Source organism: Amaranthus tricolor, chromosome 13, assembly GCF_026212465.1.
Source record: "Amaranthus tricolor cultivar Red isolate AtriRed21 chromosome 13, ASM2621246v1, whole genome shotgun sequence".
Lineage (NCBI taxonomy): Eukaryota > Viridiplantae > Streptophyta > Magnoliopsida > Caryophyllales > Amaranthaceae > Amaranthus > Amaranthus tricolor.
This window is the reverse complement of record NC_080059.1, coordinates 11,592,175-11,643,450: the sequence shown is the minus strand read 5'-3', so window position 1 is coordinate 11,643,450 and position 51,276 is coordinate 11,592,175. Positions and strand designations below refer to the sequence as shown.

Genomic DNA, 51,276 nt, shown 5'->3' with positions numbered 1-51,276 from the left:
ATGAGGAGAACATGTGTTGCATCCACACTTCTAGCCAAAAGAGCTCTCGTGTGATGGGGTGTGTTAGAGTATATAACATATCTTAGGGCCTCAACCATTAGCTTAAGCTTTTGGTTGAGTTGGCTCCTTGACATGGTATCAGAGCCGATGGTTCGATCAAAAATTATACAATGGTAGGTCCGAAAAGAATGACATTCCTATCCTAATTGACGGTGTTTCCCATGGGGGTGTTGGGATTATTTATCCCACATCGACAAATTAAAAGATGGTGTGTACACTTTATAAGCTATTGGAGACTTTATTCCCATTGCCATATGGTTTTGGGATGGTATGTACTCCTTGGCTTGTAAAGTGTGTGCACCTTATGTTTTTCCCGATAATTGCTGGCATTCACAATAAGTCCAGCCTAATTTACCATGGTATCAGAAGTCAACGTGACAAGTGGTCAAGGGTTCAAATCTCAACCACCCCTCCTTTAAAGTGGAATATTTAGCCTCGAGTATGAGAAGGGTATGTGCTGAATCCACAATTCTAGCCCTATGAGCTCTCGTGTGAGGAGGCGTGTTAAAGTATATAAGATATCCTGGGGCCTCAACCATCAGTTTAAACTTTTGATTGAGTTGGTTTCTTGACACAACTATACGAAAATGCACAATAATCCCCATCTTAAGAATATTCAATTGATATGAAGATTTTAATAGTCAATCAAATCCAACATCCATTTCCAAGTCAAAGCACATCAACTGAATAAACATTATAACAAAAATTTCTCTCTACCAACTTAGTCTGAGTTTTAGTAGCTCCTTACTTAGAAACTTTTCCCAAAATAATGCTAACCATAAAATTATTTTCCATTGTGCATCAAAGGGAAAAATATTTCCCTGAATAATGTCCACTTAGAACACGTGGGAATTTTTTTTTTTCCTTTTTTTTATTTTATAAAACTGCTTCCTCAAACAACGGTTTACTTAGGAATTCAAACAAAACAGTTAGATGAAATAGAGTTTTTCAATACATGGTAAAAAAAATTAGGATAAACCGCCACTTGAGATGGCGGTTTTGTTCGTGTACAAAACTGCTGCTTCTGCTGCTTTCTTATTTTACTTCCTCCCTCATTCGACTGTTTTTTTTTTTAAAAAAAAAACCTTTTCTACGCTCCTCAATTACTTCATATTCACAATTCCCCTCACTCAACTAAATCAATCAACTACATTGCCATCTTCTCTTTCATTACTTGTTCATTATCATCCTCATTTAAGGTATGAATATAACCCTAAATTTTTTCAATTTGCAAATTGATTGTTTTGTTCATAATTGTAGTCATTTGAACTTATAATAGATTGATTGTTTGTAACATTGTGTTGATTTCATGATTTAAGCTTACATTTTACACATTTGTTGTTGAATTTTATGATTTCTTTTGTAAGCATATAAAGTGTTCGATGAAATGCTACAATGAAAGTTTACTACTTTGTAGGGTTAGTTTAATGGATTTAGTATATATACATGGTGTTGTTAGTTTTATATTTGAATTGACCCTTCTAATAAGTGTTGTAATACTTTAATATTACACATTCTTGTATACACATTTATACTTCCCTTACTCACAATCAACAATAAAGTTTATGTGATATCACATGAAAAACATGCTTGTGTGTGCAGAATATGGATCATTATCCCGTTATAGTGTATTGGAGTGGGGAAGTAAGTTATATGGGATCCGTTGTTGTGTATAATGGAGGATTGAATGCAGTGATATTTATCCATCGTCAAAATACTTCTTTTGAGGTGTTTCATAGCAAAGTCTATGATGTAATTGGTTGTGATCGTAATTTATGTCGAGCATCACGTAAGGGTGCCAAGGACATTGGAGGCTGCTTGTTGTTGTTACAGATATGGTCATGGGAGCATATTCATATAGGGAGGCCTATCATTCGGATGATTCGACCCCCTGGGCAACATGCTCAAGACGATGACGTAGAGATTTTGAACTAGTCTTAGGTTTACAGCATCGACGTGGGAGGGATCCTTTAGCAGTGAGGTAGCAATAATCAATTCCCTATTCAAATTCAAATTTCACTATTTTATGATACATGGAAATATAACACAATGTTCATTTGTACGCAGCTGGCTTCACATATATCATTTGAGGTCCCACTCCCCACATACTTTAGTCTACTACCGAGACGCACTTGATCGACAAAGGGACGACCAGGTTATTAAGATTTATTATTTGTATTAGTTGTGAATAAATTTTTCATATTACTGAGTATATTGATTTCTATTGCAGATGACATGGCAGTCTTACACAACGACTTGCCAGACATATGTAGATCGGGCCATGGGATTTGGAGATCGCATTGTCCACTAATTTGTTCTGACATCGTCGAATTACATCTCTTGGATCGTGTAATGCGTCAATTCGGTTTGGAGCAGGTTATTTCGGATGTCTGTGACACCCAACCTGCACTACATGAGATTGATAAGAGGACTGGGGACAAGAACTACATCATACGACAAGATCGCAAGTAGATGCGTAGAATGACCGAGCATCTCGATTGGTTCAGGGAGAGAACTACACCAGTTAGAGCTCTGGTGCGTACATGTATTGGTATATGCCTATCTCCATACTACGCCTCACGAACACCACATTTGCACAGCCAGGATCACATTACCATCCTACATCTACGTTAGTGGTACGTCTTCTTTTAACAATCACAATATATAGTAATACTTTTATGTGATTCTTTTAACATTTTAATGTTTACATATAGGCTGAGCGCATCAGATCGGTCCTTATACAATACAATGACACGATGCACGGGGCCGCTACATTGCCCGCTGATGTGGGGTATCGGCTATGTTCTCAGACCCGGCTCCATTAACACGTCATTGACCAATGTTTGAGTCAAGCGGGGTATGATTACCTCATTTCGACTCCACCCATCATTGATGAGGTTGATCAAACGTTTCACACACTCCTTCTCCTTGGGGTTCGGGCCACTGAAGTAGCTCTTCTGGAGGATCAAGTAGTCGGTCCACAAGAGGTCTTGAGCGTTCATCTGCTCGAGGTCGGTCATCCAGATCTCCATCAACATCCGGTGCTATGTCGCCATTTGTTCCTCCAGCTTCCATGACCACTCCTCCACACCCATCGCCTCCGCATACGATCATTACATATCAGCGTGCTAGTTAAAGACGAGCTCCTACTCTTAATGTCATTGCAAAGGCTAACGAGTCTACACCATTCTCATCCACCGGTGCGCACAACAAAAGGGGGCGGGGATTGTAGTTTGATACACTTTGTATCACTTTATATGGCTTGAACTTCTTGTATCAATTTCGATGATTGTAATATATGTACGCATTATTTTCATAATTAATGTTTACAAATCAAGCTGGTTCATAGTTGATTATCATGGAATAGATGGTATTGAACTAGTTTAATGCAGGTTGTGCTAACTATTTATGGGAATTAGAAGAACAAAATAAGACGTTGCAAGGGCACATAGCAAACCACCACATCAGATGGCGGTTTACCCAGACAAAACCGCTACTTCATGTGGCTGTTTGTCTTTGATAAAATGCTAAATGAAATGGCGTTTTTCCCTGTAATGTAAACCGCCACCTCATGTGGCGGTTGGTTTTGCAGATTTAAAAAAAAAAGGCATGCCAGGTGGACGGTAGATTGGAAAATAATTTTCCCTTTCATGCAAACTGGAAAATACTTTTATAATTAACAATATTTAAGGAAAAGGCTCCCTTACTTAAGGGAATGTAACAAGGAAAAATGACGAGTACTCAACATTTATTCAGGTAAAAATAATAAGCTCTTAACATATTCTCAACTTTATATGGTGTTTATCGTAGGCATTGTAAAGCAATTCTCTCCACTTACATTCAGTCAAGAGCAACATTAACCCTAATGTCCTTAATTATATGGTAAGCTTGGTTAAATTTTGGTGGGGTCATGAAATATTGGAAATATCTTGGCCTTAGTTTTTACTGAGCGGTAGGGTGATAATGATGAAATATCCTTTGAATACAAAAAAGAATTTGAATGGCTTTTCTTTTTCTTTCCTTCTCAAAAACTTGACTTTCATTTTTCTTTTGTTTTTTTTTCCTATTTTTTTTTTTGTTTTTTAAATATTTCATTTTTCATTTCTTTTTTTTTTCTTTTTTCTTTTTCTCAAACATATGATACAATGATGATAACATAAGATCGAAGGGAAAGAAAAATGATAGTGTAGAGCTTTAAATCTTAGTTATTGCATGAGATACCCAATCGAGTATTGGCTATGTCAAAATTTTCAATTTGCCTTGAACTTGTAGAAGTCAGGAGAAGATGCCTAACCAGATATTGAGCATACCCGATCAGATATCTTGCTCGTTTTCTTTATGACTTTGTCTCTTATTTAACCTTCACTTGACAATCTTCTAAGCTTTTCCATTGATGATTCCCAATAAACTTAGTTTACTATCTTCACTGCAACAAATTTAACTTTTTACAATATGAAATTTAGTGGCATTAAAAAAATACAACTGATTCAAATTTTTAGTGTAATAGTTATTGGTTTTATTTTAAGTTTCACTATAAAGTAATTTAGCGACACTTTATTTGGTCTTTAGTGGCATATGTAATTCTCAATATAGTCTATAGTGTCATTTGTGAGAAATTTCACTATATCCTATATCTCAAAAAGCTTTAGTGTGACTTTTTATTATGCTGCTAAAGCGTCTAATAAATGTCACTAAATTCTTTATATATACTATAAGAAATATAAATAGCGACATTTAAATTAAATATCGCTAAATATATCCCACTAAAAGCAAATTATGTTGTAGTGCGTTTACATTACATTTACATGCAAAATACTTTGTGAAGACTAAACTTTTAAAAAGTGCCTAAAATCCAATGAAAATCGAATATATTGACTATAAAAAAAAGGCTTAAATCACAAATTAAATATGAGGAGATATTTGTAAAATATGAATGTATTAGCATGTTGCCGAAGAGATTTGTCAATGACTCTGATTTTACTAAGTGAATAATCTTTTACAAGGATGTTTAAATGCTATAAAGAGAATAAAGATGTCTCGGCCATTTTTGTCCTTCCTCTTGTGCGTAGTGCGGGCCTTCTTTCATCTTTACAGCATTGTCAGAACCGTATTTCCAAGTGATTTAAGGTTGACTATATAAATTAATATATCAGTTTTAATAATTATTTATATGAATTCTTCTTTTCTGTTTATTTTGATTATCTATGATCTCTATGTTTATGCTTGATGTAAATATTTTTAATAAATTGGTTATAAATTCATTCATTGATAAAAAATATTACAATTTGTCAGTTCAGCTGAAAATGATTAAGGGACAAAGTGGAGCCAAGCTACAATAATTTTTCATAAAGTTTATTTAACCTTATAAAATCATAAAATACAACAATATTTATCATAATTAAAACAAACAAATAATTTATGACAACTAATACAATGTAAAGTTTAAATTTAACCATTTTTTTAGTTATGAAATTAAAACTCATCACAGGTAATATCAGGTATATGATATTTAATAATTTAAATATCATATTTGGATGAGCACGTTTCCATATCAAGAACTTTGGATATGATATCAAAAGATTAGGAAGACAGAGTGGATGTTGTGTTAGTTCATAGTCCATCCTCCCCTCTCAATTTCATACATTTTCTTTTTATGTTCCTACAACTAATTTTAATCACAAATTTTCGATTTCAATGTGCAACTATTTTTATTGGGCTGACCCAATATATACTTACTATTTTAAAGTGATCATTTATAATTTTAAAGTGATTATTGATCACTTATATTCTTAAAGTGATTACTTTTCACTTATAACCTTAAGTGATTACGTTTTATAGTACAATTACTTATAATTTTCAAATAATTAATTAAAAAATAAAGTAAATAAGTAATTATATGGGTTGATCTCATGGTGACATGAAACATTCATTCACATCTGTTCATTTAAACTCTTCGATACATTGAGTCTCAATCTTCATCCCATCAAATATCGCCTAGTAAATTTTATGGTTTTGTGTCAATTTCATATCTCTTAAAATTTAATAAAAGTACATCTTTTGTTTTTATTTACTTGTAAAATAGAAAAGTGTTACAAGTAATTTGGAATGGAGAAAGTAATATTTACTTTATTTTATTTACTCTTAATATTAGTTTTAATATTTGTCAATATTTTAATATGTCAATGTTACGTCATAAACTAGTAATTGTAAAATTAATTTTCATATAATGTGTGGTTGAAACAATTAAAATGTTTTTTTTATGTGGATTTTTATTTCTTGGTGATTTTTTTTATAAACTATTCTTGATATAGAAAAACTTGCATAATAACATCCCTCAATTAATTAAACTGATCTCACTTCTAGCTAGCCAATATTATATTTACGTAATAAGAGCGAGCTCATTCAAAAGTGGAAGTCATTGATAGGGATCATAAGTTAGATGGATACGACTCTATTTCGATTTGATCAGGTAAAATAATTCAAATTGAATTTACAAAAAAGAAGTCTGATTCTGAATCTAATTATAGACTCCTACTCGAAGTCAGATATTAAAAAGACTCGATAATCCAACTCGACTCTGATTACAATTCGATTACAATTCAACATCAAACTCCTACTAATTTAGATATTTACCTTTCTAGTTTATTCAGACAAATTTATATTTTTAGGATTGATATAAATTTATTCAGAGTAAAATTAGAGTATGCATAATATAATCCGAGTTTGAACCATTATTCTCCCTAGTCATTAACTCCTTAGGCCTTTAATATTACTTCACATAATTTCAAAAAAATGATAATACTCGTCTTTTAAGTTCTAGGCTACTAGTAAACCCGCATTCGCACAACTTTAAACAAGAAAATCACAGCTGTTCTTATAGATGTCATCTCTCAATAAGACGAATTCAATATAAACTCATACTTGATATTAGTTATGTTATTTAACTGAGATATGTCTCATAAAGAAACCATCTTATACAACATTCCTTGAGAAAAATAAATCAGTATTCAGTACACAATACATGTTTGGGCCCTTTGAAAATCAGAGCCCTCATATATGTTGAAAACCGAAACCATACATCTTCTATAGATATATTCTTTTATCTACTTGTTATTTATCTCGTTCAATACTAATTGCATACACAAATTAAAAACTACTACTTTAACAATGTAACAAACATAAATACTCATAGCTAGTGATATTTATTCAAGCTATCGAATTCGGATCGGTTTCAAGTCGGGTAGAATCCGGTATTGAATCCACATTGCTATTTACATCATTGTAGATCTATTTTAAAGTCAAAGTAAAATCAAATTCACTTCTATAAAATAGGTAAATATTTATTCAGATCTATTTTGAGTAAATTTACGGTAGAAAATAAAAAAAGTGCAGGACCACCCCAAAGAAAATGCAGTTGGCACTTGGGCCTGTATTGTATTAACTGGTTACTGGTGAATGCTTCAATGCGTTTGTTAATTTTGGAAGGATAAGATGTCCCCCATTTTCAGTTTCTACAATTTATGAATTACGGCTGGAACTGTTCAAATTTCATCCCACCTTAACTCGATAAGTACAATTACAAATTAATGGGTTATAATTCGGAATATTTTGACATATAATTTAAAAATGACCTAGTTTAAAAGTACTATTAGAAAAAACCACGTCAAATTTTTCATAATCTAAATTCGATCTTTTTAATTCATTATAAGTTTCACGTCATTATATTCAATTTCACGTCATATTTTTGGTCGAGCCCACTATATTTCCAATCAATTTTTTATTTTAAGTTAATATTTCTTTATCATACCCTTAAAATAGGTAAGAAAAATTATTTTTAATAATCCCACTTGTTGCTCATCTGCTGCGAGTAATTAAATAATGCAACCTTTATATACTTTTTGCTGACCACACCCGTTGTCATATTTTAACCGGATACTGTAAAGATTATTAACAACAGATAGACAATAGGACTCAGATTATTCATTTCAGGATAATTTTCCAAATAGGTATTGGTCATTTTGTAAGAATATATATATATATATATATATATATATATATATATATATATATATATATATATATATATATATATATATATATTTATATATATATATATATATTAAACATAGATATTTTTGTATATATATCTTTGACTCGTTGAGTCGATCCAAACATGACTCAAACTCAGCATGATCCGACCTAGAAATGACCCGACCCAAAATCAATATGTTGGGTCTAAATTAAGAGGTGTTCATCCGGTCATTGGGTTGATTTTGGGTCAGATGTTTCAGGTCGGTTCAAAATTAGGTTTTGTGACCACATTGATTTTTACATAATTGCAAATTTATTTTTAAATTGAATCAAATCAGGTTCTATTATGAGGTCAGATGAATATCGGATCATTGATTCAATTCTAAACAACTTTAGGTCTAATCACGGTTAGGCTTCTTCCGAAAAAAAGTACAATCAGATTTTATCTCTATAACTCTATACTATTTACTATTATTGTCCTATTTGGTTTTAAGATAGTCATCGATCAATCTTAATTTGTGTTTTATTCTTTATCTATAAGTTATAACATAGTCAAGTTATTTGATTCATTTTGATGTAAACTTTATTAAAATTCATATTTTATAATTTTTAATTAAATACAATTTAAGTTATTTACGATTGAATATGTGCATTGATAAACGATATAAAATTAATAATAGTGAATAGAAGAGAGTATAAAATAACTTTTTTTTCAATTTTGAGTTTAATACTCGCTGCTTAATCAGAGTCCCTTAATCCTCGCCTCCTATCCGCCTCTACTCAAAAATTATAACTAAAAAAACAACCTCAAAATATCATTAAAAAAATATAGATAGTGATTATGAAATAAAATATTGGATCACCGTCACCATAATTTGACAAAAATCAACCACTCCATGTGCATACTCTAAATGTTCAGTCAAATACCCAAAAACTAGCAGCAGCTAAGAAACTTGCATTATTGACCCATCATATATTATTATTATTATTATTATTATTATTATAAAAAATTTATAAATAATCACCGTGATTTATAATATATCACAAAAAAGATAAAACAAAAACTTATAAAATAAACCAAAAAAAAGATAAATTAATATCCTAAAAGTTCCACCTATGAAATTCTTCTATTTGTCAATATTATAAATTATCGTTGTTTACTTAAACTACCTTTATTTTTACTATCATTATCATTATTATTATTATTATTATTATTATTATTATTATTAAAACTGTAATTCTATCCCACTAGTTTTACATTACTTTAAATTGGAATGAAAAATTAAACAGCACAAATGACTATAATATCAATATGGCTGTATATTTATAGATTTTACACCAATTACAACTCATCATATCAATCATGTGAAGTTTAGACTTAAATGCATTAAAAGTACATTTACATTAAAAACCAAGTAGTATATTTATTCGTGTTATGGGGTTGATCTTAGGCTAAATGCTTCGAGTCGATTAAAAATTAATTTTGCGTCCACATTAATTTTTTATATTTTTTTAATTACATTTTGAAGTCAAATAAAATTTAAATTTGATTACAAAGTCGAATTAATATCGAGCCATCAAATCTATTTTTAGCACATAGACTAACTATTAGTAACCACTTTGTCTGTCTCTTTCTGTTTGTGTCTCCTTATATTGAGAGCTTATTCTTATGTCACAATCTTTTTATTAGTACATAGCCTTTAGGAGTTGAGTAATCAATCAATTGCAAAATTTCTCAAATCAAAATTATTTTTTTGGGATTTACTGCTACTTGATAGATATTTTTTTCTGATTGGTTGGTTGCTGGGGAAGGATTTATTTCACATTTTCTCTCTCCATGTCCCAACCTCAACTTTCACATCCATAGTTGACAAAATTCATTGAAATTCCCTTAAAATACTTGTATACTTTTGTTCTTTCCCAACACTAGATTGGTTACAGTTACTACTCTACTTTTGTATACTATGAACAAATCTCTACATTTATAGCACTAAACTCAATAATTTTTGGAGCGCAGAAATTGTTTTTCTAACTAGATTTCTGGGTCTTAAACATTTTATTGAGATTTAATCATAATAATGGGAAAAAGTATGATTTTTAGGTGTTTGTTTTTATGGGTTTTGGGTTGTTTTTGTGGTGCATTTGCTAATCAAGAGAAAGATAGGATAAAATGGTTGCCAGGACAACCACAAAATGTGAATTTTGCACAATATTCTGGGTATATTACAGTTGATAAACAAGCTGGGAAAGCATTGTTTTACTGGTTGACTGAGTCACCTTCTGATCCTGAGTCAAAACCATTGTTATTATGGCTTAATGGAGGTCCTGGTTGTTCTTCTATTGCTTATGGTGCTGCTGAGGAAATTGGTCCTTTCCATATTCAGAATGATGGCTCCACTCTTTATATGAATCCTTATTCTTGGAATAAAGGTATTAATTCTTTTACTTTAGTTTTCATTGACTAGATTAATATTGAGATTAGCGGCCGTGTAAAGATTATATGGCGGGTGAGGTGTTCATTCAGGTTATCGGGTCAAGTGTTTCGGTTCAGTTTAAAATCAGGTTTTATGTCCATATTGATTTTTACATAATTATAAATCATTTTTAAGTCGGGTCAAATCGGGTTCGGTTATAAGGTTGGGTGAATATCGAATCATCCGGTTTGTTTTGAACACCTGTAGACCCTATGCTTGACTAATGAAATATGAGGAGTTCATTAATGTATTTTAAAGTGGAATATTCAGCATCAGCATGTGGATGGTCTGTGTTGCATTCATACTTTTAACCACAGGGTTTCTGCGTGAGGGGTGTGTTAGAGTATATAAGATATTCTCTGACCTCAACTATCAGCTTAAGTTTTTAGTTGAGTTGGTTCCTTTAACACATGTATTCCGGAGGCCCAAACGGTCGAACACGTTGAATAGGCCTAAAACTGCCTCTAAGTGAGATTATTGTTTTTTATAAGGGTATAGTGACTGATATGATTTGGTACTGTCATATGCAATGTTATGTAGTGGCAAATCTGCTTTTTCTTGAATCACCAGCTGGTGTTGGATTCTCATACTCAAACAGAACATCTGACTTGTATACTTTTGGTGACAGTAGAACTGGTAATTCTTAGTTCTTTCACTTTAGTGTTATATTTATCTTTTTTTGAATTTGCTAATATTGGGATCATGAACATCTGGTGTAGGAGATTTAAAAAGACCCTCTACTAATTTTATATCTCAGGATTGCAATGCTAATGAATAATGATCCTTGTTTCTTTTTTCTGATGACCATTTGCAGCTAAAGATGCCTATAAATTTCTTGTTAGATGGTTCAATAGGTTCCCTCAGTACAAGAACAGAGAGTTCTACATTGCTGGGGAAAGTTATGCAGGTACTCAGCTTAATTCTGATCCATCATTATTACTCCCTTCTATGCGGCTTAACTGTATTATTTATCGGTATACATGTCAATGTAATAATAAAATATTAATTTAAAATTTTACATCAAGCTGAATCATTTTGACTATTTTTAACTTATTAGCAATAAATACAAATTAAAACTAATCGATTAATATTGCCAAAAAGAACAAATGTGACACCTAGGCCTAAAAAAGGGAGTACAACACTCCGTTACACCAAAGTCTTAGGTGGCTTTCACTTATAGAATATAACATATCTTAGGGTGTCAATCATTAGCTTAACTTTTACTTAAGTTGATTCCTTGAATTGGTATCAAAGCCAGCGTGACAAGAGGTGGCGGGTTCAAATCTTAACCGACCCCATTTAAAATAGAATATTCAACGTCATGTATGAGGAGAAGCTGTGTTGATCTACACTTCTAGCCCAATGAAATCTCGTGTGAGAGGACATATTAGAATGTATAACATGTCTTGGGTCTCAACCATCAGTTTAAACTTTTGTTATGTTGGTTTCTTGACACCACCAAGGCGGGATTTAGAAGTCAATTATACGTAATCTTATACTTATTAGTGATCAATCTGATTTAAACTCGTGCTCAATAATGATTTTGTTTTAGGCCATTATGTTCCACAATTGTCTCAAATCATATACAGAAGAAACAAGGGAATTGAGCAACCCTTAATGAACTTCAAGGGCTTTATGGTAGGTACACATTTATTTTACGTTTATATAGCTTCTTATCTTGTTCATAATAACTAAAAATAATTAATTAAGTGTCATTAATTATAAATCTCAGGTGGGAAATGCAGTTACAGATGATTATTATGATTACATTGGTACATTTGAGTATTGGTGGACCCATGGTTTGATTTCAGACACAACCTATAAAAGCCTTAAACATGCTTGTTTAAGTGGATCAGCAACTCATCCTTCAATTGTATGTGCAAAAGCCTTAGATGCTGCTGATTTAGAGTTCGGAAACATAGATCCTTACAGTATTTATACTCGTACTTGCAACACTACTTCTTCTTCGAAACGCATTCTAATGGGTCATTATGTAAGTCACAAATATCCGATCAATCATCGAATTTCAATTTTTTTTCGTATTTTTAATATATCCGCTGATGTTGCCAGTAATGCTTTCGCATTGTTGTTGTATTTTCGATTGTTGTCGTAACCGTGAAATTTTGCTACTTGCTTGTAGAGTTTTGCCTAATTCTTAAATTGGTCATTTTGTTTTTCTTCTTTATGTTTCATCGCCTTTTGTGATCAGTTCTCGACTTCTCGTACAAACCTTACTGATTTTGTTCCTGCTCGAGAGGAGTCGAGTTTTCCTTGGTACGCGTTTTAGTCAAACAAGAAAGAACAAAAATGAAAAAGAAAGTACACAAAGATAAATTTGGGCTTGTACATAAAACCCACACAAGAAGAGATTTCATCCTAAAACCAATTGGTAATAAAAGGAAATAGAAATAGCCCATATATCAAACTTATATATTAGTCAAACTCTCTGTAATTTTTCAATGTAGGATTACATGTGCCTTATTTTCCCAACACACAACTAGAGCAAACTATCATAGGCAATGTTACCTAATTTTTAGACTACAAAGTTGATCAAGTCACTGAAATAAAATTGTAAATTGCTGCACTTTCTACCTAACAATAAAAATACAGGGTTATTGTTTAATGTTTATACTTATTAATAATAATAATAATAATAATAATAATAATAATAATATAATAATAATGTTAGTTTGTTGGGACAGCCTTGGATGAGGAGAGCATATGATCCATGCACAGAGAGCTACTCAAAAGAGTACTTCAATCGTCCTGATGTTCAACTTGCTATGCATGCTAATACAACCAAAATCCCCTATCCATGGGATACTTGCAGGTAAGATATTAAAAAAAATTATCACAAATAATCTAACATTTCACTTATTCGCTATAAATAATTTCCCATATTAATTACTTTTTAATAATCTCATCTTAAATATGTATTCAGTCTCAGTATACTTGGTTTGGGAGGAAAGGGGCGGCGCTGTGGCTATTCAGCGACGGGGTTGTAGTCGTCCATATCACTAAGTATATTGGCAGTTTAGATAATAATTTAAATGTGAGATTATTCGCAACGGATTAGTAAAAGATTGGATTATTTTCGATAATATTTTTTTTTGTTTTGTTTTTGTTTTTGCTTTTATACATAATTAATGATCAAATTTCATATGCTTTTAGCGACATTGTTGGAAATTACTGGTCAGATTCGCCACGTTCAATGCTTCCAATTTATAAAGAACTCATAGCTGCTGGCTTGAAGATATGGGTATTCAGGTACTCTCTTCTTATGTATCTCAGTTTATTTCTTGATTTATCAGTCAATAAATGAATGAAATTTATGAACTCTATTTCCTCTTTTAGTTTCACAAGTATATAACATGTTTTTCCCTTAATTATCAAATTTTTTCGGTTGAGTTGATTTTTTAATTTAGCGTAATTAGAGATCACGGGTTCAAATATATACCATCCCTCATTTAAAATGAGATTTTCAGCGTAGGTATGAGGGGACCTATGTTGCATTTACACTACTACCCCAATCTCTCATTTAAATATCAAGTTATTTATAATATAAAAACTAGTTAAACTATGAAAATTTTAAAATTTATTAGTCTACTAAAAAATAGTAGTTCAAATTTAGCTTTGATCCATTACCTTAGATTACAAATATGTTATCCCAACCATTGATCTATAATAAGTTTTGTTACAATTATGCACTCTTTAAATTATATAGTATATAATATAATAGTGAGGGGGGCCAAAGCCAAAATTACAAAGGATCATATTTTTCGCAATTGGGGGCCGGGTCTCTGCCAGCCCCCAGCGTGGCTTCGTCTATGGCATTTACACTTCTACTCTAAAAGGCTCTTATATGAAAGGGCGTGTTAGAGTATACAATACTTTATATTCTGGAGTCTCAAGACTCTCAAGTCTCAATCATCAGCTTAAATTTTTGATAAAGTTATTTTTTGACATCACTAATGAGGGAGGTTTGTGTATGTGCAGTGGAGACACCGATGCTGTAGTGCCTATAAGTGCTACACGGTATTCTATTGATGCGCTCAAACTTCCTACACGAACCAATTGGTACCCTTGGTATGACAACGGAAGGGTGAGTCTCAATATCAATGCACTATTCTTATGTTTTCTCCATTGTTATTTAATGTGCAAGTTAGAGTCGTTCTAAACATGTGTAGGGTGTTAAATTATATAAAGTGCATTAAATCAAAAAGTCATAAATACTTGTTTATATTAATTTATTTTACTTAAATTACTTGCTTATAGGTCCTATACATTTTTAAAAGTTTAAATTAATTACTAAGGCTTTATAATTATTGCATATTTTTTTGCTCCGCCCTTGTGCTACTAATTTCACATGTAACTTGTGATCTATTTAATTGGTCGAAATATAACCCAGATTGATGTGTTCAATACAGACTCGATAATTCTACATTTAACCGACCGTAAATGAACTCGATTTGACCTAATTTCTAATATTGATTAACAAATCGGTAAATGAAAATATTAACATTTTGTTGATAAAACTTGATAAAAGTATGTTTTGAATTGATAGGTTGGTGGATGGAGCCAAGTATACGAGGGCTTAACATTGGTGACGGTAACAGGAGCCGGACATGAAGTACCTCTTCATCGCCCACGACAAGCATTCATACTATTTAACCATTTCTTGAACAACAAGTCAATGCCTTCCCAAACTTCAAGTTGATCATTCTCATTATCATTTATTATTCATAAATCACACTTACACTTCATTTTTACTATTCCTCATTTGTTGGAGCACAAAACGAGACTAGACTGAGGAAAAGAAAGGACTGGAATCTTGTCTGAAACAGAGATATTTATTTCAACCAAAGCAAGATTTGATTTTCTGCCAAGTATAGAAATTATCAATAGGGAGCAAATTCATCCCTCCCTCTCATTCTTAGATTACAATTAATTTCACCATGAATTCTTATTTTTTCTTTAAAGTAAATGTACATTTATTTTTTCTTGTATGACTTAATTTGGATATGAAAATCTCATTCATATAAAAATTTTATTTGTCCTTGTCGACTTTTTCACATTTTTCTTCTATGGAAAATTTCATATAGTAGCATTGAACTTTCATGAAACGCAAGTGGTAGTACTTTTAAAAGATTTTTCTACATAGTAGCATCCTGTTTATGCCTTATCTAACTGCCATAGTATTTTCCGTTAAATTCTTGTCAGTTTCCATTTAATTCACCATTTTGACGTTTTTACCCTTATTAAGTGTTAGTTGTTGAATTTATAATTTTCCCTAAACCATTTTTATGCTTTCAAATGTTTATTTATCGTTTCATTCATCAAAGCTCTCAAATGTTGTAACAATTTTGTTTTCATTCAAATTATTGTGTTTATAATTTACCAAAGTCAAGTACATATGTATTAGTGCTTAAAATGCACTTTTTGAACTTTATAATCCTAGGTAAGTACATTAAGTGAACATTATGACTTATGTAATAGTGCTTAAGGCACCTTTTGTCAAAAATGCTAACAATTTGAATGAAAAAAAACTATTGAAAGCGTTGATGTAACGGTGAATTAAACGTCAAAATGGCGAATTAAACATTTGAGAGCATCAAAATGGTTTAAGGCAAATTATAAAAATAACAACCAACACTTCATAAGGATAGAAACGTCAAAATGGTGAATTAAACAACAATTGACAAGAATCTAACGAAAAATGTTACGCTAGTTAGATATCCTATAAACTGGATGCTACCATGTGGAAAAATCTTACAAAAGTGCTATCACTAGCGTTTTATAAAAGTTCGATGCTACCTTGTGGAATTTCTCATCTTTTATAATGGAATTTAATCTATATTGTTTATAAGTAGAAATCAATTTCATTAGTTTTTATATGTCACTTCTTATTATAGAAGCATGTCAATTATTATGCAATAAACTTGAAGTGAAAATGATTTTTCTAAAACCAATAAATAATACTATTAATTCATAAAAGGAATGTTTTATATTAATTTGATTTTATCCTGCTTGTACGAATTTGGGAAAATAAGTAAAAAATTTTCTTTTTATTCTTACGTCAGAGGTTCAATTCTCTATATCTGAAAGTAGAAAATGTTAAATTAATAAAGACAAAGGGAGTACTTGCCAAGATCTCCTCAGCGTCGTAATCCTTCTTCTAGGTTTTTTTCCGATTATTCTAGACTAAATTGAAAAATGTTTGCAAGTATGTCAAACCGTCAAGTTATACATTTATGGAATTTGACACCTTAAATCGACTGAAAATAGTCTATCTAGTATTGATTAAATTTATAACTAAAACAAATACTTCATTAATATAATTTTTAAGTTGCTTATTCAGTTTTGACACTCAAAAAGTATCCTAACAAGTAACAAGGGAACAACCATGAAATTTAAAACCATTATCGTCTAATAATTGATTTATGGTCCCAGAGTAGCAGTTAGAGCTCTTTGTTGCCATCCATATTTCATCAATCATTACTCATAATAACTATTCAAGCCCTTCGTACCACTTAATTCGATACGATCAACTATCAAGCTCTACAACTACAACACTTGAAAATGAAAAAAAAATAATTAAGCAAGAAATAATAATACATTGCTCCGTCTAACAACCCGTTAATATTACTCGTATTAGTAAAATGTAGAATCTTTTCCCATATTATGGCTAAAAAAAAAATAATTTCCACTTTGCATTATGTGGGAAAGTATTTCCCACAATACCGTCCACGTGGAAATTTGTTTTTTTTTTTTCAGACAAAACCGCCACTTGAGATCGCGGTTTGCCTTTAGCAGCAAACCGCCATCTCAAGTGGCGGTTTGGTCCCTGGTAAACCGCCACTTCCTTGTGGCCTGAATTTTTTTTTTCTTTCATTTTAAAATAGTGAATACAACATGCATTAAACTAGTTCAATACCATCTATTCCATATTTCCAATTACTCATATTTCCTTATCACATTTCATGGAATCATAGAGGGCAAAGCAAAATAATTTTTTAGAGAAAGCACCTTGTTTGTCGATCATTATCCGTGGTATCTGCTCCTCTCTCACTCCCTGCTAAATCAATGAATGAAATCTTCCCAACGACCTTTCCATTCTTAGCTTCGTTGACATCATTATTTCGCCGTGTATCCTTTACTTCAATGTGCTTCTTCACAACAAGCTGAAGGATAGCATGTGACCTAGAAGATTCCTCAAGTGGAACCAGTACTTCTAGCAGCATTACCTCTCTCAATATATTCTTTAACAATTTGCACATCACAAACTTCAAATTCCTGCAGTCCAACAATGCAAACTTGCTGTACAAACTTCCTGCAGTCCAACAGTGGAAGTGTGGAACCAGTTCGAAGTTGCTGTTTTGTACTGGTACCAAACCGCCACTTCAAGTGGCGGTTTACTATTTTTTTTTTTAAAAAAAAAATTAAAATCCACAAAACGCCATTTCAAGTAGCGGTTTAGTTCAGATCTCTTAACAAAACCGCCATTTAAGATAACGGTTTTATTTAAAAAAAAATTAATAATAAATTTCTGACGTGGACGGTAATGTGGGAAATAGTTTCCCACATAATGCAAAGTGGGAATTATTTTTTTTTAGCCATAACATGGGAATAGGCTTTAAAATATAAGTAATATTAGCATAATACCACAATCCCTAATAGTAATATTAGTCGTATCACAATTGTATTAGTCGTATTACTTTAGTATTAGTTGTATTATAGGCTATAATATTAGTGGTATTAGTGTAGTATGAGTCGTATTATTATTATAGTAATTGTATTAATATATTATTAGTTGTTTTACAATAATATTACTTGTATTAATCGTCTAATATAGTCGTATTAGTGTATTATTTGTCATAGAGTATTCATTAGTCGTATTAGTTTAGTATGTCATAATGATATAATAAAAATTTTGGTCATATTAGCATAATGTATATTAGTCATGTTAGCATAATATTAGTCGCATTAGTGTATTATTAATCTTATTTGCATAATTGCATAATATTAGTCATATTAGTTTAGCATGAGTTCTATTATTAGTGGGCAGTTTACCAATATGTCAACTAAGTTTTTTTTTTTTTTTTTCAAAATAACAATGTTATACCATACTGCCGTTTGACAATAAAATAATATTCCTCTATTTCATTAGTTTAGTTATATTTTCTGTTTACACAATAACAGTTGGGATTTTGTGACTCGAATCGAGTTTAAGATCGGGTTGAAGATTATGAAACAAAGTTTGGATCAAAAAGCGTTACAAGTTTTTAGGCGGATACTTTATTTGTCTATGTTGGTTTGAGGTGTTACTCTATGTTCCCATGATGTTGTGGTGGTTACTTCATGTTCCCATGGTGTTGTGCTGGTTACTCCATGTTCCCATGATTTAATTATGGGTGGTTATTTTATAGCATTAAACCTAATTTCTTTTTACTTAGTGATGTAATATATAAAGGTTAGAGAGCCTTCGTTGTGGCTTTTCATGTTAGTCTTGTAATCTCCCAGTTTATAGTGAAAGTTTATTATCGGTGCCAGTGGATGTAGCTATCACGTTGATAGTGTACTACGTTAATTTCTTGGTGTGATTTCTTTATTGTTTGTTTGAATCTTTATTGCTTTCGTTATTGTTTTTCAATCTTTGCTTCTACTGTCGCACAACAATAACATAGTGTAATTCAAATTTCAATATCAATAAAAACATTTAAGTTGAAATTATAAAAAAATATATGGATACTAAAATTCTTTACTCTGAGATGATGCTAACAAATTTCCGAGCATGGCCGTCAATTAGCAAGGGTAAAGTCGACTACCAACAAGGGTTTCATATTTTTTAGGGCCCAAAAAACTTATTTTTATGTATATAAGTGATATTAATTTTAATTAAATTTAGATATGACATACATTTTTTGCTAAGTAATATGAGTTCTTAGTGATTTTTTATAAAGTAGTTTATATCAACAATAAAAAACAAAAAATGTATTATATTATTCGTTACGCCTTAAGTTTTTATTAGCCTTTTTATCTTTTGCTTTGGGGCCTAAAAATACGAACTTATTCCCTGAGTAAATATATATTAACTAATGTATAAATTCCTAAAAAACCATGTTTAAAATATTCTCGGCTTAAATGAAATACTTTAAACATGCCCAACTTAACGAAACTAAAGGAACTAAGAACTGGTGCTGAAATAATGGTAGTAAGTGGTGAGTGGTGAGTCTTAACAAAAACAATTAATATGATCTCTTAACATTTACAAAATCTCAAATGAGACGATCTCATGGTGAAACATCTCTATTAAACTCGTTTAATGAATATTTTATAGTTTTAAAATACTTATTTATAATTTTAAAGTTATCGATTATTAAATATGCTGATTATATAAATTTGTCTCATAGTGAGACGGTATCATACAAGACAAGCTGCTCAACATTTGCTTGCTTACATTAAAGTCTTAGTTAGAGTATTTCCTCCGTTTTACTATACTTGCTACATTTGACTTTTTACGCTATTCAATGTATTATTTTGAACATTTATATATTGAACTATATAAATATAAAGGACCTGTACTATGTAAAGTTCTTATTAGTGATCTAAATTTTCATAGAATCAAATTATCTTTAACCTATTATATTGGTCACTCTATATTCTTTATCCTTATAAAAAGCTAAAACAAATTTAAGAAGTCTAATTTATTACATTTGCTATAGAAAATAACTCAATGATAGAATTTTTCAAAATGGTCTACCCAAAGATGGAATTTAATTTACTAATAAGAATGACGTTTTTTATGCTACCAATGAAAAAATACAAAAGTACAAGACTTACCAAATGAGGACTTTCTCTAAACAAAAAATGACAAGAATTTAAACTCACGCACAAAATGTATTTTTATGCGTAAACTGTAAAGTAAAAAAAAGATGATATGTTATCTAACTCTAGAAAAATAATGTATTGTTATTTAAGTAATCTATAGGTCCTTAACAATAACTTATGAAAAGTTGATAACTATAACAATAACTTTAGGGAAACTCTACATGGTAAGCACCAACTATATGGAAAGACGAGTGGTAGCAATTCTTAAATTTTTTTCCACAAAATAGCACTCAACTCTTTAAAAAGTCATTACAGTAACATTATAATGCAAAAAATGTTATGTAGCCGTTAAATGGTGAAATGACACAAATACCCATATTAAATCACAACTTCCCTCCTCTTTCTTCCGGTATTTAATGAAGATCATCTTCTTCATTTTGAATTTCATCAACATCCTGTCACTTTCATCACAACTTCCATCCTCTTTGAATTGTTCGTCAACTGTAATTATAGCCATTCTCAGGTATGTTTTCTTGCCTCTGTTTCGCTTGATCATTTGTTTTTTTTTTTTTTTTTTTTTTTTTTTTTTTTTTTGCATAATTGGGGTTTGCATATACATAGTAGAATGTATTCATACTTTGTCTGCATTTTTAGGTTTCGATCATTTCTATTTGATTTTTAGTTAGGGTATTGGTAGCGTCAGTAACTCTTTGTTTTTTGTTATAGAATGGAGAACGAGTGGTGCTTAGGTTTAAATGGAAGAATATTGAACAAGATTTAACTGTTTATGATAAAGATATAGAGACCCTATTAGACTTGATTTTGGATTGGGAGGCTGATTGTATTAAAGCAGGAAAGGAAATGCCTTTACAACCCAAGTTTTATTACATGCATAACAATGAGATTCAATGGCTTGATTGGGATGATGACTTGTTTAAGATGTTTGCAAAATACCCTACCGAGGAAATGATAGTTGTTTTTGTTGTGGAGGTTGAAGAGGAAACAAAATTGATGAACTCTGTTAGGAGTCTCAAGAAATTGCAGGAGTCAAATAATCTATAGCCTGTGAATGATAAACCCACTGACCAACAACCAATTGAACTGTCTATAACTGACCCCACACTTGTTCAGCAAGAGATTAAGCATGATAACTGCCAAAAATAGCCCTTTGCCCTTGATAACCCCTCACACTCCCAACAGTCTCAAAACTATCCTGAGATACAACAAACCAAATCCATCTCATTTCATAGCAAGTTACCCATTAGGAAGAGTCCTAGGTTTGATGTTCCAACAACCAAGGAACCTGCTTTACCAGAATCTAATGAGGAACAACATGATGTTGGAGTTATGAATGCAACATAGTACAAGTGGAATGATATGGAATGTGTGTCTTCACCTGTGAAGTCACCTAAAGGTAAAAAGGGTAAGCATAAACAGTCACCCTTGAAGGTTAAGCCTTTGATGATAAAAGTACCCACTAAAAAATTACCATGCACTACAGCTAAAAGAAAGGGTGTCTGTGTTAAGGTAACATAAGAGTCGGTGAAACATGCACCAAGAGAGCTAGAGTTAGTCAACAATGTATGGAGGATGTACCTAATGATTCTACTGATGATGATTCTGCTGATGATGATTCTTCATCTTCTTCTTCTGATGATGGGTGTATTGATGATGATCTATTTGTTGTTGATAGTGATGATATAGGGTATGTGAATGATGATTATCAGCCTTATGAGGATCCAATATGTGCTAACCCTTTGGGTGAAGATGCAGATGATATAAATTACATACAGAGAGTTTTCACAAATGGTCAAATGTATGTTGATTAGGGATGGGGCAACATTAAGTTAGCTCCTTGGCAGATTTTTATTGACAAAAAGCACTTGAGGGGTGTTGCGAGAGAATATGCTATTCAGTCAGGGTTTGAATATGTAGTTGATAGGGAAAACAATAGAATGTATACTGTCAAGTGTATGGACATTAATTGCAATTGGAGACTTCATGCTAGTAGACTTCCAGATGGCATAACATGGGCAATCGAAAAAAATTGACAACCCTGAACACACTTGCACAGGAATTGATGCTCATAACAGTTTGGTGATGGTGAAATGGGCTGCCAATAAATTGATGGAGGACATTAGGGCAAACAATGACATATCTGGAAAGACATTAAATGAGCTTATGGAAGCAAGATATGGGGTTACTTTGAAGACAATTACTATTTTCAAGATGAGAACAATGACATTGAATGAAATAAATGGAGGCCATGATGAAAGTTACTTCTTTTTTCCTGGGTATGTTGATATGATCAAGGAAACAAATCCAGGCTCCTCTGCTATTTGTGCATGGCATAAGAAAGAGTCAATTGAGAGGCCTTTGACTTTTAGAAGTATTTTCATTTCATTTAGTGCATGTGTTAGTGGTTTGATTGGAGGATGTAGAAGCTTCATAGATGTCGATGGTGCACACCTTAAAGGCCAATATGGAGGCACTTTATTGTCAGCAATTGCATTGGATGGGAATAATCAGCATTTCCCAGTTGCATGGGCCATAGTATCAGGTGAAGATCAAGAGACTTAGAAGTTTTTTGTATGGAATTTGAAGAACCTGTTGAAAGACAGTGGAAGAGGTGATAAGTGGACCATTATTTCTGATAGACAAAAGGTATTTCTGCACACTTGAACATATTCCTTTACTTGTTTGTTATGACTTAAGATTCCTAACTAATTGTTGTCTTAAAATGTGCTAGGGAATTGAAATAGTTTTGAATGAGTTATGGCCAACTGTAGGAAGAAGATATTATTGTAAGCATCTGTCAAGCAATTGGAAGAAAAAATTTTCTAGGCCATTACTTTATGCAATGTTTTGGAGGGCTGCTAATGCATCATCAAAGTTCATGTTCAAAAAGGCAATGGAAGTCATTGATAAAGTTGATCCAAAGGCTAGAGCTTGGTTTGCTGACATTGGAGAACAATCAAGGTGGAGCAAACATGCATCTGATCCACTTGTTTGCTGTGATGAAAACAAAACTAATTTCGTAGAGAGTTTCAACGCCACACTTGGGGTGAAAAGGTGTAAACTTGTTTTAACATTGCTGGAAGGTGAGAAACTAACCCTAACTACCTCAGTTACAATAACTTTATGAAACATATTTAACGTTGGATTTTATAATGTTTAATATTTTTAGGTATTAGAAGAGTTACAATGGTACGCATGGCTACCAGAAAAAAGAAAAATGAGCACTAGAATGATGATGATGTATGTCCAAACATATGTACAAGAGTTCAAACACTCATTTCTGATTCTAGGACATGTAAGACATATAAATCTGGAGATGGTGTTTATGAAGTGAGGAATGGTAAGTCTATCTTACTAGTGAGTTTGGTTGATAGGACATGTCTTTCCAATGCTTGGCAAATCACAGGCAATCCTTGTAAACATGCTGTGAGGGCCGAACTTCATTCAAGTCAAGATCAACTCAAGTTTTATAGTGAGTGGTACAGTTGTAAGAGGTATAAAGAGGCTTACTCATACATCATTAGGACCATATCAAACACAGAACACTGGCCAGAAATGCAAGGTCGTGATCAAGCCTCCTCCATTGAAGAGATCTATTGGAAGACTTGCTAGGAATACGAAAAGGGCAGCTGATGAGGAAAGAAAGGGAAATGGGTCATCAACTTTCAAATGCAGTAGGTACAAGGAGTATGGGCATAATGTGAAAACATGTAAGGGAGGCTTAACAGCTAAGGAAAAGAAAAAGAAGAAGAAGAAGAAATCAACTGCCACTACCTCTTCACAACCAACTAAACCTAAAGGAAGGAGTAGATCAATAACAAGGGCATACTCTTCACAACCAATTATAAGGGCATAAACATGTTAATGTTGCCATCCTTTTTTTTAGCATGAAGTAGTAGTTTGTTTTTGGATAATCATGGGTTGTATGATATAGGATAGCATGATTATCATATTTTGGATGTTGTAGTCAGTAGGCTTTGGAAAACAGTATGTTAACTTCTATTTTGGATGTAATTCTTATGAACTACTATGTTGTAATCAGTAAACTATGATCTTATGCTTTTGGATGTAATCATTAATCTATGAAATCAGTACTCAGTATCTTATGCTTTGGAAAACAGTATCTTATGAACTACTATCTTTTGCTTTGGAAAATAGTGATCAGTAAGCTATGAAATGTAGATGAAGAATTTCTAGAAAATGATTTCATAATAGTGTTTCCATTTCAACAAAGTACATTACAATAGGAAGTTACTTCCATTTCAGCAAATAATACACATTCATTAATCAACTAAACAGCAAAAAATACCCAATAAACCCTAAATTCAATGGCTTCCATTCATAACTTAATTCTTAATGACAATGACAAGAATTAAAAGACCAATAATAATCATAATCTTCATCATCTTTTGTAATTGTCTAATTTGCTTCCTTTGGACCATCAACTCTGTTTCGATTTGGGTAGAGATTTCTCCTCCATATGCTTCACACATCAACCTTTGTCTTCCATATCTGGTCAAATCTTCTTCTTTCACCCAACTAAAAAAGTAATAGGCTTTACATTTGTAATACAACCTCAATGGGTTAGCACTCGAATCCGAAACTCTAACTTTCAAAATCCATCCTTGTTGGCCATTGCTACACCTGCATCTAATAGCATTAATGTCTTTGATGTCCATGCCTATCGCCATTATTGGAGGTCTTGAAGAAATTCTTGAGTGTATGGAAGTTGAGGACATGGTTTATGGTAGAGGTGATCATGGGCGGCCCGGTCCAACCCGGCCCAAAAAAGTGAGGGTTTGGGTGTCAAAATATGGCCCGATGGGCGGGTTTGGGTAGAAAATAAGTGGCCCGATTTTTTTTGGGACGGGTTTGGGATTTGGTGTTTGGCCCGCGGGACGGCCCGGCCCGGTCCGAAATAGTGTGTGTTCATGATTTGCATTTTAAATTTGTTTTATATTATGTATAATATGTAACAATTGTATTTGATTATTTCCATTATTTTTAATTTGTGTTTTAAATTATGTATAATATGCAACAATTGTATTTGTAGTTTTGTGAATTTCTTTGTCTTTTTTGGTTTTATTTATTTTAGTTTTATATTTTTATTTTTTTGGTTATTTACAAATCACGGTGATTGATTAGAAATTATTAAATAAAAAAATGAGAGTTTTTAATTTAAAGCATTATTGATGAGTGCTTTAAATGGTGAAATAATCATGGTTATCTTAAAATTAATTTAAAATAAAAAAATAGAAGAAATTGTTTGGTACAACACTGCAAGCAGCAGGAGGGAGGCAGGGACCATGAGTTTGTCATTTATATTGGCTGCTTCAATCTCTTTAGATTTTCAATACTTCATAATAGTACCTTTTAGATTGGATAAATAAATTTTACATAAAAATTTTAAAATTATAAAGTTATTTAAATTTTACATAATATATATAAATAATATATAACATAGGCCTGCAAAAGCCCGCAAAGTGCGGGTTTGGGCAAGAACTTTTTGGCCCGCACTTTGGCCCGGCCCGGCCCGCATAAATGGACAGATTTTTGCCTCTGGACCCGGCCCGGTGTTTGATCACCTCTAGTTTATGGTTATGTTAGAAGAAGAAGATTAATGGCAGAGTAAGAAGACATTGAAAGGAAGAAGAAGGAGATGCTTCCTTTTATTGAAATTAAACAAGGGTATTTGTGTCATTTCACCATTTAACAGCTACATAACGTCTTTTGCATTATAATGTTACTGTAATGATTTTTCAAAGAGTTAAGTGCTATTTTGTGAAAAAAAATTTAAAAATTGCTACCACTTACCTTTTCCTATAATTGATGATTATCATGTAGAATTTCCTGTAATTTTACTAAATATAGGTCCCTTACTTTTAACATTTTGAAATATAGGTCCTGAAGTATAACTTGCATCAAAGTTTTAAGTCCTTCTAGTATGCTTTTCTCCGTTAACTAATACTCCTATTCCATTCTTCAATACAATTATACAACCTTGCTCTTAGAAATTCAACCTCTTTTCTTATTGAATTTCTCGAGTATGTTTCTAGTAATGCATTTAATCACGAGAAAAACTCCCCTTTTTGGTTGCTTTTTATTTCTTCTTTTGAGCTTTTTTTCTTCTGCACATAAGAGTACAAATCAAGAGAGAGATAAAATTGCACGGTTACCAGGACAACCAGAAAATCTGAATTTTACACAATATTCTGGGTATGTTACCGTGGATAATCTTGCAGGGAGAGCATTGTTCTACTGGTTGACTGAGTCACCTTCAAATCCTGACTCAAAACCATTGTTATTATGGCTCAATGGAGGTCCTGGTTGTTCGTCTATTGCTTATGGTGCTGCCGAGGAAATTGGTCCTCTTCATATAGCGAATGATGCCAAAACTCTTTACATTAATCCATATTCTTGGAACAATTGTAAGTTTTTTGTTTTATAATTATAATTATAATTACAATTTCAAGGTTGATTTTGTCGTTATTTAGTGACTGATAGTGATATTATTTGGTATTGTCGAATGTTGAAAGTGGCAAATTTGCTTTTCCTGGAATCTCCTGCTGGTGTTGGATTCTCATACTCAAATACAACATCTGATTTGTATAATTGTAGTGATAGTAGAACAGGTAACGTTTAGCTCCTTAATTTCTGAATTCTGTTTTGAATTAGGGTTTGTTTTGATTGAGGAAATTGAGGGTTTTGGTCATCGGTTTTAATTTGTTTGGATTCTAGTTTTGAATTAGGTTCTTTTTTATTTATTTTATTTTTTTTTTTTATTTTTTTTTTTTTGTGAAATTGGGGAGGATTAATGAGAGACAACGAGAATCCAACCTAAATTTCTGCTAGGAAGCAAGGTTTGAGCGATGGAATGTGACGGATAATTCATACCCGTACTCCTTTCACAGGGAAGACTAGAGAAATACGATCGATTTTACCCCAAATATGTAAGAGCCATGCATAAGATATGAGTGACAGCGTTGTCAAAGGAGAACTAAGTACATGCAAAAAAACAAAATAAACAACACAAGCAATACCCGTACTCCTTTCACAGGGAAGACTAGAGAAATGCGGTCGATTTTACCCCATGCATGTAAGAGCCCTACATAAGATATGAGTGACAAAGTTGTCAAAAGAGAACAACTATTTGCAGAAAAAAAAAAACACAAGCAATAACAAGGCTTAAAAAAAAGTTTGGCGCAATCCAAACAAGGAGGAGAAGAGGTAATCCACATATAAATCGAAAGAAGGTTCACTACTAAAACAAATCGACAGTAGTAGGATTTAGTCCTGTAGTTTTTATAAAGTAATGTATATTGTTCTCTTCCTCCGATGTGAGACAATTCACACGTGGGTAACAAATGGACACTTTTAATACAACATTAAGGTGAACAATATTGACACAACTTTTGGTTGGAACAAAACATACTTTTGCAAATTGCACTATATAACATAATTCCCGATCTCACAACTACTTTGCTTTTTGAATTCGCTTGAGATGACCAAAAATGATAGTTTCGTGACTTTTGTCTTTTTAAATTGGCGATTCGCAAGGAGTTTGTTGAATCATAAGACATTGTTTTTGCATCTTTATACAAGAATAGCCTTTATGACTTGCATAACAGATGAAATTCTACAATTAATGTGCAGCTAAAGATTCCTACAAATTTCTAGTTAGATGGCTCAATAGGTTTCCTCAGTACATGCACAGAGAGTTTTACATTGCTGGAGAAAGTTATGCAGGTTCTCAGCTTCATTCATTGATTGTCTTCCCTTGTTACTCCTAATTTATTCATACTCCTATGGCATAACTAGTGTTCATTGTAGTCATTTTCTTTGTTTAAGGCCATTACGTTCCCCAGTTGTCTCAGCTTATATACCGAAGAAACAAAGGAATCAAGGAACCAACTATTAACTTCAAGGGTTTTTTGGTATAAACTTGTTTCTGTTTGATTTCCTTTGTGGCATGTTTGGCAACTTGAAATTCATTTTCAAATGTAGAACGGCCCAAATACTATGTTCGGAAAATCTTAAATTTGGAAATGTAAAATTGGACGACATCTATATGATTTCAATAACAATTTTAAAATGGGCTAAATATTAAAATTCGAAGATTTTAAGTAATTAGGTGTCATTTACAACTCGTGAATTTATATACCAAAATTGAATGCCATATTTTCAAATGAATTTCATGTTGCCAAGCACTACTTAATGTATTTGTTGTTCAAAGTAATTTATTCCCCTAAAAACTTGTCTATCAAATCTCAGGTGGGTAATCCAGTTATAGATGATCAACATGATTCTTTCGGTGCAGTTGAGTACTGGTATGGCCATGGCTTGATTTCAGAATCCACATACAACAAACTTATAGATACTTGTTTTGATGCACTTGATAATAGTCCTTCAATAACGTGCATCAAAGCTCAAGAAGAAGCAGTTGCTGAATTTGGTAACATTGATCCTTACAGCATTTATACTCCTCCATGCAACTCTACTACATCGCTCAAGCGCGAGCTAAGGGCTCATTATGTAAGTTAGAAATGTGCATTTTTCGTATTTGAATGTTAATGACCTGTATCGTTTTACTTTGTAGTATATCATAGTTCGTAAACACGGATAATCTCTTTGTTATCAAGGGTATTGCAATTAGGGAAGTATTTAGGCTTGGGTTCGGATCCTTTGATAAAAACACTATGAATTGTGTAACATATAAAAAAAAAAAATAATTGCACAGTTCGTTCAGTTTAACTTTAAATGCAAAGATGACTAATCGACATAGCCTTTGGCCTATAGTAGTATTCTGCATTTGCCCTTAAATGGAATATTGCTGTTGTTGTAATGACGAACAACCAAGCAGGACATCATTGAAGTTAAATATCTTTGGACGAACATGTTTTCGAAAGCTGATTGAGTAGAGGCAGTAGCTATAACTAATACATATTTTTAGATCAAAAACCTTTTAATATGATGTTCGGCATAATCTTAGGATCTCTAGTGTATGATAACACCTATTTAGCACTATATCTCTTTTTTGGTATCATTTTAGTTCAAAGCAGTTGGAACATTTGAACTGAATGGCATCTTTAGTTTATAAGTTTCTATAACAGAGTATTTTCAAGTAGAGATGGCAATGGATCCTGAATCCGGCCCAAATTCGTGGATCCGGATTTGTTTCTTAGGATGTAACTCCGTATCCTAAAATTTTAGACCTGTCGGATCTAGATTGGGTCTGGATCCATTTATAATTGACGTGATCCGGGTTTTAAAATTTTCAAGATATTCTTTACTTTCATTAAACAGCCATGGATGACTAGATCATATGATCCATGCACCGAAAGATACTCAACTGAATACTTCAATCATCCTGATGTTCAATTGGCTATGCATGCTAATTCTACCAAAATCTCATATCCATGGGGTACTTGCAAGTAAGTGAAACCTCCTCCATTAATTTTTTTTCTATTTTCTTGGATGTTTATATTTTATTCAGCATTTATGACAAAGCTTCTTTTAAAGTGAGGTAATTGGTACACACTGGTCCAACCGACCCCCTTCAATGCTTTCAGTTTATCAAGAACTTATAGCTGCTGGATTCAGGATATGGGTATTTAGGTATTCCCTTCTGTAATTCTGTTGTTCCTTTGAATTAAAGTACCGAACACAAAACATAATTTATATGACATCAAAGAAAAATTAGTAGTTCATTTAAGAGAGCACTGATATTGGGAGATTAAGACCCTATATAGTTCACCTAAAAAAAAAATAGTATCAAGTAATAAGTAAAAATCAGCTTTAATAAGTAAAAATGAGTTTCAATGAGCAAAAATAAGTTATAATCAGTTAAAATCAATTACAATTAGTAAAAGTAGTTTTTGTCAGTGCAAGGCAGTTATAATTTATAATTAACTAGTTACATACTGTAAAAATTAGTTTTAACTAGTAAAAATCAGTTACTATCAGTAAAAATTAGTCACAATCAGTTTGATCAGTAAAAATATCCAAATAAGACCTAACATGTAATTCTTAACGAGTTGCTTTGATGATCGTGCTAAAGTATATTTTGGATAGAGCTGCAAGATATGTTATATAATTTACCATATGCTAAGGTGCACTCACAAGTCCGTCTTGAATATTTGTAGGGCCTATGCGTGGTCGTGAACACAAACCTTATAGAAATAATAAACAAAAATTCACAATCTTATAGAAATAATAAAAATCTTATATATGTAATTAAGGCCCCGTAAATTTGGAAATCATGTCGACTGCTCAGAGTGTACGTGCCTCTTAGACCCCTTTGTGGTGCAGCCTTCCAATCTCAGCCACTTCTCATTTTATATTTACGTAAGGTATAAGAAGACCCTGTATTGCATCCAGACGACTCTAATAAAATATGTAATATATCATGTGTTTCAACTATCAAACTTTTGTTTGAATTGATTCCTCGATAAATTAATCTCGAACTCTTGTATTTGTAGCGGAGATGCAGATGCAGTAGTGCCAGTAACTGCAACTCGATACTCCATTGAAGCACTGAAACTCCCAACGGTGATCAATTGGTATCCATGGTATCACAATGGAAGGGTAAGTAGTAAGTACACATAAACATGGAGAAGTAACATCTCATTTTCTAGATTGTAAAGTTCTAAAATGCAATATTTGGACAATGTCTTACAAACAAGTTTGGTGTTATTGTTTTGTGTGGTAAAAGATTGGAGGTTGGAGCAAAGTGTACAAGGGTTTGACATTAGTGACAATAGCAGGAGCAGGACATGAAGTACCACTTCTTCACCCTCAAGAAGCTTTGCTTGTTTTTGACCAATTCTTGAAGAACCAATATATGCCAACCAAAAGCTTTTAGTTCATCGTAATTCAAATTTTTCATAGTTTGAAAACAAAACATGTTGTAAATTGTAGAATTGTTCATTTCTTGTTGATTATTGATAAAAAAAATTGAATAATCTAAGTAGAAAATTAGCAAAGGAGAAATAATCTCTTGATCAAGGGCGGAATTATGATTTAAAAATGTCGCAATATCAAAATATATGTTACAATTCAAAAATGTTGATCTCGATCAATATTTTTGACTCAACAATCAAATTTTAATCCGATTCAAAATTAACTTGGAATTCGATTGAAAATTATTGGATTATAACAAGGAAATTTTGACCTGCGATTGAAAATGATTGGATTTAATATACCAGAAAAAAAAACTAGGTCAAATCCAATCAGATTTTGACCTGTTTTTAATTTTACATGAACATTTTAAATTTGATGTCATCATTTTTAGATGAGATCTTATATAAAGTAAACTTATTATATATATTTTTTGAAAAAAAATCCTATGATAAGGAAAAAAAATTATAAGTTGATGACCCATTTAGTTAACCTGAATACAACATGACTCCATCCAAAACTAATTCGACTTGAAATTAATACGACTAAAAAATGATCCAACTTGAAGCTCGTCAGGCCAACCGGTTTTGAAAGTTCTTAATTCAATCCATGACTAGAATTATTCATAATATGAGTAATGATATATTTTTATCATTTCCTTTTACACCCATGTACTCACACTTGTAAGATGAAGATGTAGTTGAATGAAATGAAGTATATAATTGAGATTTTTCTTGTTCATTTTTTTTTTAATTTTTTTTTGTAGCACTTGGATTAGTATTGCATCAAGGAATTAGTTTTTTGTACATTTGTATGTGTTCTTAAGACTTTTTACTCTCTACTTGTGTACATCTAGTGATTATATATAAAGTTATCTTCATTTTCATTCACAAACATTCATGCATTTTTCTTCCCTTCAACCTCTTCAAATGTATCTCAATATCATAACCTCTTCTTCTAATTCCTCCCAAATCACCCACCCTTATATTGTCTTTGTATATTTTAATTTGCAACATCCAGAGTATATGACATTTGGTATCAAAACCACGTTATTCTTTATTTTTTGGACTAACTTCAATTGAGGGATTTAAAAGGTTAAAAAAAGTCAAATTAATGGAACAAAGATAATTAAGAATGCAAATAAACTAATTAAAATAATTGTAAAAGAGGTAAAATGAGAGTAAACTACAAAGATAAATAAAAAGAAGGATGATCTCCCTCATTTGGAGAAAAAGATTTCCCCCACCCTCCCCTAGCATAAATTTATGAGCTAGTCTCTTGAGAGACCGTCTCTTTGAGAGATGTATCTTAAGTCTAGTCCATTTAAGATTAAAATCTACTTATCGTATTCTTAATACCTACTTACATTATCCTTAATGCTTACTTACCGTATCCTTAATGCCTAGTTTCAATATCTTAAATGTCTACTTACATCATTCTTAATGCCTACTTACAATATTTTTAAAAATATATAATGAGCCGGCGCAATTAGAGATGGTATTTCAAAGAGACCATCTCTCACAAGAATTTGTGTAAACTTATACCCCAAAATAAGAGAAATAATTGTTATTCGATCTATTTTTTATTACTTTCTAACCAATTCCTTCACTTCACTAACTATCAAATTGCTTTAATCATATATCTAAAAACTCTGTTTTCCTACTTTGACTTTTATTTATCACCTTAAATATTTACAATCAATTCCAGCAGACCCTTGAAGTGATCTTAGTCATAAAACAAACGTAAACACAATTATAATTGTTGGAGAGTAAAAATATCCTTTAATTATATAATTACGAATCTATTTGTGGTCAAAGGTCAAGGTAAACATCAATCTAGATCTGTTAACCCTTTATCTAGTCGAACACATGACCATGTAACTTGTACTATCCCCACTCCTCCATCGCATCAGTTATTTACCTAGTCAAACCCTAAATTATCCACTTATTTCCACTACCTGTTATAAAACTACAACTCACTCTAAAACTGCGATTACTCACTCACTCTCACTTTCTATTAAATAACTCCCAGAAACCGTGTTAGAAATATAAATAGCTCCCCTCATCAACAGAAAAAGGGTGCATTTATTAGTAAGAACGTCCTTTATTTTCATTTGTTCTTCCCATTTAGTTTTTGCGTAAATTCCATTGTAACTTAAAAGTCAAATAATTTCAATTGTAAGTTTTTGAAAATTGTTAATAGTTGATATTTAGAAAATATATATTAAGATGAATCGCTCAAGATCCCACATGAATATGTTTTTTCATATAAATCGAAGAGAAATCATAGTTAAAGTTAGATAATAAAATTCGTAAATTATATGTGAGAAGAACATATGAAAATAGATAGAGTATTATTCACTTTTATTATAAATTATATATAAGAAGAAGATATAAAAATAAAGGGAGTATTATTCACTTACAAATATTTTGCTATGTTCGTCTCAAATGTGTGACATGACAAAGGAGAAGTTATGCAACTTCCAATCCAATGGCTTATAGTACTCTTCATCTAAGGGGTTACATTTATTATTTCTAAGTAGACTTATTTAGAGATAATAAGAAGGGGTGAATTGTTGTATGAGGTAGTTAGAGTGTTTTTTGCTTTTTTGCGGAAATAAAGACTTAAACTTGCAAAGCAATAATGAAAGAGACACACAATTTTATGTGGAAAGCTTTTAGTCCTAAAAAGAAGGAAAAACCACGACCCTTCGGAAATTTTAAAACTCCATTATATTTTAGGCAATTCTCAATAATTACATAAAACTCAAACTTAACTATGCACTTTGAGTTTCTCAACAAACTCAAACTATTTCACTAGCTTCAACTATGAAGCACAAGCTTCCACTATGAAGCTCACACTCTCCTATAGACTTCTCCAACTCAAGTTTACGGGTTTTAACTTAAAAATCCTTTACAATATCATGAAACTAAGGATAAAATTCAATAAGATGCACTAGAAAACCTACTTAGTTAATTGGCAATAAAACACAATGAAAGAGGAGTGGGTGAGTGCATGGTCAAAAATAAGCTCCGGTTTTTATATTTAATCAACAAATACTATCTTATTAAGCGGAGAGAAAATAAAAGCATTTATCTTCACTAAACGAGGATGTGACGGTTATACTAGGATCAAAGTAATTTAATATATTTTTGCCAATAAACTTCTAATTTAAATATGCAACTCACTAAATTTATCCATAAAATCAACTACAAAAACTAGAACTACTCTATTTTTAGAATTTTTCAGTTGACGTCAACACTTCATACTTGATTCGTGGGAACATTACATTGTCTCCGAAGATATCAACTAGGAACAGCAGACCTCCTGTCTACACTTCAACTTCCTAGAGCAAACGTCCTGTCTACATTTCAACTTCTTGAATACCACAAATTATCACAAAGTCCTTGACCAAGTCCTTAAGTACTATCATCAACGATCCTACTCCAGATCGGATATTTACCTGTATCTCCTAAAATAAAATTGTTCATTTTAGTTAAGTTTAGTCATCACCAAAACATAAAGGATCAACACCATGTACTCAAACTTGTAAAATATAGTAAAACGGAGTATTAATTAATTTAGTTTTTTTACGGTAGGATTGTGTGTGATATCAATACGGTCAATTGACATCACTTGGATCCGAGATTATCTTTCGGTCAAAGAGATGGATTATATTGATCAGTAACGACTTAACGAGTGATTATATCTTAAACAAGGGATATGCAGTTTGAATAGTAATTTTCCACGCTGTTTTAATATTATTGATGTTATTAATATAATTAATAATACTAAAAATCATGTTATCATTAATTGAAGGTTGCTTAATGAAGTTTGAGGCTTGGAGGCTTCCACTAATTTTTCCTCCATCATTATGATGTTGCCCCAAATCACAATGACACGGATATTAAAAAATTAAGTTGAGTAGCAGTGTCATTTAGAAATATGACAGAAAATATAAAGATAAAGATGCATTAAAATAGTGACATCACCTCTCAAAATAATACTCTCTTGATTTCTATTTGATGTTCTATAATATATTTAAATATATTAAGAAAAATTAAATTTTAAAAATAATATTGATATTATTTTATTGAATAAAAAAGATAATGAAAAAAAAAAGACCATAAGCATTAAAAAATATATAAATAAAATTTGTACAAAAAATATGCATATCACTAGATGAAAATCATCAAATAAAGTTAGTAAAAAACTTATCAAGACTATAAATATTAAAAACATATTAAGACACTGTTTGGATATTAGCTTTTACATTGGTTTTTTCATTGGCTTTTGGTTTTTTACTTTTGGCTTTTGACTTATTGATTGGTTAACAGGAAAAAAAGTATTTGATAAGTGACTTTTAAGGATCTGAAAAGTAGGCTTTTAAGTCAAATGAAAAGGTTACTCCAATTAACTTTTTTTGTTGGCTTTTGGCATATTGACTGAATTTTTCTCTAATAAAGAGCCAATAGTCAATACCTAAATACCAAACATCTTCATAAATATCTAGCTTTTTCAACTAGCTTAAAAGCCAATAAAAACAGCCAATATTTTTAACTAGTCAACAAAGCAATTTAAAAAGATTAACCGCCAACAACCAATCGGAAAACACTCTTAAAATTAAAATGATGAAAGCTAATTATATCTAAAGTCGACATAACATCACCTAAATTGTCTTTTAAACCTTCAATCTCAATATTTTTATTATTACATTAAATGTATAAAGAATAAAAGTAGTTGTAAATTTAATAAGACTATTTAATGCTCCCAGCTTGTAATAAGAAAAAAAAAAAAAAAAAAAAAGGGAGGGTAAATGGCGATCCACAAATTGGGGCGCTTCATAAGATCATCACCGAAGAAGTGATGTCACAATATCAATCTCCCCCATTTCAAGCATCCTTCTACTCCTTTAGCTTTTATGTCCCATACACACTTACAATGACATCGACCATTCTAAGAATCATAAATTAACCTACGCAAATTCTCATATGAGACCATATTTTAATTAGATTGGTTCAATATATATTTATTTTTAAAGTAATGTCTTTTTATAGTCTTAAAGTTATCACTTATAACCTTAAAGTAATCACTTATAATTTTAAAGTGATTACTAAAAAAATAGCTTACTTATAGGTTTGTCTTATAGTGAGACGGTCTCATATAAGACGGGTTGATTAATCTAATAGTCAAAATGAAATACTCTATTTGTTTCATTTCAATTTTTTTTTTTTACGTTTGTCAATGTGTTAATTTAATATTTGATAACAATAATGGTGTATAATTACAAATTATAAAATTAGATATTAATAAACCTAATGTTAAGACGAATCAAACAAGATCTCATTTGACCATATTTTAATGAATTAAGAGAAAAATATAAATTAAAAGTAATTAATCAATAGTAATCCAATAGTAACCCAAAAGCAACTATGATATTTAAAAAGAAACGAAGGGAGTATATATTTATAATAAATTAAGGATTACAAATGCAACGATTCATGCCTGTAGTGTGATAATATTGCCGCTTTATAAACAAATTAATTAAATATAAAATATAAATTATGGATTTATAAATCTGAAACGAGGTTCATGAATTTCCCATACAATAAAATCAAATTAAATTGCACAGAAGAATGTAGATAGTAATGGCTTGAAAAAAAATGATCTAGCACCAAATAGAGCTTTTTAATTTCATTTTATCTTAATATGAATACAAAATACTTCCTCCGTTCCAAAATACTTGCACCAAATTCATTTTTGCACAATTTAATGCGTTTGTGGAATCGTTTATATCTAGAGTTATACATAACTAAAAATTATAAAAATTTGATATTATGAAAATAAGTGACGAGACGAATAAAACAATATTTCACATGACTATGTTTTTTTCTCGTATAATAACCGAAATATATAAATTACCATATAATGATGAATAGTGTAAAAATTGATTTGGTACAAGTAATATGAAATGGAGAAAGTTTGATAATTATAATGATGACGACATTATGATACTGTTTTGAAGGAAAAGACATTTTTTTAATAATCTAATATCAAAATCCTTTGTTTTAGTATTGTATTTTATTTATCATATTTGTTAGTCTGTTTACAATATTAGTTTAGATTTATGTAATATTGTTTTTATTAGATGAATTATTGGAATCCATATATTCCATGAGCATTCCAATAAAGCTCTTCATCGACCAATTAGGCGAAGGATCTAAAAAGATTGTATCCATACTTAATGAAAGTATGTTTTTATTCCATTTTACAATTTTAAGGTCCTAAATGAGAGTAATTATATGTCTAATAGAATACAAAAATGTTAGTTTTCATTTAGGTCTAGCAAATGTTTAGGGTAGGGCTGAACAGAATTTGGTCTAAACCGCAAATTAAATTGGACCAAACCATAATTTTAATATTTGGTCTGATCTATGGTCCAAACGGTCTAATCTGTTTTTTTTTTTTTTTTTAAAAAAAAAAAATTACGATTTAAGTTGGTCTCAACTCTCAAGTTTATGAATCATGTTTAGGCTTGGAGTTTAAAGTCCTCCCACTATTTCTCCACGTGGCTTCGTCAATGATTTTAACTTTAACTTTAACTTTAGATTTTTATGTAAAATAAAACTGAATAAAAAGTATATTCTATTTTTCTCTAAGATAAAGGATTTAATTCTCATCAAGCTATCATCTTTCTCAACATGTACTAGTGTACTAGCAATTTAAAAGGGCGACGAATTTGAAAAAAAAGATTTGAAAGCATTTGAAGGGGTTTAGTCTTTTAGTTTTCTTTATAGCAAATTTGAATTTAGGTTCACACTTATTCGATCCAAATTAGACCCATAGATCTTTTGCATTTATATTTTTACAAATATTTTAAAATTATTATGTGTATTCATTTGTTTGATTAAGACCTTTGTTATATTTTGAAAATTTACTTATATAGAGCTTTGTCAATTTATAAAATTTTGAATTGTTATCGCTGTATTCGTACTACACAAATCGAAACGAAATACTTGATGGATATATCGTATTAAAAACTTGAATATTAAAACTTCATATACATATATTGTGTCACTCAGTTATTATAGAGTATTAGAAAATCCTTATTAGTTGAATATGCTTAAATAATTTATACGAAAGAACGAAATTTGAATAATATTTCATTTTTCATAATTTTCTTAACCTATCTCCATTCCTCACCTAAGCTCTAATTAAATTATGAGAACCGTCCAAATAATTAGTTTAAGCATCCCATATTTCAAGACACAAAACTATAAATATTTGATGACAATATTAGTTAACTTGCATATGAAGAACACTCCTTCCCTTTTTAAGACAAGACACTTAAACGCTCATTTTAGGCTCCAATTATCCAAAACAAACACTTACACAACCATTCCATGATGACTTCATGTTGTTATATGCTACTCCACATTTCCCTCATTACTATCCTTTTATTTTCCGGCGAGACTATAGCGGCACCAGCACATGGCCGGAGCCGCCAAGAGAAAGATAAAATACTCGGGCTGCCGGGCCAGCCATTGGTTAAACTTAATTTCAATCACTATTCAGGGTATGTGAAAGTAGATAAGAAAACAGATAGGAATTTATTTTACTGGTTAATTGAATCACCATTAAATAGTAAACCTCATTTAAAACCACTTGTATTATGGCTTAATGGTGGTCCTGGTTGCTCATCTGTGGCCTATGGAGCTTTTGAAGAAGTGGGCCCTTTTAGGGTCCAGCCTGATGGGAACACACTCACTTTTAGCCCATATGCTTGGAATAAAGGTATTTTTTTCTTGGAAATTGAAAAAAATAAGTTAATTTTTGTTCAATCAACTGAAAATAATTTTAATTATTGTTGATTTTTAAATAAATCTACCTATTCAGTATAATTGTAGAAAATAAATTCAACTTTTATTTACTCATATCTTACTTACAAAAAAGATTTAAAAATTATTATAAACTGTGATAATATAATTTAATTTCAAAGTAACTCAAGCATATATTATCTAGTTTGGATAAAATGTGATAATATAAATAAACTATTGATAGCAAAATTGTGAAAAATTCTGAAGTAAAATTTAAAAAGTCACCATTCTTGAGGAGAGAAAAAGTGAGAAAAAAAAGTGTAAATAAAATTAATTTTTATGCAAAAAAAAATTATTTTTAGTAAGATTTATTTTATAAAAAATACTTCTAAAATTAATATTAAATTAAGATTGCAAGAAAAGATTTCTTTCATGGATGCCTGAATCACATAAATCAATAATTAAAAAACTTAATAAATGAAGTTTTAAATTTTTGTTGTTTTAAGAGAAATTTGGGTTAAAGAAAACATCTTTAAAATTTTCATGAGATATTATACAACTACTTTACATGTAAAAATTAATTTAAAAAATGATATACTATACATAATTATAAATTCAATCCTAAATCAAAAGAGATTATAAACGATGAGAAAAGATTTAAAAAAGGGTAGAAAATGGAAAAAAATAGTATATCTTAATAATATGAAAGATATTCAATTATGAAAAATTCTCTTATTACCTAACAAAGATAATTATATATTAAGCTTGTAAGAGAACTTTTTTAAGAGAGCAAAGCTTATTATATATTCATAAGTTAGTTTAGATTCATTAAAATACCTCAACGTAAATAGCTAATAGATTTTCGCCAAATCATCATGTAATAGGAGATTGTTATTTGAAATTTTCCAGCTTTTTAAGTATATTGTATGATAGGTACATTTATTTCAACATAAATAATATATGTGAATTTATTTTCAACAAAAGTTCCTTTATTATTAACAATTCAACTTATTTTTTTGATTATTTATTACTTTTATTTGTTGACTCATGACATTTGCTCCTTTATGTGTTGGGTCTTTACTACTATTTATTTTTCTGTTTCACTGATTTTGCATCATTTATCGTTTTAAATTATAAGTATTTTGACTAAGTGATACAAAATAACTGGAGCATAAAAGTAATTGTTGTTGTCCTATTGCTCTTTTTTCTTAAGTGGGGATATTGAATATATTGAGATCATGGAGTTAAAATGTCTCTCGATATATTAAGGGGTGGGATTAAAATTGAAAAGTTAATTTAATTTTGGTTCGAAAATATCAAGATAATATTTATCATTTTTTACGAATTTATTCTAATACATCACCATTTAAAAAAGTAAAAGGTGATAATGAGAAAATCTTAAGTGGTAATGAGAGGTCCCAAAAAAATGCTGAAAGAAAGAAAAAATAAGCTTTTATTAATAGTAAAAAAATATCGAAAATAAGCATTAAAACAAAATAATTTCCAAAATAAGCATCTTTCACTCGAATATAAGATAAGACATTTCCCGTTGTTAGTAACAGTGGTTGATTATTGAACCGAGTCAAAAAAGTCAACTCAATAATGAATCGTGTTACTATCAGCGGGCCATTATAATTGAGTTGATGTTTGACTCAGTTTAGTTATCGTCTACTGTTACTAACAACGAACAATTATTAAACTGAGTCAAAGTCAGGTCAATAATCGCTCCCTAGCAGTAACAGTGAGCGATTGTTGAGCTGAATTTGACTCAGTTTAATAATTATCGTTGCTACTAACGATGAGTGATTTCTTCCCTTAGGTTTGAGTGAAAGATAATCAGTTTAAAAAATATATTTTATTTGTCTGCTTACTTTTGTAATTACTTATTATAAATATCTTATTATTTTTTTTTTAATATTTTCATAAGATGTATGACTATAAATGGGTCCAATTGCACATTTTATGCGACTTGATTTTTTTATATTTATAATTTAAACTTTCTTTTGATTTTAGATTTGTATCTAACTTACTTACAGAAATTCATGTATTATGTTTTTGTTGAATAAGCATTGTGTTTGAATTGAGAAAAATCAAAGCTTTTGTTTGGAGGGAAGAATAAAATCAAAAATTTTATGAAAAAAAAAATAGTGACAAAATGAAAATGGGGTCGACAAATTAGAAGTGAAACATAAATAAAAAGTGTCTCATAATGATACATAGATAAAGTTTTTCACATTTACAGATTCTTAAAATAAAATAAAATAAAAAAAATCTCTTAAGATTACTTACCACTTACCATGCATGCAGGCATGACTATATGCTAATGGATCTATTATTCCCTTTTAATTTTTATTTATATATTTTTTTGTTATATTTTGTTTGTAGTGGCCAACTTGCTTTTTCTTGATTCACCTGCCGGAGTTGGATTCTCTTATTCAAATGTTTCAACTCATGAGCAACAAAATGGTGATCGAAGAACAGGTACTATATTATCACATGTTAGTGTCAGAGCATATAATAAATACTGAATCTTTAACTATTAGTTTAAGTTTTTGGTTGAGTTGGTTAATTTTTTAACATGGTATTAGAGCCAGTGTGACAAAAGCTCACGGGTTCGAATCTCAACCACCCCTCAAATCAACTAATCAAATTGGTTTCGATAATATAAGAGTCAATATGATTTTAGATTTTAAATATAATGTACGTGTAAGGTGAATCAAAAATCAAAATGATACAAATTAAGTAAGACAACCAAAATAAAAAAATAGTTTTAATTCAATGGAACTGACGGAGTATTAGTTTGTTTGAAAACTTGTATTATGCCTTAAAATTTCTAAAAATATGCAAATAAAAATAAGGCCAAAATATTATTATGGTGTGTTTTTTTTCCACTCCTAACAAAATAGTTATTGAATAAAAAATGAGATAGTATTATTTGTGTTACTAATTGGAGTTCCAAAAAATGTGCAGGCAGAGATACGTATGTATTTCTAAGAAGATGGTTAAAAAGGTTCCCTCAATACAAGAACAGACCTTTTTACATTGCGGGAGAAAGTTATGCTGGTCATTACATACCTCAACTCTCTTTAATTTTAACCATTAATCCTATCATCAACTTCAAAGGTTTCTTGGTAATCTAATTATTATTCTTTCATACTTTCTTTTTAATTATTAATATAAAAATCAAATATAATTAGAAAATAACTAAGTTTGTGATGTACACATAATTTATGTATGACTACAAATATTTTTTGAGTTTTGGTTTTTTTAGTTAATTACAAAAATGTTGCTGGCAATAGTGACGAATCCAATCGATCAATATTATAAGTGGGTTTAAAAAGTTAAAATTAAAGTCAATAACAAAGTCATATTGTATTATTGAAAATTTTGGTAAAGCATATCATTTAATTTGTCAATTTATCTTTGATATAAAATAGTTATTGTTCAACTAAGAAATGTACTCCTTTGTTTCTTTTCAAATGTCTCAATTTACTTTTAGTTTACTATTCATTACTTAGTCTTAATTTATATTTTATTCTTAATATATGCATTAAAAAATAGTCAAAGGGAATCTTATTTTATTTGTCTCAACATAAAATTTATTAATATTTAATTTTTATACTTTTTAATTATATATAATTATCACTATTAAATATTTAATAAGTAAATTGACAAATGTAAAAAAATTGCAGGTAGGAAATCCAACATTAGATAATAAGATGGACAATAAAGGAACATTTGAGTATTGGTATAACCATGGATTGGTATCTGATACAACTTACGAGACACTCAAAGAGAACTGCTTAGATGAATCAATTCTGTTCCCGCTTTCTGAATGCAATTTTGCACTTTTCAAGGCTTTCTCTGAGTTTGGAAATATCAATCCCTATGATATTTATGGCCCTGTTTGTTCCCATAATTCCACCTTCTTCCATAACTTCAAAAAACCTCTTGTACGTTTTCTCCCAATACATCAACATTTTTTTATTTAGCAAATATTCCTTTTGTCTTTAATGTTCTTTCTATTTTAAATATTTTATTTTACAGTGAGAGAAATATAATTAATATTTTTGACACATATTTAGAAGATAAAATATATGCATGTGAGATCTCGTTAAATTCGTCTTAATGTATACTTTTTTATTATGTAGTTTTTATAATTTTTTTTATAATATGTATTTATAGATATTAAGGTTTAAAATTTACATTGAAAACCGTGCAAAAAGTTAATTGGAAGAACAAAAAGATACGGAGGGAGTATTATTGTTTTAAATTTTATTTTACTTTATCAGGAGCATAATAAGCGATCTCTCAGGGCCCTTCCTTAAAACGTATAATTTTTTTGAAACTGTATAATACGAACCGTTAAACTTTTGAGACTAGCTAATTTAATCATGACTTGTTAAAATGTCTATTATCCACATGTGAGTTGTTTCACAATATTAGAGAAAAAAAAAAGAATATGTCACTTTATAAACTCTATAAATACTACTACTAATCTTATCACTAGTTATTTAAATTCTAGCATGGTATCAGAGTTTAATTTTTTTATTGGGGCATTATGACTGTTATTTAATCTTATCACTAGTTAAAGGACCTTAAATTAAATGTTCATTATCAATGAGGATTGTAGCCCTTTTAGTGTGTCATAAAAAATCTAAGCACGTTCACATATGTGGAGTAGTGTTAAAAATTAAAATCCTGATTATTACCCATATATAAGTTGTTACACATTGGATTATAAGAAAAAAAATATATCACTTTATAAACTTGTGAAACTCTTATTATTATCAATTGGTGTTATGTTTATATGTGGGTTATTAGTTTTTTTTTTTTTACCATATGCCCAATTTTTTAAATTATAACATAACTCTCTTGTTTCTATATTCTCTATATTGGTCATATGACTCTCATCATTAAGCTATTTATCATTTATGAACAAGTATTTTTTTTATATTATAAAATAGGTGGAGCAAGTGTGTTAATAGCTTATTAATAAAACGTATATTCATTTTACATAACACACAATGTGAAATTTTTGCTCAAGGTCCAAAAAAATTTTAAATGGCTCTAAACTAGCATACGATAATTATATAGAAATAATATTTAAAGTAAAAAATTCATGATTAAGGCGTAACAAATTTTACTGCATATGTTTAGTAATTATGACAAAAATTGTATAATTTTAAGAGTTTTGGATTAGTTTTCTAAAATAATAATGTTATGTATGTGTATTTTATAGTATTAAATTTTATGCATAATTTTTTCGAATTAATTTGTAAACAAGTGAGTTATATAGTGTGTGCATTTATAAAAATAAGGAAAATAAAAAAATGCAGGCATACAAATACAAATACAGTGGGAATGAAGACTGTGAAGTGACATACACAATGATGTACATGAACAGAGCTGATGTTCAGAAGGCTTTTCATGTCAATGTCACTGCTTCCATTCCTCATCCTTGGAAACCATGCAGGTCTCTTCACCTTTTAATCTTAATTCTGAAATTCTTATTTGGTCATAACTACCTCCCAACCAAAAGATTAAACTGATAGTTAAGGTTTTAAGATATGGCATCGAAAACCAATTCAAACAAAATATTTCACTTTAAATAAAAAGTACTTAAGATTCGAACATGTGACATCTTGTCACGGTGGCTTCTAATACTATGTTAAGGAACCAACTCAACCAAAAATTTAAGCTTTTGGTTGAATTAGTATATGACACATGTTATAACTTATAGGTGGCTTAAGATTTTTTGTTAGATGATTCTTTGATTGGTATTAGAGTCAATGTAACGGAGGATTCAAAAGTTCAAATGTAGCCGCCCTTAATTATTTGAGAGTAATAATTAACATCATAAGTAAAGAAATATTATTGTGTTGCATTTAGAATCATCGTTCATAAAGCGCTCATGTAAAAGGTTATTAATTATAAAGTCCCGGGGATTTAACAATCTGTTAAGATAGTGTTTGGTAACATAAAATTTATTTAAAAATAGAAAATTTAATTTTTGTCTTAAAATTCGAGAATTGCAAAATGAAACCTATATATTTGGAACTTTCAAATTTTGATACTTGGCTCATTTTACATTGTTATTGGAATTCTATGGAATTGACTCAATTTCACATTTTCAAATTTAAAATTTACCAAATACAGTATTTGAGTGAATTCACCATTTAGATATAAATTCATAAGATAATTTGTTGATAGCATTATTTATGTGTAAATTTGCATGGTATGCAGTGAAGCAGTAAGAAGCAGTTGGAGTGATTCCCCAAAATCTATGCTCCCAATCATCAAAGAACTCATAACTGCTGGTGTACAGATTTGGATATTCAGGTAAATTTTCACTTTTTTTAACTCATTTTTGTTTTTCTTAAACATAATTAATCATATAAAAAAAATATTTTTACAGTGGAGATACAGATGCAATTTTACCTTTGACTTCTACAAGATACTCCATCAATGCCCTTAAACTCAGCACAATTGTAGAATGGTATCCTTGGTATCACCCTAAACAGGTCAGTCACAACTTTTTTTACTTCCAAATTTGGTATCCTTGGTATGACCCTTAAGATTATTGGGTTATAAGCAGAGTTTCCGAAATCTAATATTGATAATATTGTGATAGAATTGTTCAAAACAAATCTGATGATTCGTTATTGGACCTTGTAACAAAATTTGATTTGACTCAACATAAAAATAGATTTACAATTATGTAAAAACTACTGTGAACTCAAGGTCAGATTTAATATCGACCCAAAACACCCCACCCAAAATCAATCAACGACACGAATGAACACTCTCAATTGTGATATTATATTTATTTTTTTCTCTTGTCTTTGTAGGAGAATCAAGTTGGAGGTTGGAGCCAAGTATATGATGGACTGACCTATGTGACTGTTAGAGGTGCAGGCCATGAGGTTCCACTAACTCGCCCAAGACTTGGACTCTTCCTTTTTCAACACTTCTTAAGGAATCAGCCTATGCCCCAAATAACACTGTAACATTTGATTTGCGGCACCCCAAATTTGCATCAATACTCAATTATGTTACCATTTGTTATTACATTGTGACTACTTATAGATAAAGAATTGAAGCAGTATTATTATTTAGTAAAAATTGTCGAAAAATATCCAATCTTTCACGTCTCCGTTGTAAATGATCTCACCTATTTTAATAATCCCATTTTTAATATATATTTGCTTCCAACATGCCCTGCGGGCTAGGGGAGGGTGGGGTTATGGTGGTATAGGTCACTGGGTATGTTGGGAGAAAAAACATAGTAAAAGTTAGATTATTACAAAATAATTAAAGGTTGAATTATTCGAAGCGAATGGGTGAAATGTTGGATTATTTTCGACAATTTTTCCTATTATTATTTATTATTATTATTATTATTATTATTATTATTATTATTATTATTATTATTCGCTCATCTATAAGATACAGATGACAGAGACATTAATGTAAATTTAGAATTTAGTTTTAAACATAAATTGAAAATGATATTTGATTGAGTTACGCAATCTCGTCATTCAAATCCTAAATCCGTTCCTGTGAACAGACTGAAATCTCATACTACATATTTGTCATAAAGAATTTCTGTTTCAAAATAACAATACAGTTTTGAAGTTCTTTGTACAACAAAAAATTAGTCCCTTCTGCTAAACAAAAGGTATAGTTAATTAGAAATACTCAAAATCGATGTAAGTCGAATCGTCAGAACTGCTCGGGTTGTTGTCACTCCCACTAGAGGTTTGAACCTTCTTTTCCACACATGGGGGAGGTGTTTCCTTACTAGCAAACTTGGAAAAATCTACGGGTTCAGGCATATGAGGAGGAGCTGCACTTCTTACAAGTGCCCAATTCACGCCTTCGAAAAAAGGATGTTGTTTGATTTCAGTCGCACCCCTTTTATACGCGATCCTCTTATGGGGCTCCTTAATTAGGAGCCCACGAATGAGATCTCGTGCCACCATGCTAACATTCGGAGAGTCGGGAAACCTCAACGGCTGGCCAACCACATTGAACAAGGTGGCTCGATTACCTTGTCCTTTGAAAGGGGTAGTTCCATGTAGGAGCTCATACAAGAAAATACCAAATGTCCACCAGTCCACAGCACTACCATGCCCCTCACCCCGGATGATCTCAGGGGCGAGGTACTCATGGGTCCCCACAAATGACATTGATCGGACATTGGTGGGCTCAGCCATTAGCTCTGGGAGAGACCCATTTACGAAAAGTCCAAAATCTGATTTGGACTTTCGGTTTTTCTTGCTGGGTAGTATCCGGGGGAAGAAGCTAGACGGCTGTATGCATACCTGAACTGCAGTTTCCTCGTCGAGGATCCCACCACTACCCCCACCCCCACCCCCACCCCCACCCCCACCACTGTTAGGAACGTGAGCTGAGGATGACTTGACTAGTGTTGGGTTTACTGAACATCTGAGGGAGAGATCAAAATCTGAGAGCATAATATGGCCTTCATCCCTCACTAGTACATTTTCTGGCTTTAAGTCTCTATATACTATTCCAAGCATGTGTAAATACTCTAGTGCTAAGAGTATTTCTGATGCATAAAACCTGATTCAGCATCAAAATATCATGATAATGTCATGATTCACCTTAACACATTCTATAATTAGTAAGTACTCATATAAACATGTAACTATCACACATTATGATGATTGATTGAGTAAAACTGGGGCTTCAACCATTAGTATAAGCTTTTGGTTGGATTGGTTCCTTATCATAATATCAAAAGTTCACGGTTTGAATCTTATTCACCCCTTATTTCATGTGGAATAGTCATCGCCAGGTTTGAGGAGGTTTGTGCTCCATCCACACTTTCAGTCCGAAGAGCTCTCGTGTGAGGTCCGGAGCGAAATAGAGTATATAACATATTCTAAGACTTTAACCATTAGCCTAATCTTTTGGATTGAGTAAAAAAACCTATTATGGTGCTTCAACCATTAACATAAGCTTTTGGTTGAACTGGTTCCTTAACATAATATCTAAAGCCAACATGTTATAAGGTCACGGTTCGAATCTCATCCACCCCTTATTTCATGTGGAGTATTTATCATCAGGTATGAGAAGACCTGTGTTTCATCCGCACTTCTAGCTGAAAGGACTCTCATGTGTGGGCATTATAGAGTATATAACATATTTTGGGACTTAAACCATTAGCCTATTCTTTTGGATTGAGTAAAAAACCTATTATGGGGCTTCAACCATCAACAAAAGGTTTTGGTTGAATAGGTTCCTTAACAAAATATATAAAAAAAAAAAGCCAACATGTTATAAGGTCACGGTTTGAATCTTATCCACCCCTTATTTCACGTGGAATAGTCATCGCGATGTATGAGGAGGCTTGTTCTCCATCCACTGTTCCAGCTCAAAGGGCTCTCGTGTGAGGGCCGGGGTGTTATAAAGTATATAAGATATTCTGGGGTTTCAACCATTAGCTTAATCTTCTGGTTGAGTTCGTTTCTTTGACACATGATGCCAAAAGAAAAAGTATTACACTTTAGGCTATAAAAAAAGGTTACAAACCGAGCAGCTTCTTCAGTAAAGTGTTTGTTAGGCTGCTTTTGTCTAAGTGAATGAAGATTCCCACCACTGCAGAACTCAATAACTAAGCAGTAAAACTTATCAGTCTCAAAATGAGAATACAAAGTAGGTAAAAAAGGATGATCAAGCAAACCAAGAATCTCCCTTTCAGTCTGAGCTCTAAGCAACTTGTTCCTACTAGCAAGTGATACCTTATCCATAACTTTCATAGCAAAATGTGCACTAGTCCCTCTTAATTCAACCAAATAAACACTACCAATATCACCATAACCCAACCTTTTTAAGAGCCTAAAATGGCTTAGTCCTAAAGGAGACTCTCTAGCATTAACCGCGTTTATAGCATCCCATCTGATATCCCCTCCAGTATGCGGCTTAAAGGGTGCTGAACTCGTGCTCTCGATGCTGTCACTTCGGTTATTGCTGCCACTGCTCAGCCCGTCTCTTCTCTGTATTGCCGGGTCTTGAGGTGGGTTTGGCCTATTTGAAGGTAGTGTCCTTAGATTGAGGTTGTTGGACCCGGGTTTCCATACTGGATCCAGTTGTTTTCTGTGATCTGGGGGCTTGTTTTGTACTGGTATTGTCAGTTTGTGCTTTGAGGTTGGATCTGCTGAGCCTGGTTCCTTGGGTGATGTTGAGTCTGAGTCCATTATGGTTTTGGCTCCCCTTTCTGGACTTATTCTTTTTGGTTCATGAGTCTCTTCTGATGATGATGGATATCTCATCTGTTGTGGTGTTCAAATCAAACAAGATTTGTTAGATTCTGTAACCCCAATTTCATTAAGTGGCTCCCGCATATGCGGGGTTTAGAGAGGTCAGATATACACACTTACCCTTGTTAGTGATAGCAAAGAGGTTTTTTTTTTTTTCCTATCGACCCTTTAAATAGCCAATTATAATCAAAATCAAAAAAAGTAAAAGACATTCCCAATATTCTACACAAGGCAGGATCCAAGTGGGGTTTTATTTCTGAAAAAGATGTGGAGAAAACCAAAAAGGTATAAATCTTTGGCTTCATTCATTCATTATCATCTTTCTCAATAAACTAATTAGTAAAACACATCAAGCTACATAAGCATTAACAAGATGTTAACGCCTTGTTTGTTAGTCAGTAATAAATGATGTGAATAGTAATAAAAAGTTTGTGTAATTTTAGTACAAAAATATTTTGACAATTTTAATGGTTATGCTTGTAAGCTTTCAATCATCTCATTTTTTTCGCAAAATTCATTCTAATATATTATCAATCATCTAATATATTATCAGGTGGTAATGAAAAATTATGAAAAAAAAAATATTTATGATCAAAGTTCTATTAGCATTGGAATGACATGATACATTTCATTAAAATTTATAAATTTTAAGTTATTTCCATTATCACCTTTTAGTATCAACAACCAAACAGACCATAAATAAGCCAAAGTACAAAAGAAAATGATTAACATGCTAACCTGAGAAGTATCAGCCTTGGCCAAAGGCTTGAACGGCGTCAACGGAGCAACGCAGCGACACCGGTTGAATCCCTGGTTAGATGTTTGTGGAAACCACATTATGAACAGTTAGCTTGATCAATATCTCGAAATTCTACTATGCTTTGATAAAGAACTTATTAAAACCCAAATGAATTTCACTCTTAAAGCTTATGTTTATTAATTCATTATTGCTATAATATTTCCTAAAATCAATAAATTATGTACTATTTCTCTAAAGATTCATTGTCTATCGTCTATAATCTCAATTATATCATCATCATACTCAGTGTAAATTATGATTAGGGATAATCCCAATCATATATACACATTATATATGTTGAAATTTAGCAATAAAATTGACCAAAGTTTTGCATATATTGATGTCAAGTCATCATCTTTTGACAACTAAGAAAAGAAAAAAAAATTGTGATCAGCACGTTGACAAGATGCCCAATTATGAATTATCCCTTTTGACCAAATCTTATTGAAGAACAAGAAGTCAAGAAGGTCTCAAAAGCTGATTATCATTTTGATAATAATACTTGGATAATGTTGGCTTCAAACTCAATAGATGGTTAATCTGTGTAATGCTAATCTCTATGAATCAGTTAATTTACACCGAGTTGATTTCAACAATGTGCTTAAAATCAAATAGTTAATCATATAAATCAACTACATAAATCAACTACTCAAGTTATCTATCATTTATCTGTCGTTTGTCAAATATCTCTTAATTTATTTATATTACATCAAATTAACAGTATAAAATTAAGGATTATACATGATATAGAATCATACTATACCATTTCTCTTCCATTCAACTTGCCACATTCTCTATTTTGAAATATTTATTTTATAAAAGTTTATTTTCAACAATTTCCTAAAGACAAAATAGTGTAGGGTAAATAAAGTCTTGCACAAAATGATTTTGACAATTTAGAATTTGACTTGGCACTTTTACTTGTTTGTGTATAAAGGTAAATGAATGCCAAATAATTTTTTGGAGTGCCCAAATCATTTCTCATATGGAGATTTTACCATACCACTTATAAGAGTTTAGGCAAGTCAATATTTTTACAAAAGGTTTATTTATCATTCTTATAG

At 31.2% G+C, this 51,276-nt stretch overlaps 5 protein-coding genes across 5 annotated transcripts; 4 read left to right on the top strand and 1 right to left on the bottom strand.

The window, feature by feature from the left end:
- Positions 1-9,745: 9,745 nt before the first annotated feature.
- LOC130798007 (serine carboxypeptidase-like 27) lies at positions 9,746-15,563 on the top strand. Its single transcript, XM_057660823.1, has 9 exons — positions 9,746-10,521; positions 11,106-11,201; positions 11,380-11,472; positions 12,118-12,203; positions 12,298-12,558; positions 13,268-13,395; positions 13,737-13,832; positions 14,562-14,667; positions 15,130-15,563. The coding sequence occupies exons 1-9, from the start codon at positions 10,170-10,172 to the stop codon at positions 15,280-15,282; spliced, it is 1,371 nt and encodes a 456-aa protein (XP_057516806.1). The 5' UTR covers positions 9,746-10,169; the 3' UTR covers positions 15,283-15,563.
- A 6,207-nt stretch (positions 15,564-21,770) lies between these two features.
- Positions 21,771-24,579, top strand: LOC130798818 (uncharacterized). The gene is made up of 11 exons (XM_057661911.1): positions 21,771-21,816; positions 21,921-22,189; positions 22,256-22,415; positions 22,468-22,946; positions 22,998-23,057; positions 23,143-23,457; positions 23,581-23,651; positions 23,702-23,817; positions 23,936-24,234; positions 24,379-24,398; positions 24,504-24,579. The coding sequence occupies exons 1-11, from the start codon at positions 21,771-21,773 to the stop codon at positions 24,577-24,579; spliced, it is 1,911 nt and encodes a 636-aa protein (XP_057517894.1).
- Positions 24,580-26,301: 1,722 nt separating this feature from the next.
- On the top strand, positions 26,302-31,444 carry LOC130798006 (serine carboxypeptidase-like 27). Its single transcript, XM_057660822.1, has 9 exons — positions 26,302-26,839; positions 26,948-27,043; positions 28,065-28,157; positions 28,260-28,345; positions 28,683-28,943; positions 29,715-29,842; positions 29,931-30,026; positions 30,890-30,995; positions 31,123-31,444. The coding sequence occupies exons 1-9, from the start codon at positions 26,458-26,460 to the stop codon at positions 31,270-31,272; spliced, it is 1,398 nt and encodes a 465-aa protein (XP_057516805.1). The 5' UTR covers positions 26,302-26,457; the 3' UTR covers positions 31,273-31,444.
- A 7,173-nt stretch (positions 31,445-38,617) lies between these two features.
- LOC130798003 (serine carboxypeptidase-like 28) lies at positions 38,618-46,224 on the top strand. The gene is made up of 8 exons (XM_057660820.1): positions 38,618-39,101; positions 41,510-41,605; positions 42,095-42,255; positions 42,817-43,077; positions 44,464-44,600; positions 45,371-45,466; positions 45,543-45,652; positions 45,986-46,224. Exons 1-8 carry the CDS (start codon positions 38,711-38,713, stop codon positions 46,132-46,134), a joined length of 1,401 nt encoding a protein of 466 aa, XP_057516803.1. The 5' UTR covers positions 38,618-38,710; the 3' UTR covers positions 46,135-46,224.
- A 459-nt stretch (positions 46,225-46,683) lies between these two features.
- Positions 46,684-50,503, bottom strand: LOC130798002 (serine/threonine-protein kinase AGC1-7-like). Its single transcript, XM_057660819.1, has 3 exons — positions 50,152-50,503; positions 48,686-49,425; positions 46,684-47,713 (listed from the first exon to the last, which is right to left on the bottom strand). Exons 1-3 carry the CDS (start codon positions 50,248-50,250, stop codon positions 46,816-46,818), a joined length of 1,737 nt encoding a protein of 578 aa, XP_057516802.1. The 5' UTR covers positions 50,251-50,503; the 3' UTR covers positions 46,684-46,815.
- Between the last annotated feature and the right edge of the window lie 773 nt (positions 50,504-51,276).

Excerpts from the sequence above, each read along its gene's own strand:
- LOC130798002 (XM_057660819.1), bottom strand. The coding sequence starts at position 50,250 with ATGTGGTTTCCACAAACATCTAACCAGGGATTCAACCGGTGTCGCTGC. Across the intron at positions 49,426-50,151 it reads CCAAGGCTGATACTTCTCAG|ATGAGATATCCATCATCATC; the intron begins GTTAGCATGTTA and ends ACACCACAACAG. Across the intron at positions 47,714-48,685 it reads TTTACTGAAGAAGCTGCTCG|GTTTTATGCATCAGAAATAC; the intron begins GTTTGTAACCTT and ends ATGCTGAATCAG.
- LOC130798006 (XM_057660822.1), top strand. The coding sequence starts at position 26,458 with ATGTTTCTAGTAATGCATTTAATCACGAGAAAAACTCCCCTTTTTGGT. Across the intron at positions 28,158-28,259 it reads TGCTGGAGAAAGTTATGCAG|GCCATTACGTTCCCCAGTTG; the intron begins GTTCTCAGCTTC and ends TCTTTGTTTAAG. Across the intron at positions 30,027-30,889 it reads TTCAGGATATGGGTATTTAG|CGGAGATGCAGATGCAGTAG; the intron begins GTATTCCCTTCT and ends TTGTATTTGTAG.
- LOC130798003 (XM_057660820.1), top strand. The coding sequence starts at position 38,711 with ATGATGACTTCATGTTGTTATATGCTACTCCACATTTCCCTCATTACT. Across the intron at positions 44,601-45,370 it reads CATCCTTGGAAACCATGCAG|TGAAGCAGTAAGAAGCAGTT; the intron begins GTCTCTTCACCT and ends CATGGTATGCAG. Across the intron at positions 45,467-45,542 it reads GTACAGATTTGGATATTCAG|TGGAGATACAGATGCAATTT; the intron begins GTAAATTTTCAC and ends ATATTTTTACAG.
- LOC130798007 (XM_057660823.1), top strand. The coding sequence starts at position 10,170 with ATGGGAAAAAGTATGATTTTTAGGTGTTTGTTTTTATGGGTTTTGGGT. Across the intron at positions 11,473-12,117 it reads TGCTGGGGAAAGTTATGCAG|GCCATTATGTTCCACAATTG; the intron begins GTACTCAGCTTA and ends ATTTTGTTTTAG. Across the intron at positions 13,396-13,736 it reads TATCCATGGGATACTTGCAG|CGACATTGTTGGAAATTACT; the intron begins GTAAGATATTAA and ends ATATGCTTTTAG.
- LOC130798818 (XM_057661911.1), top strand. The coding sequence starts at position 21,771 with ATGGAATGTGTGTCTTCACCTGTGAAGTCACCTAAAGGTAAAAAGG. Across the intron at positions 21,817-21,920 it reads GTCACCTAAAGGTAAAAAGG|GTAACATAAGAGTCGGTGAA; the intron begins GTAAGCATAAAC and ends GTCTGTGTTAAG. Across the intron at positions 24,399-24,503 it reads TCAGTAGGCTTTGGAAAACA|TACTCAGTATCTTATGCTTT; the intron begins GTATGTTAACTT and ends CTATGAAATCAG.